This window comes from Lutjanus erythropterus, chromosome 19, assembly GCF_056507025.1.
Source record: "Lutjanus erythropterus isolate fLutEry1 chromosome 19, fLutEry1.hap2, whole genome shotgun sequence".
Lineage (NCBI taxonomy): Eukaryota > Metazoa > Chordata > Actinopteri > Lutjaniformes > Lutjanidae > Lutjanus > Lutjanus erythropterus.
In genome coordinates this window covers 26820759-26892847 of record NC_139335.1, presented here as the reverse complement: position 1 = coordinate 26892847, position 72089 = coordinate 26820759, and the positions used below count along the sequence as shown (strand labels likewise).

General features: G+C 37.2%; 1 protein-coding gene and 1 gene segment (V, D, J or C); both read right to left on the bottom strand.

The window, feature by feature from the left end:
- Positions 1–3289: 3289 nt before the first annotated feature.
- On the bottom strand, positions 3290–3730 carry LOC146310004 (Ig heavy chain V region 914-like). The segment is given in 2 exon segments: positions 3290–3597; positions 3691–3730. Coding segments are annotated over 2 exon segments (348 nt in total).
- Positions 3731–52901: 49171 nt separating this feature from the next.
- On the bottom strand, positions 52902–71771 carry LOC146310003 (uncharacterized). Its single transcript, XM_084744220.1, has 5 exons — positions 71729–71771; positions 71249–71632; positions 70086–70399; positions 53378–53420; positions 52902–53287 (listed from the first exon to the last, which is right to left on the bottom strand). The coding sequence occupies exons 1-5, from the start codon at positions 71769–71771 to the stop codon at positions 52902–52904; spliced, it is 1170 nt and encodes a 389-aa protein (XP_084600346.1).
- Between the last annotated feature and the right edge of the window lie 318 nt (positions 71772–72089).

Sequence of the window (72089 nt, the reverse complement as noted above, 5' to 3'; positions counted from 1 at the left end):
AATTTCCTGTTGTCATTATATTCAATCCAGGCAACCCACTCCAGTCCTTTTCCAGCAGCCTGTCTGATCCAAGCATTCGCGTAATGAGCATCAAACCCTGAATATGTGCAGGTCAGTCTGTGAGATTCTCCAGGTCTTTTAACTCCTGGTTCAGACTCAGTCAGTGTTTGACCCTCAGTACCTACAGACAGTTAAACAGCTCATTAGTTACTGTAATGCAGCCATATTGTCTTTGTAGCAGGAGGTTTGTCAGAAAAACACTCTTTGTTCTTACCTGCCCAGTTAATAGACAGGATGAGAAAAACAAGCAAATAATCAGGTGTGATCATTGTAAAAGCCAGTTGTCTCTGTCCAGTCTACAGTGTGTATGTCAGTGATTTAGTCTCTGTCCTTCACTCTGCAACACATATGTAGAGATGGAAGAGATCAGAGTTTTGCATTGACTCCTCCTCCTCACACAGAAACACAACACATCTCACATCTCTGGAAAAACATAGATTTAGATTATCATTTTATATTTTGATTAAATTTATCATTTTCATAGAAATTATAATTTCAAGGTATCCAATGGAAATGTTTATTTTTACCCAAATTAGACATATTTCTTTATTGTGCTCAGCAGCATTTGGTTCATTTGTATACTGGTTGAATCATGCATGAATGTCCAAATATATTCTCAACACCTGCTGAGAAACAAGAAGTCACAAACCACAACATCAACTGTTTCTTTCATAGTGTTCATGCATGTGTGTGTGTTTAGAGGCTCTGTCATTCTCTCCTTAGTTAGTGTCATCTGACTTCATGTGTTCTGCTGCCACCTGCAGGTCTTTGTAGACAAATGTCTACTTGTATCACTGTAAATACGACACATCCATTCCTGTCCTTTTCCTGCAGGTTGTCTGATCCAGTTAATACTGCAGCAGCTAAATGTGAAGTCAGATCCCCTGCAGGAGAGACTGAGAGTCACTGATGACCCTGTGTGTTTTACTATCTACTTTCTAAACAATATTCAAGGTTCTTCAAAGTGTTTCCGGGGTTAAATTCACCAGGTGTCATTGTCTTTTTCTTGATTCTCCTTTTATTGACACCAAACCACAACAACCAACCTCCTCGTCACATTATGATCACCGAGATCTACTACTACTTTTGAAAACTGCTTTGTAAACTCATTACATCATACTATTGACAAATATTTGAAATATATTTTGGATTGTGGACATTTCACCTCACTAATTATGTTCTGATCAGGTCAAACTTTCTGTCTGATCAAATGTGCTTCAGCTTTTTTCTCTTTTCAAACTGAATTTATATCATTTAACATTTGGACTTGGTGTGTCACTAGTGATTTAATATTTAATAATTCCATGAACAATATCCTTTCTCGCATCATGAAGGAAATACATTTTTACAGTGTCTTCAGGCTGCACACTCTAGAGTCTAACTCGATTCCAAACTTGGTCTTCATTGAATCTTTAAAAAAAAAAAAAAAAGGCTCCAAAAGCAATATCAGCTATCCTTTAACAAGTAGTCAGATTTTAGAGTTGTTAATTTTACATGAAATATTTTTCACGATAATTTTATCATTCATAGAATTTCCAGCATATCTCAGATAAATCAAATAAAACCATCACTTTTACACAGACAGAATATTTACTGTTTCCAGACTCAACTACATGTTGGAGAACAGCAATTAAACATTTTTATTGAGACTTTGTTTTTTCTGAGTTCATGATGTTGAATGTTAATTTCTGTTAATGTGAAAAGTAGAAAGAAAAGTTTTTACTTGTTTTGACATGTTGAGTTTTTGTACAGAGTTTCTTCCTCTTGTGTCACTGTGGCTCTCGAGCACAATAATAAACAGCAGAATCTTCAGTCTTCAGACTGTTCATCTGCAGATACACCTGCTGTCTGCTGTTGTCTCTGGAGATGGTAAACCGACCCTGAACTGACTGAGGGTAGTATTTGTTGCTACTGTCACTCTGAATCCACGCAACCCACTCAGGCCCTTTTCCAGGAGCCTGTCTGATCCAGGCCATGTGGGAGCTGCTGAATGTGAATCCAGAGGCTGTACAGGTCAATCTGTGAGATTCTCCAGGTCTTTTAACCACTGGTTCAGATTCTGTCAGAGTCTGACCATCAACACCTGTCAAGACAGACAGAAAGTCATGTCATGTGTTACATTGGCAGCATAAATCAAATTATGTCAAATAAAGATCAGTGAATATTTTCACCTGTCCAGCAGATAGTTAAAAGCAGCAGTCCTGTCCTATAGTCCATCATGTTAAACTGTGTGTCCACTGTTCTCTGTCCTCCTCTCTGCAGTCAGATAAGTAGAGGTGGAAGACATCTGAGTTTTGCATTGACTCCTCCTCACAGGAAGGAAACAACTGGATCAGATTTGGATTTGTCACTATAATTTATGAATAAATATTAATTGTAATAGGTAACCAAAAGTCACAATCAAAAATCACAATTAAACAATTAAAGACTGACATTTATGTGTGACCTGATGATACTCAATGCACAGCACCCAGAATAACCAGGAAGTAGAGACTACTGTACCAAAGTAGAGATTGCAAGTAATAAACCGATTCTTAGTCAAAAATCTAATCAAAACTTAAAATAACAAACCAAGAAAATAAACAATATGAAGTAAAATTTCTCTATCAGGGTGACTAGTGTTGTGTGTGGGTGAAACAGCCAGAAATTATGCAGGAAAATTATGAATGAACCACTACACACTTATCAGTTCAAAGAAAATCAAAACTGTTCTGCAACACTCAAATTTATTTATTCACAAGAAGCTGAGGAGACTTAAAACACATGCAGTGTCTCTACCACTCTACTCCACTTTAACACAGCAGAAAACCTCACAAGAAAAATAACAGAAAATGTCCCATTCAATGGTTAGTTAAAGTCTCACTTAATCTAATAAGTCTATAACTACAAGAAACAGAATCACATTAATATACAAAAGAAGATTGACACAGAGAATTCAATCCGCACCACTGTATGAAACTGGAAATAATCTTTATACATCATGTTGTTTCCAAGGAAAATACACAAAAATGCATTGTCTTTCTTAAAAAGAAGAAAAAATCAATTGAAACATTTACATTGAAATTCTCTATATTTTTGTACATCATGAATTAATTCAACATTTGCTAATCAGAATTTTCAGACTGACAGTTAATCATGATCAATAAAAACTGATACTGAGACAACTGAATGTTCTCAGTGGTGATAAATAGAGGAAGTAGTTTTTGTATGACTCTCCTATTATTGTCTCTCACTGTGTGTCTCTGGCACAGTAATACACAGCAGTGTCTTCAGGCTGCACATTCTGTCCATTTAGAGTCACTGTGTTGCTGGAAGAGTCTAAGTCGATACTGAACTTGTTCTTCAGTGAATCTTTATAATATGTGGTGTATCCAGCAGCTGCACTTCCAATCCACTCCAGTCTTTTCCCTGCAGGCTGTCTGATCCAAGCTGTGTAGTAGCTGCTAACAGAATAAGAGACCTGACAGGTGATGGTCAGACGTTGACCTGGCTGCACAGTCACAGAGGCTGGCTGTGTCAACTGTTCACACTTCACACCTGTTAAAAAAAAAAGAAAATGTTTTGTAACAAATGATCAAGTTCTGCTGCAAAAGAAGAACTGTTGACTTTGACAAATCCAGAGAGACTCACATCCAGCTGCCAACAGCAGCAGCAGAGCTACAGAAAACATGGTTTATGTTGAAAGTGACGTGCTGTGAACTCCACTGACAGCCTGATGGCAAGTTTTTATAGCTGAGTAACAAGGAAGGTCAGTGAGTTTGCATAGAATCAAACATATGAAGCATCAATGTTGGTCTAACTGGAGCCAATAGAAGAGTCTGTTGACTGTTATTATATCTGCAGAGTGAAAACATGCCTGCAAATCACCTCTGCTTTACATGTGATATTTGAATTTCATTACACACTCAGTCTTTAACATTTAAAAACATTCCTGCATTTACAGAAGTGAAACTTTGCTTTTTCTGTAAACTGTTAATGCCTGAATATGTTGTATTGACATTAACAAATCAGTGATAAAACATTATGTAAATTCTTGTATAATTGCAAACCACAATCAGGATCATTATAACTGTTCCTAATGCACTTATTAACATGTATCATAAATGAAGATGTATTCATATAAATCAGCATTACAATAAACATTATGATGTACATTAAATAATGCATGTATCTTTCTATAAGTCATGTTTAAAGTGTTCAGCATGTTTTGAAATGATTAAAAAAAACAATTTATACATGATATGAGCTGTTTTCCTGAGAGAATTTATTTACTGTCAGCAGCTCCTACATCACATTCATGATTAACTTCAAACATATGAGCACAAACTTGTTGTTTTTGCAGCATTTATTTATTCATTTATTTTCTGACTGACTGTACTTACTGACTGTATTTGTTGCAAACAGAAACACAGTGACAGCAGTCAGGATCATGTAAATAGTATGAAAACTTCAGTCTGATGCTGCTGGTTTGTATAAAAGACTTTTGATGGTTTCAGTGTTTGCAGATGTTTGAAGACATACAGAGAAACTTGGAGCCTCTGGAGGAAAACAGCTGCTCAGGAACTGAAGCCTGTGTGACAAAATGCAAAAAACTACATGTGAGTGTCAGTCAGTTAAGATCCATGAGAACAGCAGATCTGTGAGGGTCAGAGGAGAGACAAACTTGACACTGACTGCCCTCTAGTGGTTTTATAACAGTAACTCATTTTTCACTCATTGTTTCTAATATTGTGACAGACTTCAGATTCTAAGTCATTTAAACAATAATGTGGCTGAAATGTAAACATGTAGGATTTGTATTGTGTTGTTGTATTTGTTCCATCATTGTAAATGGGGACATTCCCTCAATGATCCTTCAAGATTAAATAAAGTTTGAATGAATGACTGAATGAATGGACAATGATTTCAACAGATTGTTGTGTTGTTCTCTGTGCTTTTGTGCAGGAAGTGATCATTTATTTGTTAAAGTTTAATAATACACATATTTATCTTTGACTCTCATTTCATATGTATGAACTGAGAAAATTTCAGCTGTGTCTATCTTCAAACAGAGGCCTGGTAGGGGAGATACTGAAATATTACTTCCTATAATATTCTTTTAATCAACTCTGTTCAGAGGAATGTCACTAATAAATAATAAAGATATTTATTTATTAAAATCAGTGATGCAGGACAAGAGATACTGAGACAACAAAATGTTCCCAATGCTCTTAAATAGAGGAAGTAGTTTTTGTATGACTCTCCTATTATTGTCTCTCACTGTGTGTCTCTGGCACAGTAATACACTGCTGTGTCCTCAGTCTTCAGACTGTTCATCTGTAGATAGAGTTTACTGCTGGAGTCGTCTCTGGAGATGGTGAATCTACCTTGGACTGACTGGGAGTAATAGATAGGAGTACTAGCTGTGCTTATATAAGCGATCCACTCCAAGCCCTTTCCAGGAGCCTGTCTGATCCAGGTCAAGTACAAGCTGCTGAATGTGAATCCAGAGGCTGTACAGGTCAATCTGTGAGATTCTCCAGGTCTTTTAACCACTGGTTCAGATTCTGTCAGAGTCTGACCATCAACACCTGTCAAGAAAAAAGATATGTGTGTCATTTGTTATGTTGGCAACAAAAAATGAAAATATGTCAAATAAAGATCAGTGAATATTTTCACCTGTCCAGCAGATAGTTAAAAGCAGCAGTCCTGTCCTATAGTCCATCATGTTAAACTGTGTGTCCACTGTTCTCTGTCCTCATCTCTGCAGTCAGATAAGTAGAGGTGGAAGACATCTGAGTTTTGCATTGACTCCTCCTCACAGTGAGGAAACAGCTGGATCAGATTATGTGATTAAAATCTATGAATACATATTCATCATAAAGTGTTGATAAAAGTCGCAAACAACAAAAAACAGGATCTTCCAGGAAATGTCTGGATTTCCATTTTTGGTAAAACTGGAGAATAAATATTACTGTAATCTCTCCAAGAGTCAATTTCTGCATGTTTCAATGTAATTTGTGCAGCAGATTAGTTCACAATAACATTGTGAGTCAGACAGACAAGACACTTTTTGAAAAATAGCTCCTGTATTTAATATTATTAATACTGTTATATTTTATAAATGAAGTTTTATAACAAGATTCAGGAACAAACACCACGCCTCAGACGGATTCATCTCCGTACTATGAGTACTTAAGCACACCTCATCTGTTTCCTCACCCTTTGACTCCACATCCCTCCCTCCCCGACCCCCTCTTTTTCTTCTCTCTTTACCTTAACTCAGGAACCGGGGGTCTCCATACACCAGGAGTCTGAGAGAGACTGAGAGAAATACCCATCAGTTAAAAACACTTCAGGAGAAAGTGTGTGTCTTAAGATTTTTTTTGAAAATTTCAACAGATTTAGAGCCCCTAAGACTCTCTGGCAGATTGTTCCACAGTTTTAGGGCGTAGTAAGCAAAGGCAGCCTCTCCGTGCCTTTCAGTTCTAACCTCTGGAACAATCAGGAGGTTTGAGTCAGAGGATCTTAGGGGCCTGGCAGACACTTATATTGTGACCATGTCAGATAGATAGGATGGGGCAAGGCCATGCAATGATTTAAAAACCAATAAAAGAATTTTAACATTGATTCTATGGTAGACAGGTAACCAATGTGATGCTTTTAGGACTGGAGTAATGTGGGCTCTCTGTCTGGTCTTTGTCAGAACACGTGCTGCTGAATTCTGCACAAGTTGTAACTGACCAATGGCTTTCTTTGACACACCGGACAGAAGAGCGTTACAGTAGTCCAGTCGACTAGACATAAAAGCATGTATTAGGTTTTCTGTGTCTGCCAGGGAGAGAAACGGTCTAACCTTCGCAATATTCCTCAGATGATAGAATGACCCTCTCCCTATATCCCTCAAACCCTAACCCCTTCCCCCTTCCCTCCTTACCTCCAACCTGCACCCCCTTCCAGACCACTACTTCATCATCCAAGCTCTACTCCATCCATCATAACCAATAAACTGTTTATACGTAAATCTACGTTGGCGTGGTCTTTGTTAGTGAATAATAAAAGGTGTTATATTCCTTTTACTTTTTCATTGTTTAATGTGTCTGTTTCTGTCTTTACTGTAACAGTGAGCTGGTGTTGAAATCATTAGTGGTCTGAGGGCTCCTCCTCTGGTGGCTTCATGTTACAAGTGTTCAGACACTGAGGGGTTTTTGTTCAGGTCTACTGATGGTTTGTCTTATTGTATCTCTCTGGCACAGTAATACACAGCAGTGTCTTCAGTCTTCAGACTGTTCATCTGCAGATACACCTGCTGTCTGCTGTTGTCTCTGGAGATGGTAAACCGACCCTGAACTGACTGAGAGTAGTAGGTGCTGCTACCATCACTATGAATCCAGGCAATCCACTCCAGTCCTTTTCCAGCAGCCTGTCTGATCCATGCAGCATTAATATTTCCACTGAACCCTGAATATGTGCAGGTCAGTCTGTGAGATTCTCCAGGTCTTTTAACTGCTGGTTCAGACTCAGTCAGTGTTTGACCCTCAGTACCTACAGACAGTTAAACAGCTCATTAGTTACTGTAATGCAGCCATATTGTCTTTGTAGCAGGAGGTTTGTCAGAAAAACACTCATTGTTCTTACCTGCCCAGTTAATAGACAGGATGAGAAAAACAAGCAAATAATCAGGTGTGATCATTGTAAAAGCCAGTTGTCTCTGTCCAGTCTACAGTGTGTATGTCAGTGATTTAGTCTCTGTCCTTCACTCTGCAACACATATGTAGAGATGGAAGAGATCAGAGTTTTGCATTGACTCCTCCTCCTCACACAGAAACACAACACATCTCACATCTCTGGAAAAAATATGTTTTAGATCATTATTTTACATCATGATTAGAATTATCATTTTATAGTTTCAGGGTGTTAAACGGTAATGTTTATTTTTTCCCCAGTTTAATGTATTTCTTTATTCTGCTCAGCAGCATTTGGTTCATTTGTATACTGGTTGTTTCATGCATGAATGTCCAAATATATTCTCAACACCTGCTGAGAAACAAGAAGTCACAAACCACAACATCAACTGTTTCTTTCATAGTGTTCATGCATGTGTGTGTGTTTAGAGGCTCTGTCATTCTCTCCTTAGTTAGTGTCATCTGACTTCATGTGTTCTGCTGCCACCTGCAGGTCTTTGTAAACAAAACACTTTAACCAGTGTGTGTATCTGGCACAGTAATACACAGCAGAGTCCTCTGGCTTTAAGTTGGACAGTCTCAGATACACCATGCTGTTGCTGTTATCTCTGGTGATTTCTATACGTCCTTGCACACTGCTTGCATAAATTGTTTTACTTGCATCAAACTAAATAACTCACATCCATTCCACTGCTTTTCCTGCTGGCTGTCTGATCCAGTGCATTCCATACTGACTGAAATCAAATCCTGTTCCTCTGCAGGAAAGACTGATGGTTTCTTGAGGCTTTTTCAATACTGAAGTGGAGGGAATTGACTCCAGAGCCTGGACATTCAAACCTGCCAAAGAACCAGAGGGAAAAAGAGACAAGTGACAACAAGAGAGAAATAAATGCCAGAACATTAAATGTATGATTCCTTTGATTGGTTTGGCAGCATGAAGCTACTTACAGGGCAGACAGACTGCTGTCAGCAGTACAGACAGTTTGTTCATCATCTTGAGACTGAAGATGTGAACTCTTCACACTACAAACAAGATGACAGCAAGTCAGTGGGACGACACAAGTATAACCTGAAAAATCTGGATTTTGATTTGGAGTTTGTGAAGGAGGAGCTAATATATTTGTATATTATATTAATATATTTTAAATAAATAACTAAAATAAAACTGTCATATTAATTTCATGTGTTTTTAGCACCACTTTTAGCGCGAGTTTCACTAAATATGGAGTCAATGTCTAAATTTTGTGCTTTTGATTATGAACTACTAAAAGAGATTTTTTTTTCTTGTCTTGAAAAACACTCCAAAAGTAACATGTATTGTCTGCCAACAAATGTGCCTGTATTTGGTAAAATTGAAGTTTTGACTATTTTCAGTACCATGCACATTTGAATAATTTCAAACTGAGTGATAGAGGATAAAAGACATTACAGTTATAACTTTAAAATAAATATTGTTTTAAAGGTCTCTGTCTAGAGGAATTTTGGTCATAAATAATAAAAGAAAACTCTCTTCACAAAAATCAGAGATGGATGACGAGTTCACAAATGACTTTAGTTATTGATTTTGTTACTTGCAGTTGCACTTTCATTGTGGGAAAATATGCAGTAATTTTTTGGTGTTTATATTGTACAAAGATTCAAATTATGGAAACAGTTGCCTGTTGAATGGACTTAAGACACCTTTTATCAAAAACAAAGACTGAAAGTAAAGATTTCAGTTTGACTGGTGTTGAAATCTTTAGTGGTCTGGGGGCTCTGAGGGTGATGTAGGTGAGGTGTAGGTTCAGTGCAGATGCTGCAGGTCCAGACATTATATATGCTGCTCCTTCAGCCTCCAGGGTTTATATGACAAAATCATCATGCAGAAACCAACGTCACGACATGTGGGGAAAAGATTTTAGATGGACCCAGAAAAGTAACATTTTGATTTCAAAATATAAAACACCAAAATTTGATTGTTTGGATTTGAATATATAATGAATGTTATTAGAAAGAAAAATAATGGCTGCCCTTGAAATGCTGTTGTATTATTTCTGAACAAGTGAGTGCAGGAAACGTAACATTTTTGGTGTGAGCAGAGTGAAGATGAGGATTTTGTACAGCTGCTCAACCAACTCCAGTCACTGTGAGTGTCGAGCACAATAATAAACAGCAGAATCTTCAGTCTTCAGACTGTTCATCTGCAGATACACCTGCTTTCTGCTGTTGTCTCTGGAGATGGTAAACCGACCCTGAACTGACTGAGAATAGAATTTGCTACTGCCACTACCACTATCTATCCAAGCAATCCACTCCAGTCCTTTTCCAGGAGCCTGTCTGATCCAGTGCATCCAGTAGTCACTGAATGAGAATCCAGAGGCTGTACAGGTCAATCTGTGAGATTCTCCAGGTCTTTTAACCACTGGTTCAGATTCTATCAGAGTCTGACCATCAACACCTGTCAAGAGGATGAAGATGTGAAATACACTGATGACACAAATAAAAACACTGTAAAAACTGAGACCTGTGAATATTTTCACCTGTCCAGCAGATAGTTAAAAGCAGCAGTCCTGTCCTATAGTCCATCATGTTAAACTGTGTGTCCACTTTTCTCTGTCCTCCTCTCTGCAGTCAGATAAGTAGAGGTGGAAGACATCTGAGTTTTGCATTGACTCCTCCTCACAGAGTGGAAGTGGATTCGACTTGGATCTCAGTTCAGTGAAATTAGAAAATGAATATTTACTGTACAGGAGTCTTTGGAAATTTAGTGTTAAAAGGATGTTTTTCTTTTCTTTTTTTTTTTTTTAAAGATGATTTTTTGGGCTTTTGCCTTTATTTTGGACAGGGACAGCTGAAGATATGACAGGAAAGGGGGTAGAGAGAGGGAGAATGACATGCAGTAAATGGGTCACAGGCGCTGCAGAGGAGCAACAGCCTCAGTACATGGGGCGAACGCTCTACCAACGGAGCTATGGAAGCAGAAGAGGATGTTTTTCTTTGTGTGTTAGAAAAGCAGTTTGTCAAAGTTCTTCATTAGAATGGGGATGAGTGTCAAAGCACAGTAGTGATTTAGACTAGACACTGCAGACTGTTTTAGGTAGGACGTGGTGGCTGTCTTGAAGCAGGTGGAAACTCTCTCCTGTGACACTGACATGTAAAAGATGTCAGTGATGACATCTACTAGGTAGTTGACACATGTTGTTAGTACACAACCAGGGATGTTATCAGGCCCTGAGGCTTTACTCATGTTCACTCTCAGCAGAGTTCTTTTCACATCTGGACAGCGTGGCCTCACATGATGGAGACGCTCCTGTTTTTGTAGCCTGTGATGTTCTGGATCACTTGCCACATATCTTTGTTGTTGGTGGTGTTGAGGTGTCTCTCCAGTCTCTGCTGATGTCTCTGCTTTGACTCCATGAGGACAGATTTCACTCTCATGTTAAGACTCACTTTAGATTCCACATCAAGTACAGACATGATTGTGTCTTTATTTACAGAAAATTCTAGAATTTGTGGTGGTTTCTGATTTCTGCCACCAAATTGTGTTGATTCTTTAGCCCCTTTGATCAACAACTGTTTTTTTAAATGCTGTTTTTATGTATTTAATATTTAGTGATAACTTTTCATGACATTGTGTGTCCTTTATTGAAAAAAAACTATATGTAATGTTTAAAATATACAATATGAATAAATAAGTCAATACTGAGAAAAAATACTTCATGCTTCAGCTCTACCTGCCTGAAAGAAGTATGGTAGGATTTTGTACAGCTGCTCAACCAACTCCAGTCACTGTGAGTCTCCAGCACAATAATAAACAGCAGAATCTTCAGTCTTCAGACTGTTCATCTGCAGATACACCTGCTGTCTGCTGTTGTCTCTGGAGATGGTAAACCGACCCTGAACTGACTGAGAGTAGGAAGTGTAGCTACTACCAGGGTTGATATGAGCGATCCACTCCAGTCCTTTCCCAGGAGCCTGTCTGATCCAGTTCATGTAGTAGCTACTCAAAGTGAATCCAGAGGCTGTACAGGTCAATCTGTGAGATTCTCCAGGTCTTTTAACCACTGGTTCAGATTCTGTCAGAGTCTGACCATCAACACCTGTCAAGACACAAAACATATGCAGATCATGTGTTACACTGGTAGCACAGATTAAAATATGTCAAATAAAGATCAGTGAATATTTTCACCTGTCCAGCAGATAGTTAAAAGCAGCAGTCCTGTCCTATAGTCCATCATGTTAAACTGTGTGTCCACTGTTCTCTGTCCTCCTCTCTGTAGTCAGATAAGTAGAGGTGGAAGACATCTGAGTTTTGCATTGACTCCTCCTACAAGAGAAAATTGGTTAAAAAACAGACACTAATTGTAAAGAAAGCTAAAAGTTACATGATAAAAATGGTTAAAAAGCAATTTTATGAGAGATTAAAAAATATTGTGTACATTTAAAAAATAAGCAGCTGTAAAGTTATAAATGTTATATTTTGAAATGTTTTAATGTGAAGAGTGACAAAAGAGTAGTGAGGGTGAACAGGAGTAATACTTGTCATTCATTGGTTCAAGTTTGTTCTGGTCGCCTGAGTGACTAATGCTGCGTTTCAGACGTCAGAGTTCAAAATTTCCCAGTTATTGTTTATGTTCACATTTGTGAGTGAAGTGAGTGAACTTTGAGCCACAGAAAAGATAACACAGTCTGCACTAGAGGCTCCATACTTCATTGTTTTCAACCTGGAAATCCTGAAGATTTACTGGACAGTGTTAGAAAGTAACTTAACAAGCCCACACTCAGACTTCTATTGGACTGTAAACTGCTGTGACCACATCATCTCTGGACACCTGTCAACATCTTTTCTTCACTGGAGGATGAGAAACTGGTACAAACAGCAGAGGCTGCAGAAGATGAAGACACTCTGTCCTCTTGGACACCTGCTTACCACTTTTTTATTTCACCAAAGGATGAGAGACTAGAAGCTGCAGTTTGGACTAAGAAGACTTGAAGATGCCACACTTTTATTTTGTTGCTCTTTTGAGTGAAGTGGCCATGAAGTTTCAGGTCTCACTGCTCTCGAGCATCAGGCCTGTAAAAAGGGTGAACTTTAAAGGGTTAATACGTAAATGCTGGCTTGTGTGTGTATGAGTGTGTTTGTTGAGAGTGAGCCCACTGAGTTTAGTCTATTAGAGTTTTAAGTAACCTGAATATGAGGTGTGTTGTTTATAGGTTAAAATGATTATTACTGTTAGTTATTTGTCTTGTAAAGCAACAATAAATCTGTGTTCTGAGTTTGTCACACTACAGAAACATGTCATTAACCACCCAGCCAAACTTGAATGATTAAAAAATGTTTATAAAATAAGGTCCCACAACCATGAAAAAATGAAGAGTTTTCTCTGCGCTGAAACGCCGGGGGAGTGTCTGTTCTGCTCTCAGTGTCAAACACCACTATGAAGTGAAAATGAGCTGAAGCATGGACGCTCCATCTAGCAGCTTTATTGGACATGTCCAGACATGTTTGAGACACCAGAGATCAGAGGATGGGGACAAGATGGTATTTTTATCTTCTGTGTCAGGTTGTTGAAACTGAAGTGAGCTGAGGTGAACTGAGAGTCACTGAAGTTATGAATGTAACTGACTGTTAGGAAGGATGAGGGGGGAGGAGGCAGTGCTGTTGTGTGTCCGTTTGTGAGGTGAATGTAAAGTGGGGACTGTGGCTCCGGAACGTCACTGATCCAGGTTTCAGGTCTGTCCAAAAAGTCCTGAACACAGAAATCATAAACAAGAGTTTAACTGTCTAACTCTATGAATCAGAATTATATGCCAATATAAATGAGCTGTAAAGTAAATTAATTTTATTCATTATTTATATTATTTATTTTAATATTTCATTTTCATTTTAACATTTCATTTATATGAAATATTGACAGTAAATAAGAGAAATGGGTAATTTCTAAAACTTACTCCAGTGTGAACTGTGTTATACTTTTGCTTAAGGTATTTAAGTACATTAAGTTCATACTTGAAATAATTTGGTTAAATAAGCTGTACATTTCAATGCAGTGTGCTGATTAGCTGAAGTGGAAAAAAGGGACAAAAAGGTTTAATGTGCATTGCTTAAAAACAGTGGTGTTAGAGTTTATTAAAGGTGCAGTAGGTGACTAAAGACAAAATTAAAGGTGCACATGTAAATTAAAACAAGATAACATTAATGTCGTGGCTATCTACACATTCCTAAACTTTTATGTCTACTTATTTCTACATATAACCACACTTCTGGACGACACTGAAGACAGGAGACTGCTTTACGCGTTGAGTCGGCTCAGTGGCAACGCCAACGGTAAAACAACCGTGCGGCTCCGCCGTCACTCATTTATTCACTGAACAGAACCTTTCACAATAAAATTCCACTTCCTATTAATTCATCACAGCTCAACAGAAACTGCAGAGAATAACAAAATAAAGCTCAGAGTTAAAAACAAACAGGAATAAAGTCCTACAAAATATTCAGCACTATTCCCTGACTTTAAATCTAAATATTCTCTCACTGTGCTCAACAAGTAATACATTTACAGTAATAAACTTACTAAATGATAAATGGCGCTTACATTCCAACCCCTAATTGTTACTGCTGAGGCATAACAATTACATCTTAACACATTAAAGCGTCATTTAAATTCAAACTCAGAACATGACTGACTTCTCATATCTCATTTTTTTAACATGAATCTTACATTCATCTCTTAACTTGAAAGTGCTTTTAAATCCACATTTAGTTTAACTCAATATTTACACAAGTTTGATATGCAATGTAAATCTCATGCTTTAAGCACAAATATACACATGGCACATAAATATTTCATTCACTCATCCATTTCAAGCAACAGACATAGCTTATCTATTGGCCTTTCCAAAACACTTGTTTTAGTTTTCACAAATACACATTTGACAAGTCCCTTTGAATCAGAAACTGTCCTTTCAACCCTTCCCATTAACCCGGAACTTCTTGGTGCACTGTCATTGACTATGAGGACGACATCTCCTGCTTTCAGATTTCTCCTGGTTACTGACCACTTCTGTCTGTCTTGAAGAAGCGGCAAATACTCTTTGGTCCAATGCTTCCAAAAGATATCAGACAAGTATTGCACTTGTTTCCACCTTCTCTTAACATACAAATCCTCCCTTTGAAACACTCCAGGTGGCAGTACTGGTTGTCTTTTAAGAAGAAGTAGGTGGTTTAGTGTGAGAGCTTCTATATCGTTTGGATTGTTTGACACTCTTGTCATTGGCCTGCCATTAATAATGGCCTCAACTTCACATAACAACGTGTGGAGGCGCTCGTCAGTATATTAAGATTTTGATGTTATAACCGACTCACCACCTCTGGTGTGGGGCTCTAACTGGATACAGGTGAGCAGGAGGACAGTCAAACTCTGCTCTTCACCAGCCAACACATCACAACTGCTGAAGCAAAAGCTACTATAACAGGCAGTACAGGTAAAGTTGTGCACAAAAGGTGTTTGTTGGCACATATCTGGAGAAAAAAAAATCCAAGAGCAGCCACAGCAGGAACAGAGCAGGAGGAAGAAAAGGAGAGAACAAAGACCAACAGGTGTCTCATATTGACTGGTCCTGATGAGGAGGTTGGCTGAGGGAGGAGTCAGGTCAAGGCTGCATTTTCTCACTGCACATGTTCTCCTGCATTACTGGGAGTTTTCACACCACACACTGAAAACTCCTCACAGGATCCAGCAGCCAGAAGAAACAGCAGAGCTACAGAGAACATGTTGATGTTGAAGCTGAACTGAACTGAAGACTGTTTCTGTCTTTACTGTAACAGTGAGCTGGTGTTGGAATCATTACTGTCACTGTTTCATCCTGTGATGTTCTGGTTGATTTGCTGCATGTCTTTTGTGTTGGAGGAAATAATTGGAGTGGACTTGTCTGTCATTTTTTCTCACTGTATGCTGAATTTTGAAAATTACAATATATTTTAGAGACCAGTAACATTTATTTGATTTGTGAAATTTCCTCTGGGTTCAAATTGTCTTCCATCCTGAAGGATTTTCTTTTTAAATAAAATGTTCTAAAAATAATTAAATCCATGTTGTCCACAAATCCACAAAAAATAAACCAGTTTAAGAAAGCATCTCTGGCTTTGTTAAAAGTTGTTAAAAGTTTTATCTACCTATCTGTACATTTGAGAAAAAATTAGATTAATAAAATTTGATTCTCCGAGCTGTGGTGGTAAATAGAGGAAATGGTTTTTGTATGACTCTCTGATTATTCTCTCTCACTGTGTCTCTTCTGGCACAGTAATACACTGCTGTGTCCTCAGTCTTCAGACTGTTCATCTGCAGATACACCTGCTGTCTGCTGTTGTCTCTGGAGATGGTAAACCGACCCTGAACTGACTGAGAGTAGTATTTGCTACTGCCACTACCACTATCTATCCAGGCAATCCACTCCAGTCCTTTTCCAGCAGCCTGTCTGATCCAGGCCATCTGGGAGCTGCTGAATGTGAATCCAGAGGCTGTACAGGTCAATCTGTGAGATTCTCCAGGTCTTTTAACCACTGGTTCAGATTCTGTCAGAGTCTGACCATCAACACCTGCCACAGAAGACACAGAGAAATAAAATTAAAATAACTGAAATTAAACCTTTTACAGATCAAGATCAGTGAATATCTTCACCTGTCCAGCAGATAGTTAAAAGCAGCAGTCCTGTCCTATAGTCCATCATGTTAAACTGTGTGTCCACTGTTCTCTGTCCTCCTCTCTGCAGTCAGATAAGTAGAGGTGGAAGACATCTGAGTTTTGCATTGACTCCTCCTCACAGGGAGGAGAGAATTAGATTAAATTTGACTTTAATTTAGTGTTTTGTGAAATGGGACAGTCAGTGCTCAGGAGTCATTCCTCCAAGTCAATGGATTTATTTGTCTGCATGTTTTAATTTAATTTTCATAAAATATCTGAGTATCAACCGCACCAAAGTTCTACATGTGAAGACAATAGGGTATCAATTTTATAATACTCTCAAAATGAGCATTAAATTACAATTTAATAGAAATAAACACCTAAAAAATGTTCATTGTGATTTACATTTGATATTTTCACAAAGTGTTCATAAGTCAAACCATTTTCATATCACAAAATAACCCTATGAATGCCATCAATGTGCATATTTTCCACTGAGTATGAATTTCTGTTGTGTTTCATTTCTTTTTAGATTCAGTTCTTCTAAAAAAACACAGTATGCTGTGACAGTTCCATCATTAATTTGCAATAACATTGTGAGAAGAAAAATGCCCCCTGAATGCAATATATTATAAATATTTTTGTTTATTATAATAAAAGGTGTTATGTTCCTTTTACTTTTTCATTGTTCAATGTGTCTGTTTCTGTCTTTACTGTAACAGTGAGCTGGTGTTGAAATCATTAGTGGTCTGAGGGCTCCTCCTCTGGTGGCTTCATGTTACAAGTGTTCAGACACTGAGGGGTTTTTGTTCAGGTCTACTGATGGTTTGTCTTATTGTGTCTGTCTGATCCAAGCTGTGAACAGAATAAGAGACCTGACAGGTGATGGTCAGACGGCGTCTGTTTGTGAGGAAATACAGTATCCAGGCCAGAGTGCTAAATTTGACAAGAGATAAGATAAAGATACACGATGGCATCTTATGTGTTTAGCTCGTCTGGAAATGTGGTCTCACACATGGTGCTCCTGCTTTTTTAGCCTGTGATGTTCTGGATTGATTGACACATGTCTTTGGTGTTGAAGTGTCTCTCCAGTCTCTGCTGATGTCTCCTCTTTGCCTCCTTGATGTCTGCTTTCAGTCTTCCTCTGGTGGTGCTTTCGTTCCTTGCCACCTGAACAAAGGGCATCTTTGAGAGCATTAAGACTCACTTTAGATTCCACATAATTTACAGACTTTCTTGTGTTTTAAGTTGTAGAAATGTATAGTATCTGTAGCAGTTTAGTTGCAACAACCAGATTTGTTCTTTTTATCAACAAGTGATCTTTATTACATTTTTATCAGTTTAATGTTTAGTAATAATATTTTACATGGAACAGTTGCAGTGGATGCATTATTTAAAATGAATAATGTACTGTATTTATTTGTACCTTTCCAAGGACAGTTGATCTATAATAATAAAAAAATAATAAATTGAAAAGTTTGGACTGATTGTAAGTTAACTGTGTTATTATCTGTCACTTTGCACTAAGAGAAGGAATACATATTTTTTCTGGTGGTCAGCAAACAAGAACATAGGTGAAAAAATTATAAATGTTTTTAAATACATCCTCAGACTGAACCAAAGACTGAAGCTAAACACAAATTCATTTTTAAAGTAAAATACTATGTTTATTTATATACTTTCTTTATTTAAATCTCTCACTATAACTTGTCGGGGTTGAGTCACATGGTTGTTGAGTATTTGTGCAGGTCTGTTGGTGGTTTGTATCACTGTGGCTCGACGTACACAGTAATAAACAGCTGTGTCCTCAGGCTGCACATTCTGTCCTCTTATTGTCACTTTTCCAGCTGAAGTGTCTCTGCTGGAGCTGAACTTGTTCTTCAGAGCATTATTTTGATAAAAGTTTCCTCCTCCCCACTGGTGGAAAATCCACTCCATCGGTTTTCCTTCACACTGTCTGATCCAGCCTGTTCCATAGCTGTTATCAGTCACAGAATAACCAGAGACCCGACAGGTGATGGTCAAAGACTGTCCAGGCTGCACAACCATTGAGTCTGGCTGGATGAGATCAATACTGTTCACACCTGTGGAAACAGAAATCAACATTATCTCCATCATTCATGTGAATATTCAGTGTTTCTAATGTGTTTCTTAGTGTGAATCCACTGAAAGCTCCTCACAGGATCCAGCAGCCACTCTCAGAGGCTTCAAGCCTTGTCAGATGATGAGCAGTTAAAGATAGTTTTCACCATCATAATTATTATTATTATTATTATTATTATTACTATTATTATTATTACTGTTATCACTGAAAACATACAATGCCAAAGTATTGATGAAACTGATGGAAACCATTGTTGTTAAATTAAATTAAGAACTGTTTTTTTTTTTTTATCTAAAGACTATTTCTGTCTTTACTGTAACAGTGAGCTGGTGTTGAAATTATTAGTGGTCTGAGGGCTCCTCCTCTGGTGGCTTCAACAAGTGTTAGGATTTTGTACAGCTGCTCAACCAACTCCAGTCACTGTGAGTCTCAAGCACAATAATAAACAGCAGAATCTTCAGTCTTCAGACTGTTCAGTATATATATTCTATAAGTATATAAGTATTCTTATTTGACCACTGATGTCCACCAGCACTTTTGGAAAACTTATTTTGTTCTTAAAAACTGTCATCTCATCATATTAAATCATCCACCCAGGTTTATAGTATATTTTTGATCAGAGTTGTTTTTTAGCCTACTTGGGAATGTGACATTGGAAATGTAGTATTTAATAATGCTCTGACAGTTGAAGGAACTCTGTTTATCTACTGGGTGATGAAACAAAAAGAATAAATGTCTTTACAGTAACATTCATAGAAATCTAATGTGGACATGTCAATGTGCTTTTGCAGGTGTTGAGGAAACCCAGATGTCATTCAGATCTCATTGTTGTTTGTTGTGTGTGGAGGTTTTTGTGCAGCTGCTCCACTGTCTTCACTCACTGTGTGTCTTCGAGCACAGAAGTAAACAGCAGAATCTTCTGCTGTCAGGCTCTTGACCTCCAGGTACTGAGTGCTGCTGGACACGTCTTCAGTCATGATGAAACCACTTTGAAATGAGCTGCCATAGATAGCAGAGTTTGAACCTGCATCCATCCTCCCAACCCACTCCAGAGCTCTCCCTGCTCTCTGTCTGATCCAGTGAATAAAGTAGTCTGTCATGTCAAACCCAGTTATGATACATGACATCTTGACTGTCTCTCCAGGTCTTTTCACCTCAGAGGGAGACTGGTCCAGTTTGATCTCACTCCAAACTCCTGTAAGTAAAGAAATGATGATCATTATCAAACCTGTAAATCACATGTTGGACATTTACAAAAGAAGTAAAACAGGACTGAATTTCTCACCATGGATAGAAAGTACAAATAATAAACTCCAGATAATTGTATTTTCCATTCTGTGATAAACACTGTAGCTCAGTGCTCTGTGATCTGAGTGTTTGACAAAATATATCAAAGTGTCCCAGTGTTCTGCCACAAGCTGCTGATATCAAGTCTTTATATCAGACTGTGAGGAAGTTCACTTTGCATAGAGAAGGACACTGACAGACTATAAAAGAAGGATCAACTGTCCTGCCACAAGCAGTCATAGCTTAGAACTGTGTTGAGAATATATATTTGGATTTGCATGGAAGAAAATTTGATTTGGTTTTATTATTCACAAAATTTCTAACATTTGTCAACAAAGTCAGATAAAAACATCACTTTTACACACATGCAAAATATTTACTGTTTCCAGTCTCAACCTCATGTTGGAGAACAGCAGAGCAGCAATAAAACTCATCTGAATGAAGCAGTTTTATTGAGATAATGTTAGTCTGAGTGTCTTCATGATGGTGAATGTTAATATTTTATAATGTGAAAAGCAGAAAGTTAGGTTTTCACTGGTTTTGACATGCTGAGTTTTTGTACAGAGTTTCTTCCTCCTGTGTCACTGTGGCTCTCGAGCACAATAATAAACAGCAGAATCTTCAGTCTTCAGACTGTTCATCTGCAGATACACCTGCTGTCTGCTGTCGTCTCTGGAGATGGTAAACCGACCCTGAACTGACTGAGAGTAGAATTTCCTGTTGTTATTATTTTCAATCCAGGCAATCCACTCCAGTCCTTTTCCAGGAGCCTGTCTGATCCAGTTCATATGGTAGCTGCTGAATGTGAATCCAGAGGCTGTACAGGTCAATCTGTGAGATTCTCCAGGTCTTTTAACCACTGGTTCAGATTCTGTCAGAGTCTGACCATCAACACCTGTCAAGACAAACAGAAAGTAATGTCATGCATTACATCGGCATAATCAAATTATGTCAAATAAAGATCAGTGAATATCTTCACCTGTCCAGCAGATAGTTAAAAGCAGCAGTCCTGTCCTATAGTCCATCATGTTAAACTGTGTGTCCACTGTTCGCTGTCCTCCTCTCTGCAGTCAGATAAGTAGAGGTGGAAGACATCTGAGTTTTGCATTGACTCCTCCTCACAGAGAAGAGAGAACTGGTTCTTGTGCCCTGTGGGCTGTACTACGAAGGAAGCTCAACACAGCCAGGCTTTCTTTGCATGATCTGGATCAACAAAGCCTAAAACCGCAGTCAGAGATAACGGGTATCATGATGGTGGTTATCAACTCACTTTGTTAATCCAGGCTTTCGTCCTCAGACTCTGTGTGCGCTCACATAATAGGGGCGTCTATTGCATCATTTGACTCTTCTTCCACATGAAATGAAGCAATCGCGAGCCACTTACTTAAGTCAAAATGATCAAGTTGTTATAATTATGAGCTGTGGAAAATATACAAAATACATTACGGCAAAAAGCAACATTGTTGCTGCAAATAAAGCAGGAGAAGAAGAATGATGTCAGAAAATTACTGATCAACTAAATGTGGTCTTAATGCTGTCGTTTATTCTAACATGAAAACTGCACATCAAACAATAAAACTCCATACAGCAGATTTAAACCTGATGAAGTCTGTCTGACACTGTCCTATGATGACAGAGACGTGGACATCACTGAAGTTTTTGACCAAACCAACGTAAAATGAGTGTAACTGATTTAAAGGAGAAGTGTGTGATTTCCAGTGGCATCTAGTGTTTAAACCTTAGATTGCAACTAAGAGGATTTACCCCGACACCGCCCCTCTCTCACCAAGAGTACGGTGGCCGTCAGCAGACAAAATGGCGAGCGAAAGCTATCTCACAACAAACTACAATTATGTGTGTAGGATGAATTACCTGTCCAGCAGAAAACGGGCAACCTCGGCGTCACTGTGAAAACGTTTGTCCTCCATCAGCGATTTCCATCGTGTAAACGCTATGCCGATGTTGATTCGTGTTTTTGCCGTTTCCTGTCATGCTTGCGTTTACTTTCTTCGCGTCTCCGCTTCTTGGATGACGGGGATTCACTGTCCGCTGCTTTTTGTTCTGGTACAGTGTATGTATGATCCTCCATTTGTCAAAACTATGCCAGTCAAGGTTCACAACGCTAAATGGTCTGCCAGCAATCACCCCCGTCTATCCTCCCCGTCTACTTCCATATTTACGCTGCGGCGTCTACGTAAGGTCGCCATGGGCTTCCCACGAGTCACTGTTAGTGCAGTTTGTCCACTCTGCACTGCCGTAGACGGCGCAGGATGATGATCTCTGTAGGGCGACCTGACAGTATGTAACTATAAATGGCTATTTCTAAAGTAACAGGAACATATAGATTATGAGTTCATGTTGATTGATAATAATAAATAACATACTTATATATAATATATCTCATTTATGTACATAAATTCCTGTAATTATTACACACTGGTCCTTTAAGATTGTCTGTGATAAATGATGATGAATTTTCTAATCAGTGATCTGAGCTGCAATATCACCAAGACAAAACAGATAACAGTAAAAAGTATTCAAAGTATCTGTAGTTGTTTCATCATTATTTTAGTGTGTGGATTATATACCATGTCAATTTAAAGTGTTAATATGATCTGGAGCAAACGGGGAAAATGACTCTGCATCACCAAACGGGGGTTACCATCATGACAGCGCGATGTATACCGTTTGTGCCACTGTTACATTTTTACATTATATGGATTCGTTCGGTGATATTACGAACATACAGCTCAGCAATTTTTCATTGTTAACCTCCTCCCTCAGTTTAAAAGCAATATCGCTCATAAACAACCTTGTTAGGACAATAATTAGTTAAAGAACGACGCTTTTTACAGATGATTTAATCATAACCTTTGAACATAACCTGCTCCCGACCAGGCTGAGTTTAGTATAAGTTACCATGGTGATCTAGCCAGGTTAAAACAGATCCACCTTCGTGACACTGAAAATCCTGGCTTTAGACTCAACATAGCTCACTAACCCATTAATCTCCCTTCATAGTTCACCCCTCAGGGCACAAGAACTTAACACAAAAGATAACGACAAACTGACACAGACAAACACAGGAGCAAAACAGACAGAACTAATGACACACAGGTGGACAAACAGGTGGACAAACAGGTGCAACTAATGACAATCAAAAAGAGCGGGAAAAGAACAAAGAGGAAGTAAAAACAAGACACATGAGGGAGGACCAGGACTACCAAAATAAAACAGGAAATGACCAACAAAACCAAAACCATGACACTATAGAGTTTGGCATTGATCTAAAACTGATGATTGCCTGAATGTCTGACTGTATAAAACCATCTGAATCAGTTTCATTTCATATGTTCTCAGGTAGCTGCTGTTGAAATCATTGGTGGTCTGAACTTTACTGCTTTACATGTGATATTTGACTGTCAGCAGCTCCTACATCACACTCATGATTAACTTCAAACATACAAACACAGGTATTTTTTTATTTCTTCTTTTTTCTTTTTACTTTCTTTTTTTGTACTTGCAGCATGTGTTTATTAATTTATTTTCTCACTTGTACTTATTTACTTTACATAATGCGAACAGAAACACAGTGACAAAAATGCTCAGGAATGCAAAGAACTAAATCCTTCAGTTTAGACTGAATTTGTCACAGGGTGATGGTGTGTGTGTATGTGTGTGTGTGTGTGTGTGTGTGTGCAGACAAAGTTAGTGACTAGACGAGGGATGTAACAAAGGGCACTTAACTGTAGTTAAGAAAAGTGTTACTTGACGACCAGAGTGTTTCCATGGTAACAAAATTAGTGTTACTTGAAGACTAGAGTGTTTCCATGGTAAGAAAGGATAGTGTTACGTGATGACAGAGTGTTTCCATGGCAACAAAATTAGTATTACATGATGACAGAGTGTTTCCATGGTAACAAATAGTGTTATATGATGACCAGAGTGTTTCCATGGTAACAAAGAACAGTGTTACGTGACGACCAGAGTGTTTCCATGGCAACAAATAGTGTTACGTGATGACCAGAGTGTTTCCATGGTAACAAAGAATAGTGTTACGTGACGACCAGAGTGTTTCCATGGTAACAAATAATGTTACATGATAACCAGGGTGTTTCCATAGCAACAAAATTAGTGTTACGTGATGACCAGAGTGTTTCCATGGTAACAAATAGCGTTACGTGATGGCCAGAGTCTTTCCATGGTAACAAAGAATAGTGTTACGTGATGACCAGAGTGTTTCCATGGTAACAAAGAATAATGTTACTGGACGACCAGAGTGTTTCCATGGTAACAAAGAATGGTGTTACTTGACGACCAGAGTATTGCCATGGAAACAAAATGGGTGTTACGTGATGACCAGAGTGTTTCCATGGTGACAAAGAATAGTGTTACTTAACGACCAGTGGTTCCATGGTAAAAAAGAATAGTGTTACATGACAACTAGAGTGTTTCCATGGTAACAAAATTTGTGTTACGTGACGACCAGAGTGTTTCCATGGTAACAAAGAATAGTGTTACTTGACGACCAGAGTGGTTCCATGGTAACAAATTGTGTTATGTGATGACCAGAGTGTTTCCATGGTAACAAAATTAGTGTTACTTGATGACCAGAGTGTTTCCATGGCACCAAAAAATAATGTTACGTGATGAACAGAGTGTTTCCATGGTAACAAAATTAGTGTTACGTGACGACCAGAGTGATTCCAAACAGTTTCAGGATTTTGTGTGTAAGTTTTCCTACAATATATGGGATGTAGAAGATAGAATATAAAACAATAAACTACAAGATTAATACAAAAATATTGGAAAGGATATATATTATAAATACTATAAAAAATATTTCATGATACTATCAGCCCAGTAAAGATGAATGTGATACAACAACAACAACAAAAGACAAAATAAAAACATAACTCTGATCATCTATCAGCTTACTAAAGATGAGTCCTGTAGGATTTTGTACAGCTGCTCAACCAACTCCAGTCACTGTGAGTCTCCAGCACAATAATAAACAGCAGAATCTTCAGTCTTCAGACTGTTCATCTGCAGATACACCTGCTGTCTGCTGTTGTCTCTGGAGATGGTAAACCGACCCTGAACTGACTGAGAGTAGTAGATGCTGCTACTGCTACTGCTATGAATCCAGGCAATCCACTCCAGTCCTTTTCCAGCAGCCTGTCTGATCCATGCAGCATAAATATTTCCACTGAACCCTGAATATGTGCAGGTCAGTCTGTGAGATTCTCCAGGTCTTTTAACTGCTGGTTCAGACTCAGTCAGTGTTTGACCCTCAGTACCTACAGACAGTTAAACAGCTCATTAGTTACTGTAATGCAGCCATATTGTCTTTGTAGCAGGAGGTTTGTCAGAAAAACACTCATTGTTCTTACCTGCCCAGTTAATAGACAGGATGAGAAAAACAAGCAAATAATCAGGTGTGATCATTGTAAAAGCCAGTTGTCTCTGTACAGTCTACAGTGTGTATGTCAGTGATTTAGTCTCTGTCCTTCACTCTGCAACACATATGTAGAGATGGAAGAGATCAGAGTTTTGCATTGACTCCTCCTCCTCACACAGAAACACAACACACCTCACATCTCTGGAAACAATATGTGTTAAATCATCGTTTTACATCATGATTACAATTTTCATTTGTATAGTCATAGTGATTTCAAGGTATTCAACACTAATGTTAATTTATTTTTTTTTATTTCATGTGTTTATTTATTCTTCTCAGAAGTATTTGATTATTCATCCATATCTTGATTATATCATGAATGAGCATCCAAATATATTCTCAACACCTGCTGTTAAAATTCAGTAATGGGAACATTATTAATCATTGTTGTTGTAGAAAAGCACATGTTAAATGTAACACTGAGAAACAGGAAGTCACAAACCACAACATCAACTGTTTCTTTCATAGTGTTCATGCATGTGTGTGTGTTTAGAGGCTCTGTCATTCTCTCCTTAGTTAGTGTCATCTGACTTCATGTGTTCTGCTGCCACCTGCAGGTCTTTGTAGACAAAGGCTGGCTGTGTCAACTGTTCACACTTCACACCTGTTAAAAGAAGAAAATGTTTTGTAACAAATGATCAAGTTCTGCTGCAAAAGAAGAACTGTTGACTTTGACAAATCCAGAGAGACTCACATCCAGCTGCCAACAGCAGCAGCAGAGCTACAGAAAACATGGTTTATGTTGAAAGTGACGTGCTGTGAACTCCACTGACAGCCTGATGGCAAGTTTTTATAGCTGAGTAACAAGGAAGGTCAGTGAGTTTGCATAGAATCAAACATATGAAGCATCAATGTTGGTCTAACTGGAGCCAATAGAAGAGTCTGTTGACTGTTATTATATCTGCAGAGTGAAAACATGCCTGCAAATCACCTCTGCTTTACATGTGATATTAATGACTTATTGTGTATTGACAACAGTTTGATATTAAACATTATAGAATTTTTTGTTTAATCACAAACCATAATAAGAATAATTGTAGCTATTAATGTGAATATCAACATGAATCTAATAAAAACATCATTATATTCAATATTTATTGGAAAGAAAAAGCAGCAACCATCAAGAATGTTACTTTCTATAATGTTTCCAGTTTGTTTCACATGTTTTCAAATAATTAAAACACTTTAAATATGATGCAAGCTCTTTTCCTGAGAGAATTCATTCATTGTCAGCACCTCGTCTATCATTCAAGTACAGCTTTTTAGGATTTGTAGCATTTATTCATTCATTTATTTGCTCACTTACTGTTTTTTCTTACTATATTTAAGACAAACAGAAAAACAATGACTTCAGGACCAGGATCACAAAAGTCTGAGAACTTAAATCTGATTCTAAGTTTGGATAGAAGTCATTCAGAAGACAAACAGAGAAACTTGGAGTCTCTGGAGAAAAACAGCTGCTCAGGAGATGTGACAAAATGCAAAAGACAACATCTGAGTGTGGACTTGAAAGTCAGTCAGTTAAGATCAATGAGAACAAGACCAGATCTGAGCGTCTCCTTATAGGAACAGGTTTGAAAAAAACTTGACACTCACTGCCCTCTACTGAGTTTATACAGGAAACTACAACATTATTTTTCACCCTCATACTGAGGCTCCCTTTAGATTCCACATCAGACATTACTGTCTCTTGAAATGTTTTAGTATTTGTTGTAGTTTAATTTCAGCAAACAGATGTTGTGTTGTCTTTGGCCCTTTTATCAACAAGTGATATTTACTTATATATTGATATTAATTTCTGGGATTAAATAATGTAAAACAGTATATATAATAAAATACAATAAATACAATACAATATTAAAAAAATGTACACAGTTTTATAGAAATAAATAATAATAAAGGTAATAAATAAAGGTACTTCATACAGGCTCTACCAGCCTGAAAGATGAGTCCTGTAGGATTTTGTACAGCTGCTCAACCAACTCCAGTCACTGTGAGTCTTTTGAACAATAATAAACAGCAGAATCTTCAGTCTTCAGACTGTTCATCTGCAGATACACCTGCTGTCTGCTGTTGTCTCTGGAGATGGTAAACCGACCCTGAACTGACTGAGAGTAGAAGATGTAAGCACTGTCATGTCTGATATAAGCGATCCACTCCAGTCCTTTTCCAGGAGCCTGTCTGATCCAATGCATGCTGTAGCCACCAAAGTTAAATCCAGAGGCTGTACAGGTCAATCTGTGAGATTCTCCAGGTCTTTTAACCACTGGTTCAGATTCTGTCAGAGTCTGACCATCAACACCTGTTAGGACAGCAAAAATAAACCATTATATGTAAAGAATTAACGAGAAACATCAAATAATGATCAGTGAATATTTTCACCTGTCCAGCAGATAGTTAAAAGCAGCAGTCCTGTCCTATAGTCCATCATGTTAAACTGTGTCCACTGTTCTCTGTCCTCCTCTCTGCAGTCAGATAAGTAGAGGTGGAAGACATCTGAGTTTTGCATTGACTCCTCCTCACAGGGAGGAAACAGCTGGATCAGATTAAGATCTGTCACTAAAGTTTATGAATAAATATGAGTTGTATTATTTTGCTAAAGGTCACAATCAAACAATTAAACAACAAACCAAGAAAATAAACAATGTGAGTCTATCAGGGGGTCTGGTGTTGTGTTGTGTTAAAAGGTGAATTTGTCATAAAATATGTGAGCAAATCATGAATAAACCATCAATACACAATTATCAATTCAAATTAAATCAAAACTTTTCTGTAACACTCAAATTTGCTGATTCACAGTGATCTGAGGAGACTTAAACCACACACTACAACACATGCAAGATGGTTACTCTACAACTCAACACACCTTTAACACAGCAGGAAACATCACAAGAAAAATAACAGAAAATGTTCCATTCAATGGTTAGTTAAAAGTACATTGAACGTAACACATCTATAAGACAATACAACAACATGAGCAATTTAAAAAAATAATATACCTTTCTAGACCTGAACACAGTCCCCACCTCCAGGTGAAGACATGCAGGTGACTGGAATCTATATACACGACCATGTTAATATTGAATTAAAGGGACTAAAAAAACTACCTACAAAAACACCTACATTATACTTGAGTACTTTGTTTGTGGCTGTGATTTTTTTTTGTGTCTAAAAAATCACTTTAGATTTTCTCTGATCATGAAGAATCTAACAAATGACACATTCTTGATCATTATTATTAATAATGTGAGATAAAATAATTATCTCATGCTTGGATAGAATCAAATTTAAAATCATGTTTTTAACATTTTTAAACATTATTTTAAAAGGGATCCTACCCCATCAATCACTAAACAGGTGGGTCTCATTAGTTCCACTTCAGTGTGTTCATGTGTGTTTAAGTCATAAAGTAGAAACAACACAGATGCTACTAAGAGTAGAGAGTACTAGAGTAGGAGACAAGTTATCAGGGTTATAAATAACATCTCTAATGAATCTAAATCACTCTTTGTGTTCAGCAACTCACACTTACAACTTAATACTGTTACAAATTATATTTGACCAAAAGTGATGCGTAATACATGAATTAATAAATAGTTTTCAACCAAACATTCATTCTCATTTACCATTTTTCTGCATATATGATGTCAACAGACAGAAATCTGACAATTCAAGTAACAAAAGTTTCTCCAACTTTCTGAGTTGTTGGATTTTCTCAGTTGGGAATTTTTTTTTCCCATTATTCCAACACTACATGAATAGTACAGTACAGGAAGTACAGGAAGAAAATACCCAGGTGTGATCATGTAGACTTAGACCTCAGACTGACCGCTTCAGCTTGTTGCTGCTTTTTGTCAACGTTGCTGCCATTTTCACTCAGTGAGTGGTGTTATATTCAAGGCTTTATGTGGATGCACTTAGAAAAAAAATCATAATTTATTATTCTTGCTCCATGCAGATTATGAGCCCCTGAATATAACATCACTCATTGAGATCAGTTAAGAAATAAACATTACTGTGTTTTTATCCAGAAAAATAAAGCTCCACCTTTTATATGGATTTCTTCTCAGGTCAGTCTTGACCAATCGAAAATGACGGCGACGTACCACCCAAAGTCCAGTGTGGCATCTAAATGTCTATGTGTGGTGGGAATACTCCAGTAGTGCAGTAGACAGTGTGAGTAGAGTGAGTGCAGATATGAATAAGATACTGAGATACTGAAATATTACTTCCTGTAATATTCTTTTAATCAACTCTGTTCAGAGGAATGTCACTAATAAATAATAAATATATTTATTCATTAATATCAGTGAAATACTGAGACAACAAAATGTTCCCAATGTTCTTAAATAGAGGAAGTAGTTTTTGTACAACTCTCCTATTATTGTCTCTCACTGTGTGTCTCTGGCACAGTAATACACTGCTGTGTCCTCAGTCTTCAGACTGTCCATCTGCAGATACACCTGCTGTTTGCTGTTGTCTCTGGAGATGGTAAACCGACCCTGAACTGACTGAGAGTAGTATTTGCTGCTACCACCACCATCGCTAATAGCAGCGATCCACTCCAGTCCTTTTCCAGGAGCCTGTCTGATCCAGTTCATCCAGTAGCTGCTGAATGTGAATCCAGAGGCTGTACAGGTCAATCTGTGAGATTCTCCAGGTCTTTTAACCACTGGTTCAGATTCTGTCAGAGTCTGACCATCAACACCTGCCACAGAAGACACAGAGAAATAAAATTAAAATAACTGAAATTAAACCTTTTACAGATCAAGATCAGTGAATATTTTCACCTGTCCAGCAGATAGTTAAAAGCAGCAGTCCTGTCCTATAGTCCATCATGTTAAACTGTGTGTCCACTGTTCTCTGTCCTCCTCTCTGTAGTCAGATAAGTAGAGGTGGAAGACATCTGAGTTTTGCATTGACTCCTCCTCACAGGGAGGAAACAGCTGGACTGGAGATATTTGGAGAAACTGGGGAATTAAAGTCCTGCTGACATTTCAGATGTGTTTTAATTTGTCTAGTTTGTGTATCTGTATCATAAAAATACAACCACATTCATTCTAATCACAAAAATGTTTCTGTTGCTTTAGACACAAAATTAAAACTTTATTGAAATTAGTTAAATTATAAATCATCTTGATGTTAAGTATCTGTTTCTCAGTAGTCACTACGATCATAATGTGCAGCACATGAGAACATTCACAACAAATAATCTACAGTTTTATTATTGTGGTGGGAAAACTCCCTGTAGTGCAGCTGAATGTGTGCAGTGAGTGAATGCAGCCTCCTGCTCTGTTCCTGCTGTGGCTGCTCTTGTGTTTTGTTCCAGGTATGTGACAAAAGCATCTTTCATGCGCATTTTAACCTGTACTGTTTATTACAGTTGCTTTTTCTTTAGCAGTTGTGATGTGTTGGCTGGTCAAGACAGAGTTTGACTGTCCTCCTGCTCACCTGTATCCAGTTAGAGCCCCACACTAAAGGTGGTGAGAAGATTATAACACAAAATCATAATGTACAGTATGATGAGACCAGCTAATATTGGTTTCCTCTTTTTTCAGATTCACCTGTCCTTATTTACCACTGCTGTTTTTCCCACTTGTTATATCTGTTTTGCCCTTTAGTTTAACAATTAGTTATCACCATTTCACCCACTTGCCATTAGTTATCATTCTTTGGCTCTTTAATTTAATCTTCACTTTGCTCATTAGTTTACTCATTGTTTTCTCCATTATTTTGTTCATTGTTTTCTCATTATTTTGTCATAATTTGTCTTATTGATTTCTTACAGTCCATTTTTGATTTATTCTGGTTTCTGTTGAATCCAGCTGGGATACTTGTTTGCTTTTGATTATTTTGTGAGTTTTCTTTATTTCAGGAGCAGAGAGTCATATTGTTGGGAGGCTGGTCACCTGTGCTGAGGCCCCTTCACTCTTGTATGTGAGTAATTGCACTGGGTCACCACAGACTGCACCATTTTAGTTTTGAGGATTGTTGTGATGTTTGCTGTGCCCAGCTGTGGTGAGTAGTTGTAGCACCTCTGGACACTCCTCAGTGACCTCTGATTGGTTTCCTTTGTTTCCTTAGTTTTGGTTTTGTTGGGCTGAGATTTTGTGACATTCACTGTTTTTAGAATTTATACCAAGGCCTTTTTAGTATTAATTGTAATAAAGTAATTTTATCTATCACATTCATTTTCAGTTGTTTTGATTTGTTTATTAATAACATTTGTTTCCTTTCCAGCAGCTCCAGTTCCTGCTTGTTTATTGCTTTGATTATTTTGATCATTATTACAAATAAAATCTTTACTTTAATTACAAAAATACGTCTCTGCCTCTTCATCAGTGATGACCCTGTGTGCTTTACCTTCTGCTTTGTAAACTCATTACATCATACTATTAACAAATATTTTGAATATATTTTGGATTGTGGACATTTCACCTCACTAATTATGTTCTGATCAAGTCAAACTTTCTGTCTGATCAAATGTGTTTCAGCTTGTTTCTCTTTTCAATCTGAATTTATACCATTTAACATTTGGACTTGGTGTGTCACTGGTGATTTAATATTTAATAATTCTGTGAACAATATCCTTTCTTGCATCATGAAGGAAATACATTTTTACAGTGTCTTCAGGCTGCACACTCTGTCCGTTTTCAGTCACTGTGTTGCTGGAAGAATCTAACTTGGTACCAAACTTGATCTTCAGTGAATCTTTGTAAAATAAAAGAAAAGGCTCTAAAAGAAGGATCAGCTGTCCTCTGACAAGTCAGATTTTAGAATTGTGTTACTTTGACACAGAAAAACATTTTTCATGATGGTTTCATTATTCATAGAATTTCCAGCATATCTCAGATAAATCAAATAAAACCATCACTTTTACACAGACAGATTATTTATTGTTTCCAGTCTCACCCTCATGTTGGAGAACAGCAATTAAACAGTTTTACTGAGACTTTGTTTTTCTGAGTGTGTTCATGATGTTGAATCTTAATTTATGTTAATGTGAAAAGCAGAAAGTAAATTTTGACTTGTTGAGTTTTTGTACAGAGTTTCTTCCTCTTGTGTCACTGTGGGTATCGAGCACAATAATAAACAGCAGAATCTTCAGTCTTCAGACTGTTCATCTGCAGATACACCTGCTGTCTGCTGTTGTCTCTGGAGATGGTAAACCGACCCTGAACTGACTGAGAGTAGACGATGTTGCCACCACCATTATCAAGCCTGGCAACAAACTCCAGTCCTTTTCCAGGAGCCTGTCTGATCCAGGCCATCCATGAGCCACCAAAGTTAAATCCAGAGGCTGTACAGGTCAATCTGTGAGATTCTCCAGGTCTTTTAACCACTGGTTCAGATTCTGTCAGAGTCTGACCATCAACACCTGTCAAGAGGATGAAGAAACATCACATGAAATATGCTGATGACACAAATAAAAACTCTATAAAACTGAGATCAGTGAATATCTTCACCTGTCCAGCAGATAGTTAAAAGCAGCAGTCCTGTCCTATAGTCCATCATGTTAAATTGTGTGTCCACTGTTCTCTGTCCTCCTCTCTGCAGTCAGATAAGTAGAGGTGGAAGACATCTGAGTTTTGCATTGACTCCTCCTCACAGAGTGGAAGTGGATTTGACTTGGATCTCAGTTACTGTGAAACTGGAGAATGAATGTTTACTGTACATGGATCATTTCTCAGCATGATTTGTGCAACAGGTTGACAAATACAAGTGGGTCAGTAAAGATTGTGAATATTTTGAATTAAATTGTAATAGAAAACTAGCATCTTAAATGTTTTTCAATTTATTTGATTTTTTTTTTTGTTCAAAACATTTGTGAAACAGAGCAAAAATGTGTGGTGTGTAGTTAAATATAATATTCATACAAGCTGCACTGTCAGTCTCATAAACACCCATTTCAAGTGAACACATGAAGCTGCAGTCACTGCTGATCCAGCACTTCAAATGACATCAGCAGATATGAGAGTCTCTTTATAGAGACAGAGGAGAGACAAACTGGACACTGACTGACATCTAGTGTTTTTATAAAAGCAACTGCAACATTATTATTTCATATCTGAAATTTGAACATGTAGTGTTTGTATGAATCATATCTGGACAGTGATTTCAGATGATTGTTTTGTCTTTGGTGTTTTCTGAGGAAGTGATCGTTTCAGATACTGTTGTTGTGTTTAATGGTTATTAAGATAAAATATTATTTTATTCGTTACAGCAGCAAAGTGGAGAGTAAAATAGAGAAGGCATCAATAATAAAAGAAAAAAATAAATAAGTAATGAGTTTGTAAACATGGAATATAGACACAAAGAAATATTAAAAATAGGAGCCACATAGACAGAAGGAAATATTGAAAATTGGAATATAAAGAAGAGGAAAACTAAAAAGAAAACAGTATATACATTCAAATATAAACAGTAAAAAGTATTGTCTTATGATGATCTTTCTCAGGGGCAATTTTTATGATTGTTTTAAACAACAGCAACAAAAAAATAAAAAATAAAAATAACTCTAATCATCTGTTGGATTGCTAAATATGAGTCCTGTAGGATTTTGTACAGCTGCTCAACCAACTCCAGTCACTGTGAGTCTCCAGCACAATAATAAACAGCAGAATCTTCAGTCTTCAGACTGTTCATCTGCAGATACACCTGCTGTCTGCTGTTGTCTCTGGAGATGGTAAACCGACCCTGAACTGACTGAGAGTAGTACTCGCTGCCAGTATGAGCAGCGATCCACTCCAGTCCTTTTCCAGGAGCCTGTCTGATCCAGTGCATATTGTAGCTGCTAATAGAAAATCCAGAGGCTGTACAGGTCAATCTGTGAGATTCTCCAGGTCTTTTAACCACTGGTTCAGATTCTGTCAGAGTCTGACCATCAACACCTGTCAAGACACAAAACATATGCATGTCATGTGTTACATTAGAAGTACAAAAATATGTCAAATAAAGATCAGTGAATATCTTCACCTGTCCAGCAGATAGTTAAAAGCAGCAGTCCTGTCCTATAGTCCATCATGTTAAACTGTGTGTCCACTGTTCTCTGTCCTCCTCTCTGCAGTCAGATAAGTAGAGGTGGAAGACATCTGAGTTTTGCATTGACTCCTCCTCACAGGGAGGAAACAGCTGGATCAGACTTTGATTTGTTACTAAACAAATGACCAAAAAAAAAATAGTTAAAACATATTATGACTGATATGTCCAAAAAGTCACTTCACTAACCATTATTTGTCATATTTTTAATACTATGAACTAAAACAAATATTCCATGCATCTACAATGTCACCATTCAAATCATGCCTTTAACATTTTAAACTTTTTCTTTTAAAATGGATTCTACCCAATCAAACACCAAACAAAGGCTGATCTCAGCTGCTCTCTCAGTGCCTCTGCCTGAATCCTGGTAGATGTGTGGTAGGACTGCTTGGTGTGTGCAGGTGAGGGAGATTTTGGGAGAAACATTGTTTGTATGGTTTGAGCTGAAATCTAATGAAGCTTCTCATAATTAGTTGTAATGAAGCTGTGTCCTGACTGATCCTGACTGATGTATGCTCTGTAACCCCATGTTGAAGAGGTGGGCCATAGATAACTGCAATTGGTTGTTTGTCTGTAGGCCTATCATTAATAACATAATAATTTAAACCTTTAGGGAATTCAGTCTTGGTCTCCTCCTTGCCTGAGCCACAGTAGTCAGCCTGCTGATGTTCCCAGTGTCTCCTTTAATCAGGGCCTCAGAGTGAGCAAAGTAATCTAAACCAGTGAGGTAATGTAGGAGGGTTAATCCAAAAGTATTTTTGCTAGTTGATAGAAATGATTTTGACCAGGTTTTCCTTATTGCAGACTAAGTACCAGACTGCTGCCTGAACCAGTCAATCTGTCGTCTGGCCAAACTGGGCTACCATATTGACCTGGACTCAATCTTAGTTTTATTGTGGACTTTCCAGGAATTGTATATTGTTACTGTGACTACTGACTGATACGGTTTCCATAATTGTATTGAGTAATGTCCTTTACACCATTGTGAGCTGCCTGGGATCCTCACCTTTGCATGTAGTGTGGTAGGCCTAATGGTGGTGGTCACTTGAGTGTGTTGTGGATTTGCTTCTCCTTGCAGTGTGAGTTGCAGTGTAGTTTGCAGTGCTAGTGATCACAGTGTGCTCACATGGTGGTAGTTATCGGGGGTCTGTGATAGAATCTCCCTGTGGTAAGAACCCTGACTATTTGCTTTCAACAGATACTGGCGTTCTATTTTATATCAGAGGTGTACCTTTTATATGGGAATTGTTTTAGATATTTATTATTGTAAAATAAACTTTGATTTTTTTAAACTTTCTCTTTTCTCAGGTTTCACCAAGAAAACTCTTAGTTTTAAATAAACATTTTAATGGTGAACTGAATGCATGTCTCCTGCTCTCCTTGAACCTATAAAGTTGTATTGTGTCATCACGTATGAAGTTGGGGCCTACAATGACCCACAGGTTTATATAGACATTGCATTGGTTTTGAGTATAGTGTTTGGTCACATACTAATGTGACATAATAATTCTGTCAGAGTCTGACCATCAACACCTGTCAAGACAGAGAAAAAACATCATGCGAATTAAGCTGAAACTGACACTATAACTGCTTAAAGTCAGAAAATATTGTCACCTGTCCAGCAGATAGTTAAAAGCAGCAGTCCTGTCCTATAGTCCATCATGTTAAACTCTGTCCACTGTTCTCTGTCCTCCTCTCTGCAGTCAGATAAGTAGAGATGGAAGACATCTGAGTTTTGCATTGACTCCTCCTCACAGGGAGGAAACAGCTGGATCAGACTCACATCTGTTCCTTAAATGTGTGAATACATATTCATTATAAAGTGTTGATAAAAGTCACAATCACATAACTAGGGACATTCATTACATGTAGATCAGTGTTTACATGGATCAGGTGTTTACATCATTAGACCAGGTAGAAATATTTACCATTATCAGTATTTGTGTTAATGTTATATAAAACCAATCAAACCACCTCTGTTCTGTCTTGATGTTACTTCTATCATCATTCTTCATCATCATCAGTGCAAGTATGAAACTCAGTCAGTCCAAGACTGCCCTCTAGAGGTTTGAAACACAAACTGAAATTTTCTGTCACCTGTGACCACATTTTCAAAAACACCAAGACAACACATTGTTTTCTTGTTTACAGAGTTGGTTCAACAGTCTGAACTCATTCAACCTGTGGATGTTGGATTCTGTCACTTTCTGCTGAGAGACACCAACTTGTTTGTGTTTCTGAATCTACTTCCACTCTGAATGGTGACAAAATGATTTTTGCTACAATGATGGTTTCTTTTCTGACAAACTATTACTATTAGTACAATTATTTCAGTGTTTGTTGTCACTGATTCAGGTCATAATTTTGTCAAATGGGTTATAGCAATATTTTTGTGCTGTAAATGGCTGAAGGTGTTTATATAAATTATGTATTGTTGTTAATATGTTGTGAATGTGTTTCTGGATGCACTAGAATAGTAAAGAGATCAACAGAGTGACTTAATAACAGCATTAAAGCTCCTGGTGAAGTACAGGGTGTCCATAAAGTCTCTTTACAATTTAACAAATTAATTACAAAAGCAAATGAATAGACACATCTGTGGAAATTATTACAAAATGAAAGGTAGATATTGAAGTTTTTTTGCCTCATTATGAGCACCATTAGTTGCATGAAGCACATCAAGACGGTACTCGATTTCTTGCCATGTTCGCTGTAGCACAGCCTCATCAATGGTGGCAAAGGCATCAGTGATCTTTTGCTTCATGTGTGAAACATGAATGTGATTAAAAACTTTGATAACCACTGAGTACATAGAACAAATCTGATTAACATATCTCATCAATTGCTTTTGTAATACATTTTTTAAATTGTAAAGAGACTTTGTGGACACCCTGAATATTTTGGAAGCTGTTTTATAGCTGTATTCATGTGTTCTAATATTAACGGATGAATTGTGAAATTTGTTGTTTGTTAAAAAAGATACTGTGAATATGGGAAAGGATAAATTAGATAGTAAAAGTACTAGAAGTAAATAAATCACTGTATGGTGCAATGTGTAGAACATTATACTGTGTAGGGGTGTGTATCTCACTGACTGAGACTGATTCGATACGTATCTTGATACATGTTCAATGATACGATATGTCTTATAAATCTTTGATTGGCCAATGATTCAGCTCTGTCACAATAAGATATGATGCAAAGTAAGACAATGCAATGTTACAGTCTTTACATTTTGATTCAATTAATGCTACATTTGTAGAGTGCTGTGAGTTGCAAAAAAACTCCTGATAGTTTTATTAAATATAGTAACAGTAGAGACAGAGAGGAGGAGACATTACAGTGGTGTTAACATCTTATTATGAGTCTCATGTATAAATGAGATACTGTAGCTTAAATGAGAATCTGTGAAGAAACTTTAAAAGTGTTTAAAATATCAGTATTTCTGCAGTAAGATGATGTGCTGCTGTGTTTCATATGAAGAGTGCTGATGGTTTTGATCAGTGTGGAGGAACAGTGATGCTCTGTGTTACCTGCTCTCACAGTGACATGACGTCTCTGTGCCTCAGACTCGTGTCTCTGTTTGACAGAAATGATTTGCAGCAGCGTTTCTCATCTTTCTTAGAAAACACAAATTTATTCTACACTTACACGTTATGAAAGTTTGATCTGATCTGAGGTCTGACAGGCCACAGTTGACATGTAGGCTAAAATATGGTGTAAATGGCGTCTTTTTGGGTCTGATTTTAATGTCACAGCTTATGGACACTTGGATTACACCACACAAGCAGTATGGAGATATTTTGTGTTGTTTTTGTGTTCCTTTTTCTACATTTTAAAACTGGTCACGTTCAGTTCAGTTGTACTGGATTTGGCTGCAACACTGTTTTCCTCTGTAGCTCCAGAAGTGTTTTGTGAACTGAAGATCTTCACCCATCCTCACATCAGCAGGGGTGAGTAGATATGGAGTGAAATTTCATTTTTGGGTGAACTGTTTCTTTAATCGTCACAGCATGACACCAAGTCAGTTACACTTCTGGGATATTGATCTGTCCTGTCATGAAGTGTAAGTGATTGTGAATCAGTTTCACCTGCTTTGGTGCAAATGAAAGCGACAACAGGTGGACAGGAGAAGCAAAGACAAGACAAACCCCAAAAAGAGAATGTTTTTGCAGATGGTGCCTCAGACCATTTCTCTCTCCTTATCCTTCCTGAATGATTTTTCTCAGTTTTACATTTTGCTAGTGTCCTTGTCACTACTGGTAGAATGAGGCAGTACCAGCAGCCCATTCAGGTTGCACAGGTAGTCCAGCTCCTCCAGGATGACACATCCATACGATCCATCTCTAGAAGATGCATGTATCATCGGTCATTCATTGTTGGTCCATCTGTTGTTTACCTTCTCCCTTTTCTCCATGTCGATGTGTCGAAGAACAATGAAGAATAAACAAACTGGTCTTTGGCCACAATTTTTTCAAAGTGATCACTGAAATAAATGCCATGTATGTGTGCCATCAAAACAGAATGCTGTGATGATGTCATCAGTGTTCTATCTCTCTCTCTCTCTCTGTGCGTGTGTGTGTGTGTGTGTGTGTGGGGGGGGGGGGGGGGGGGTCTGCAGCATCCCACCTATGGGAGTCGGTGCGTCTCCAGCTTCTTCATATTATCTTTCCAAAGTCTATTTGTTAAATTCAAACCACTGCCAAAAGAGTAGCCTAAAATACCTTAACTGTGACATCATCTGTGAGTTAGTAGTAGTATTACTAGTCATGGTAGTTATACTAGTTAGTAGTAGTAGTTAGTAGTAGAAGTAGTAGTGGTCGTAGTAGTTAGTAGTAGTAGTAGTAGTAGTAGTAGTTGTAGCAGTAGCAGCAGTAGTAGTAGTAGTAGTAGTAGCAGTAGTAGTAGCAGTAGCATTAGTAGTAGTAGTAGCAGTAGTAGTAGTAGTAGTAGTAGTAGTAGTCCACTGGTTATGACATCCTGTGTGGATCTGTTGGTTCTGGATGCAGACTGTTGAGGGATGCAGACTGTTGCCTGTTTGGCAATTGGAATGTGGGGAACAAGAAGCTCATCATTCATATATTTTAAATTTTGACCTGAGTTGAAAAAGTTTTAGGGGTCAGTTCAAGAGAAAACGGCAAACACTGGAACTGGAGGAATGTTAAATCATCATCTATTAATGACTGGAAATTACATCACAGGATGAATGCAATATGTGATGAATTTGATAACTTGTAATATGAAAACCTGCATTTAAGTAATATTTAAAAAAAAACAATAATGATGTGCATCTAGGGAAAGAAAAGGAGAAACAACCAAGAAATAGAGAAGAGGAGAGACAAGCTTGACACTGACTGCCCTCTTGTGATTTTATACAAGAAACTGGAATATTAATTTTCTCTCTCACTCACTTTAGATTCCACTATATTTGCAAACATTGTTGTGTATTAATTTGTAGAAATGTTTTGTATTACTAGTAGCTCTGTAGTTTAATTTCAGGAACCAGATTGTTGTGCCCTGACCAACAAGTCATCTTTATTGTATTTTTGTGCCCAATGTTTACTCATTACATTTCTCAGGAACAGATTTCAAACGCAATAAACTAAATAATATTTATATTATAATATTTAATGAAAAAACACTTCATGTTTGGGCTCTTCCAGCCTGAAAGATGAGTCCTGTAGGATTTTGTACAGCTGCTCAACCAACTCCAGTCACTGTGGGTATCGAGCACAATAATAAACAGCAGAATCTTCAGTCTTCAGACTGTTCATCTGCAGATACACCTGCTGTCTGCTGTTGTCTCTGGAGATGGTAAACCGACCCTGAACTGACTGAGAGTAGAGTTTGCTGCTGCCACTGCCGCTTTCAATCCTGGCCACCCACTCCAGTCCTTTACCAGGAGCCTGTCTGATCCAGTGCATGTAGTAGTCACTGAATGTGAATCCAGAGGCTGTACAGGTCAATCTGTGAGATTCTCCAGGTCTTTTAACCACTGGTTCAGATTCTGTCAGAGTCTGACCATCAACACCTGTCAAGACAAAAGATATGTGTGTCATTTGTTATGTTGGAGAGAAAAATGAAAATATGTCAAATAAAGATCAGTGAATATTTTCACCTGTCCAGCAGATAGTTAAAAGCAGCAGTCCTGTCCTATAGTCCATCATTTTAAACTGTGTGTCCACTGTTCTCTGTCCTCCTCTCTGCAGTCAGATAAGTAGAGGTGGAAGACATCTGAGTTTTGCATTGACTCCTCCTCACAGAGTGGGACTGGATTTGACTGTTTGGTAAAAGTTGAGAATGAATGTTCACCTACTAGAGTCCCTCTTTGCATGTTTCAGAGTATATAAAGGAGGATATTAATGTTATAATGTCCCCAAAGGGAACGGCACATTATGTTTTAATAAAAAGAAAAAATACATATAAAAATAAAATTTGACAGTTATTTTCTCATAAAGTCTTAAAAAGCTGAAAAGTTTTCAGGGCACATGGGGAAGAAAACCTCAGTCAGAGAAAAAAGTGAAAGAAAAAGTAGAATATTATTTAATCTTTCAAATTAAACAGGAAAAACATGTATCCCCATGGAAGCTATGAATACTCATGTTTTTCAGTCAATGCAAAGTTTTCATCATGTTCAGATTACATTAATCTGAGTTTGCAGTGACTCCTCCTCAAAGGGAGGAACCAGCTGATTAAAAACAACATTTAGTTTTTGTTTTGTGAAAATGAAATGTGAGTGAACATGTGACTTGACTGGTGAACTGTCCAGGATGTTTATCTCTGTCAGTGTCACCTGTGATTGGCTCCTGTGAAAATGACTTTTTTTTTTTATTTTTTTTTTCCAAATCTCAGTCATATTTCCAGGTCATTAAGCAACTGTCAGTGGTGACTGACTGCACTAAGCTGTAAATCTGTTCTTTATCAGAAACGACTGACAAGGTAAAGCAGAAGTCTAACTTCACTTTTACAGCCACGATACAGATTCAATATGACAAAATTATTCAAGCCCATCTTTGAGTCCCAAAACATTTGAAACCTCACAAAGATTAGAGGATCTCTACAGGACATCTTGGATTTTAGTTTTACAGTGTCATTATTTCAGTCTGAAGACTTGGCTTTTCATAAAATATACAAGAACAACAATTTATTAAAAAAATGAATATCATTGTATTAAGGGTCAGGTGTGTTAGAGTAATGCACATTTATTTGCAGAATATGACAGAAGTGGAATATAATATTCATAAGTCCGTTTTCATTAGTGTTTAATCACCTGAAAATAAGAAGTCTGCCATGTTTCATCACCATGTTTCTACAGTAGTTGTAGTTTGTCTTTCTTTGACTGATGCAACTATTTAAACACAGAAAAGAATTATATACATGGTGTAAATATATAAGTAACATTTGTCTAAAATTTTAACACATTTATATGTTGCTGATTTGAAAACCTAGATGACATTAGAATCAATTCACAGACTTGTTGTGTGTGGAGGTTTTTGTGCAGCTGCTCCACTGTCTTCACTCACTGTGTGTCTTCAAGCACAGAAGTAAACAGCAGAATCTTCTGCTGTCAGGCTCTTGACCTCCAGGTACTGAGTGCTGCTGGACACGTCTTCAGTCATGAGGAAACCACTTTGAAATGAGCTGCCATAGATAGCAGAGTTTGAACCTGCATCCATCCTCCCAACCCACTCCAGAGCTCTCCCTGCTCTCTGTCTGATCCAGTGAATATTGTGGCTTGTCATGCTATAACCAGATATGATACATGACATCTTGACTGTCTCTCCAGGTCTTTTCACCTCAGAGGGAGACTGGTCCAGTTTGATCTCACTCCAAACTCCTGTAAGTAAAGAAATGATGATCATTATCAAACCTGTAAATCACATGTTGGACATTTACAAAAGAAGTAAAACAGGACTGAATTTCTCACCATGGATAGAAAGTACAAATAATAAACTCCAGATAATTGTATTTTCCATTCTGTGATAAACACTGTAGCTCAGTGCTCTGTGATCTGAGTGTTTCACAAAATATATCAAAGTGTCCCAGTGTTCTGCCACAAGCTGCTGATGGTGTGTTTATAAGAGAGGAAGAGTTTGCATAGACGTCCCTCTGCAGCTTTAAAAAGACAACATGACACACACATACATTTACATAAGTAGAGTCTGTTAGATGGTTATTTAAGCAAACCTGCTGTGCTGCTATGATTTGATTTACTGCAAAAATGTGTCTTAAAACTCATGAAGTTAGTATAAAAAATGAATCTTGTGTGATTCAGAACAGCCATAATAAACTGTCCCAACACACTGACAGATGCATTTTTTTTGTTTCATTTCATTGAAACAAACTGGACACTGACTGCCATCTAGTGTTTTTATAAAACCAACTGAAACATTATTTTTCACTCTCATATTGAGACAAACTTTAGATGCCAAATAATATAAACATGAATGTATCTGAAATGTTAACAAGGAGTTTTTCTTTTTCTTGGCTGTTTGGGGAGGAAGTGATCATTACAGGAAGACTTTTTGTTGATTTATGTGTGTAATGTTTATTGTTGGTTAATGATGAGGGTCTATTTTTATGATTTTATTGAAAACAACAAAAGATGAATTAAAAGTGTAATTCTTTCTCAGGATGTCAGTCCAGTAAACTGTAAACATGTATTTTAGATTAAAAAGAAATTGAAACTTATTTATATTTTGGCAGGTTGAAACTGATAAAACTGAATAAAATTAGACGGATCCCTCAATATTCAGTCACTACTGAGAATTTTCAGGACTGACAGTTAATCATAATTCCACAGGGAGGAAATTAATACTACTATAATCCCTCCAAGAGTCCCTTTTTGCATGTTTCAGTGTAATTTGTGCAGCAGATTGACAAACACATGATTTAAGTTGGTTGAGCTTCATTATTAAGTGCAGTCTGCATCATGAGAAGACTCTGACAATACACCTGAACTGAAAGTGGTTGTAAGTCAAACCATTTTCAGGACATCAAGAAAAATAAAACACCAGTATGAATAAAAGTGAAGAAAACTGTTGAGAATATTAATTAAGTATTAAAAACAAATTCAGAAAACATATCACCCCACTGATACATGAATGTCCATGTTTTTTAGTCAAGGCAAATAAACTGTTTTATTTCTTGTTAGATTCAATGCTTTTTAAAACACACTGTGAACTGAAATAATGTCAATTCACAATAACATTGTGAGTCAGACAGAGAAGACACTTTTTGAAAAATGCTTCCTGTATTTAATATTATTAATACTGTTATATATTAAAATAATAAAAGGTGCTATATTCATTTTACTTTTTCATTGTTCAATGTGTCTGTTTCTGTCTTTACTGTAACAGTGAGCTGGTGTTGAAATCATTAGTGGTCTGAGGGCTCCTCCTCTGGTGGCTTCATGTTACAAGTGTTCAGACACTGAGGGGTTTTTGTTCAGGTCTACTGATGGTTTGTCTTATTGTGTCTCTCTGGCACAGTAATACACAGCAGTGTCTTCAGGCTGCACATTCTGTCCATTTAGAGTCACTGTTTTACTAGAAGAGTCAAAGGTGATACTGAACTTGTTCTTTAGTGAATCTTTGATGTATGTGGTCCATCCAACACCTCCCCTGATGATCCACTCCAGTCTTTTCCCTGCAGGCTGTCTGATCCAAGCTGTGTAGTAGCTGCTAACAGAATAAGAGACCTGACAGGTGATGGTCAGACGTTGACCTGGCTGCACAGTCACAGAGGCTGGCTGTGTCAACTGTTCACACTTGACACCTGTGGAGGAAAACATGTTGAATATTGAATCAGTGTAATAACAGTGATCAGTCAGTGTGCTGTGATCAGACTGTCAGTGTCTCTGCCTCAGTGAGACTCACAGGATCCAGCAGCCAGCAGCAGCAGCAGAGCTACAGAGAACATGGTTGGTATTGAAGGTGATCTGATGGGAGCTTCTCTTCTTCTTGTCATGGTTCGGGATTTTGTTGGTTTATTTCCTGTTTTATTTTGGTAGTTTTTGGTCCTACCTCGTGTGTCCTGTTTTTACTTCCTGTCTTTGTCTGATTTCCAGCCTTTTGTGTTCAGTAATTAGTTTCACCTGTCTTTGACTGCCCTCACCAGTGTCTTGTTTTCCTCCCCCTCCCTATTTAATCCTGTGTCTTGTCCTTTTTCCTTTGTTGGTTCATTCACTCGTCTCATCCCAGTGCCTGTTAGTGTTTCCTTGTGTTTTTGGATTAAAGGATTTTGGTGTTTCGCCTCCCTGCCTGTTTTTTGGATTCTCCCTCGTCACTTGTGTAAGTTTTGTTTTTGGGTTTTTTGTGGAATAAATTTCTTTGGAACTCTCGTCTCGGCTTCTGTTCGTCTGTATTAGGGTCCTCCACTTTGTTAAACCATAACACTTCTGCTGCAACTGACAGCATGATATCAAGTCTTTATATCAGACTGTGAGGAACATTTCTGACATAAGTTAACAAAGTCAGATAAAAACATCTTTCTTATACACAGACAGAATATTTACTGTTTCTAGTTTAAACTACATGTTGGAGAACAGCAGACCAGTAATAAAACTCATCTGAATTAAACAGTTTTATTGAGACTTTGTTTTTCTGAGTGTGTTCATGATGTTGAATGTTAATTTCTGTTAATGTGAAAAGAAGAAAGTAAAGTTTTGACTTGTTTTGACAGGTTTAGTTTTTGTACAGAGTTTCTTTCTCTTGTGTCACTGTGGGTATCGAGCACAATAATAAACAGCAGTGTCTTCAGTCTTCAGACTGTTCATCTGCAGATACACCTGCTGTCTGCTGTTGTCTCTGGAGATGGTAAACCGACCCTGAACTGACTGAGAGTAGTAGATGCTGCTACTGCCACCATGAGTAGCAATCCACTCCAGTCCTTTTCCAGGAGCCTGTCTGGCCCAGTTCATCCAGTAGCTGCTGAATGTGAATCCAGAGGCTGTACAGGTCAATCTGTGAGATTCTCCAGGTCTTTTAACCACTGGTTCAGATTCTGTCAGAGTCTGACCATCAACACCTGTCAAGAGAATGAAGAAACATCACATGAAATACCCTGATGACATAAATAAAAACACTGTAAAACTGAGATCAGTGAATATTTTCACCTGTCCAGCAGATAGTTAAAAGCAGCAGTCCTGTCCTATAGTCCATCATGTTAAACTGTGTGTCCACTGTTCTCTGTCGTCCTCTCTGCAGTCAGATAAGTAGAGGTAGAAGACATCTGAGTTTTGCATTGACTCCTCCTCACAGAGATGAGACAATAATATTAAACTCATCTTTCATTTTAATGTTTAGTGAGATGGGAGAGTCAGTGCTCAGGAGTCATTCCTCCAAGTCAATTAATTTGTTTGTCTGCATGTTTAAATTTCATTTTCATAAAATGTCTGTGAGTATAAACAACATTACCAAATTTCCACATGTGAAGACTTTGACAATATAAATTTCATAATACCACCAAAGTAAGTGTTACATTACATTCATTAAATTTTCATTAAAAAAAAATCCCCCAAAAGTTGCTCATTGTGTTTCACATTTGATGTTTTTTCACAAAATGTTCATAAGTCAAACCATTTTCACATCATCAAATAACTCCATGAATGCCATAAATGTGCATATTTTCCACTCAGTATAGAATTTCTCTTGTATTTAATTTCTTGTTTGATTAGATTCTTTAAAAAGCACAGTGTGCTAAAACAATTCTGACTTTTCTGTCTTTACACTGACTTTTCACATTGTGAGTCAGACAGACAAGAAAAATACCTCCTGTATTCAGTATCTGAGTTTTGCATTGACTCCTCCTCACAGTATAGAAGTGGATTTGACTTGGATCTCAGTTATTGTTTGGTGAAATTAGAGAATGAATATTTACTGTACATGAGTCGTTCCTCTAAGTCTCTTAATTTGTGCAACAAGCTGACAAACAATTTAAGTTGCTTGTCCTTCATTGTTAGACACAATCTACAACAAGTTATATCTTTTACAACACTTTATTAATTTTACATTACCCTTAAAATATCTTAAATCTTAAGAGGAAAAAACAAGTAACAATCAACAAATGTTGTTCATCATGTTTTAATGTTGATTTTCTGTGTTCATATGTCATATTATACCATGTTTTGTTGTTACTCATCTTAGTATTGATTCAGTTATTTTCATATTACATGAACTAAAACCAAAGGCTGCCTGTGAGACATCTAACATAATGGTACAATTTAAAAATAGTCAACATGTCAGTAAAAAAATATTCAGAGTAGAACAATTTCTAATTAATAAACACAGACACATGTTCACTTCCTTATGAGACAAAGGAAAATGAGGCTCATTTTATTTTTATTAAATGCTTATATCTATTATACTTTATTCAAAGATTACAAATGTAAAATGACAAGACACTGAAGAAGTTATGTTTCATTTCTTGTTGTAGGGAGCTTTTGAAAACTCTTGTGAGCTGAAATAATGCTGTCATTAATTCACATGAAGATTGAGAGTCAGACAGAGAAGGTGCTTAAATGCCTTTATCATAATTATTATTGTTTATTCTAATGAACCTGATATATTCTTTTTACTTTTTCATTGTTCAATGTGTCTGTTTCTGTCTTTACTGTAACAGTGAGCTGGTGTTGAAATCATTAGTGGTCTGAGGGCTCCTCCTCTGGTGGCTTCATGTTACAAGTGTTCAGACACTGAGGGGTTTTTGTTCAGGTCTACTGATGGTTTGTCTTATTGTGTCTCTCTGACACAGTAATACACATGTAGTGAGAGAGTCGGTCTGTTTGGTTAGAGTAGTGGTGTCAGTAAGGGGAGAATAGAGAATAAGACAGACAACACCACCTCGGGAATTTCACCCAGGAAATCCCTCAACAAACCCTGAATAATGTTTAAAAAGTACATAGTGAAGCACACAGGGTCACTACTGATGGAGCAGCAGAGACGTGTTGTCACAATTAAAGCACAAGTTTTATTTGTAATAATAAGCAAAACTAAAACAAGGGAAAACAAACAGAGGCCACTTGTTGAGAGGCAGCCTACACAGAGGAGTGTCTCAGGTTACAACCACTGCTCACCACAGGTGGGCACAGCAAACAACAGCGTTCTTCAAATGGTGCAGTCTGTGGCGTCCCAGTGCAGTTACTCACATGCAAAAGTGAAGGGACGTCACCACGGGTACCTAGACTTCCAACAATATGGCTCTCTGCTCCTGAAATAAAGAAAACACACAAAATAATCAAAAAACAAGTTTCTCTGTTGGCTTAACAAAAATACAAAATAACTCAATAAGGACAACTATGACAAAATAACTGGAGAGAACTAAACTACAATTCAATAGTTAAATAAACAATAATGGGCAAAACAATGATGAAGTCAGTGAGTAACTGAAGATTAAATTAATGGTAACTAAAGAACAAAACAACTAACCAACAGGGAAAACAAATAATGTAAAGATACTGAGTGAAACAGCAGAAGTTAAAAAGGGGCAGGTGAACCTGAACAAAGAAAAACTAAAATTAGCTGGACTCTCCATACTGTGTATTAATATTTTGATGTTATAACCGACTCACCACCTCTGGTGTGGGGCTCTAACTGGATACAGGTGAGCAGGAGGACAGTCAAACTCTGCTCTTCACCAGCCAACACATCACAACTGCTAAAGCAAAAGCTACTATAACAGGCAGTACAGGTAAAGTTGTGCACAAAAGGTGTTTGTTGGCACATATCTGGAGAAAAAAAAATCCAAGAGCAGCCACAGCAGGAACAGAGCAGGAGGAAGAAAAGGAGAGAACAAAGACCAACAGGTGTCTCATATTGACTGGTCCTGATGAGGAGGTTGGCTGAGGGAGGAGTCAGGTCAAGGCTGCATTCACTCACTGCACATGTTCTCCTGCATTACTGGGAGTTTTCACACCACACACTGAAAACTCCTCACAGGATCCAGCAGCCAGAAGAAACAGCAGAGCTACAGAGAACATGTTGATGTTGAAGCTGAACTGAACTGAAGACTGTTTCTGTCTTTACTGTAACAGTGAGCTGCTGTTGGAATCATTACTGTCACTGTTTCATCCTGTGATGTTCTGGTTGATTTGCTACATGTCTTTTGTGTTGGAGGAAATAATTGGAGTGGACTTGTCTGTCATTTTTTCTCACTGTATGCTGAATTTTGACAATTATAATATATTTTAGAGACCAGTAACATTTATTTGATTTGTGAAATTTCCTCTGGGTTCAAATTGTCTTCCATCCTGAAGGATTTTCTTTTTAAATAAAATGTTCTAAAAATAATTAAATCCATGTTGTCCACAAATCTACAAAAAATAAACCAGTTTAAAAAAGCATCTCTGGCTTTGTTAAAAGTTGTTAAAAGTTTTATCTACCTATCTGTACATTTGAGAAAAAAATAGATTAATAAAATTTGCTGTGGTAGTAAAGAGAGGAAGTAGTTTTTGTATGACTCTCTGATTATTCTCTCTCACTGTGTCTCTTCTGGCACAATAATACACTGCTGTGTCCTCAGTCTTCAGACTGTTCATCTGCAGATACACCTGCTGTCTGCTGTTGTCTCTGGAGATGGTAAACCGTCCCTGAACTGACTGAGAGTAGTAGATGCTGCTACTGTAGATAGTAGCAATCCACTCCAGTCCTTTTCCAGCAGCCTGTCTGATCCATGCAGCATAAATATTTCCACTGAACCCTGAATATGTGCAGGTCAGTCTGTGAGATTCTCCAGGTCTTTTAACTGCTGGTTCAGACTCAGTCAGTGTTTGACCCTCAGTACCTACAGACAGTTAAACAGCTCATTAGTTACTGTAATGCAGCCATATTGTCTTTGTAGCAGGAGGTTTGTCAGAAAAACACTCATTGTTCTTACCTGCCCAGTTAATAGACAGGATGAGAAAAACAAGCAAATAATCAGGTGTGATCATTGTAAAAGCCAGTTGTCTCTGTCCAGTCTACAGTGTGTATGTCAGTGATTTAGTCTCTGTCCTTCACTCTGCAACACATATGTAGAGATGGAAGAGATCAGAGTTTTGCATTGACTCCTCCTCCTCACACAGAAACACAACACATCTCACATCTCTGGACACAATATGTGTTAAATCATCATTTTACATCATGATTAGATTTATCATTTTCATAGTTATGGCGATTTCAAGGTGTTCAACACTAATGTTTATTTTTTACTAAATTAGATGTATTTATTTATTCTGCTCAGCAGCATTTGGTTCATTTGTATACTAGTTGTTTCATGCATGAATGTCCAAATATATTCTCAACACCTGCTGAGAAACAAGAAGTCACAAACCACAACATCAACTGTTGCTTTCATAGTGTTCATGCATGTGTGTGTGTTTAGAGGCTCTGTCATTCTCTCCTTAGTTAGTGTCATCTGACTTCATGTGTTCTGCTGCCACCTGCAGGTCTTTGTAAACAAATGTTGTGTGGAGTTTTTGTAAAGTCTCTCTGCTTCCTTTAACCAGTGTGTGTATCTGGCACAGTAATACACAGCAGAGTCCTCTGGCTTTAAGTTGGACAGTCTCAGATACACCATGCTGTTGCTGTTATCTTTGGTGATTTCTATTCGTCCTCACACACTGCTGACACAGGTCTTCCTGTTGACATCAGACCAGCCAACTCCAATCCACTCCAGTGTTTTTCCTGCAGGTTGTTTGATCCAGTTCATAACACAGCAGCTAAATGTGAAGCCAACTTTATGTTTTCTGTTCATGTTTTAATGTAGCTGATTGTTCATGTATGCTTAATACAATATTGCATATAAAAACAAGGCATTTTCCAATCGAAGAAGAATAATTAGAAAATAAATATCTTTTATCTGTTAGGCAGTAAGTTATGTTACTAAAAAGAATTTCCTGTAAATGTTAATGCTCTTTTTATTAAGATTTGCCATTAATAATCATTAAATCAAAATAACATCAACAATTTCAGGTTAACATTTGTAAAATATTAATATTATAAACCAGTAAACTGAAAAAAAACTTTTTGAATCAAAGAATTCAGCTAAATTCATCTTATTAAAAATATTATTATTTTCCCGAGTACATGTACAATTATATTAAGATCCCCTGTGTCAACTTTATCTGACAACTTCCTCAGTGCAATCATTACTTAATTAATGATAAATGTTCAGTTTTCCTGCTGTCACCAACTATAAATTCATTAGATGATTGTTTTGTTCTCATGAGTTTATGTTTTTATTATTGAAAACTTTTCTTAAAGACTGAATATACTGAATATAAAACAGGCAATAAAGAAAGAAATACTGAAAATTATAGAATAGAGTAAATAGTAAAATACTTTAATAAAAATAAATAATAAATAAATAGAAATAATTCATATTTTGGCTCTACCAGCCTGAAAGATGAGTCCTGTAGGATTTTGTACAGCTGCTCAACCAACTCCAGTCACTGTGAGTCTCGAGCACAATAATAAACAGCAGAATCTTCAGTCTTCAGACTGTTCATCTGCAGATACACCTGCTGTCTGCTGTTGTCTCTGGAGATGGTAAACCGACCCTGAACTGACTGAGAGTAGTATTTGCCACTACTACCACCATCAGCGGCAATCCATTCCAGTCCTTTTCCAGGAGCCTGTCTGATCCAGTTCATCCAGTAGTTGCTGAATGAGAATCCAGAGGCTGTACAGGTCAATCTGTGAGATTCTCCAGGTCTTTTAACCACTGGTTCAGATTCTGTCAGAGTCTGACCATCAACACCTGTCAACACAAAAGATGTGTGTCATTTGTTATGTTGCTGAGAAAAATAAAAATATGTCAAATAAAGATCAGTGAAAATTTTCACCTGTCCAGCAGATAGTTAAAAGCAGCAGTCCTGTCCTATAGTCCATCATGTTAAACTGTGTGTCCACTGTTCGCTGTCCTCCTCTCTGCAGTCAGATAAGTAGAGGTGGAAGACATCTGAGTTTTGCATTGACTCCTCCTCACAGGGAGGAGAGAACTGGATTGTACTTGTGTGTCTGCTGTATTTCTTGTCTGGTGAAACTAGAATGAATGTTTTATGACAGTTTTTTTTTCCAGTTGGTCAAATGTAAAACTTTTCTGATACATTTCAAATTGATTAACTTGTTCATCAACATGAACACAGCAGTAGAATAACATCACACAGTCACACAGCAGACAGAAGCAGTAGTTACATCCTGGCACCTGACTGGCAGATTTTCACTCACCTCACAAATGAAACATGTCATCAACATAATATGATGTAGAGTTTCAGTGTCATTCACACTAATAATGGGTGGTGGTTATTTATCAACATGTATAAATGTGAACTTCCTTCATTTTATGTTTGCTGTGTGTTTGTGCTGTTTTTAGTTCAGATAAAAAGTCCATCAAGCTAACGTTAGCAGCACAACACATGAGAGCAGACAAGTCTGTAAAGTTTTCCCAAGTATTCAAGTATTTCACTCTTGGTAAAGTGAGCGAGGTACTAAAACTTAAAGCTCTATAAACTGTACAGATAAAATGTTTGTTGTTATCAAAGGTTACTGTGTTTTATTCTCTAGTATCAGAAAAACTCACTTTGCTAATCGAGCAGCACATCACTTCATGATTACCAATATACACAGTTTGTTATTTTCAGTTGCTTCATATAAAACTGAATGTAGAGTGTATAAGACTGTAAATGCAAATGTTGGACTGTAAAACTGTTTAGAGGATTATTATGAGAAGAAAAACAACATATTAATTAATATGAGCAGCAATTAATTTTTAGATTTCTTGTCACGCTGATCATCATGTACATCATGTCATGTTTTTACCTTTCCCAAGACAGTTGATCTGTAATCAATAACAATATTTAAACTGAAAAGTTTGGACTGATTTTAAGTTAACTTTGTTATTATCAGCACATACATATACACAGCATAATACACAGCAGTGTCTTCAGGCTGCACATTCTGTCCATTTAGAGTCACTGTGTTACTAGAAGAGTCTAAGTTGATACTGAACTTGTTATTCAGTGAATCTTTGTAGTATGAAGCTCCAGTATATTTCGATCCAATCCACTCCAGTCTTTTTCCAGCAGCCTGTCTGATCCATGCAGCATAAATATTTCCACCAAACCCTGAATATGTGCAGGTCAGTCTGTGAGATTCTCCAGGTCTTTTAACTGCTGGTTCAGACTCAGTCAGTGTTTGACCCTCAGTACCTACAGACAGTTAAACAGCTCATTAGTTACTGTAATGCAGCCATATTGTCTTTGTAGCAGCTCACATCTCTGGAAACAATATGTGTTAAATCATCATTTGACATCATGATTAAAATGTTCATATAGTTATGACTTTTACAAGGTGCTTTTTTCCCCAAAATTAGATTTATTTATTTATCCTGCTCAGCAGCATTTGCTGATTCAATCATATTCTGGTTATATCATGCATGAAATATATTCTCACTACTTGCTGGGAAATTTCAATGATGGGAACATTATTAATCATTGTTGTTGTAGAAAAGCACATGTTAAATGTAACACTGAGAAACAAGAAGTCACAAACCACAACATCAACTGTTTCTTTCATAGTGTTCATGCATGTGTGTGTGTTTAGAGGCTCTGTCATTCTCTCCTTAGTTAGTGTCATCTGACTTCATGTGTTCTGCTGCCACCTGCAGGTCTTTGTAGACAAATGTTGTGTGGAGTTTTTGTAAAGCCTCTCTGCTTCTTTTAACCAGTGTGTGTCTCTGGCACAGTAATACACAGCAGAGTCCTCTGGCTGCACATTCTGTCCATTTAGAGTCACTGTGTTGCTGGAAGAGTCTAAGTCGATACTGAACTTGTTCTTCAGTGAATCTTTGTAGTATGTTGTGGATCCAGCTCTCATTCCAATCCACTCCAGTCTTTTCCCTGCAGGCTGTCTGATCCAAGCTGTGTAGTGGCTGCTAACAGAATAAGAGACCTGACAGGTGATGGTCAGACGTTGACCTGGCTGCACAGTCACAGAGGCTGGCTGTGTCAACTGTTCACACTTCACACCTGTTAAAAAAAGAAAATGTTTTGTAACAAATGATCAAGTTCTGCTGCAAAAGAAGAACTGTTGACTTTGACAAATCCAGAGAGACTCACATCCAGCTGCCAACAGCAGCAGCAGAGCTACAGAAAACATGGTTTATGTTGAAAGTGACGTGCTGTGAACTCCACTGACAGCCTGATGGCAAGTTTTTATAGCTGAGTAACAAGGAAGGTCAGTGAGTTTGCATAGAATCAAACATATGAAGCATCAATGTTGGTCTAACTGGAGCCAATAGAAGAGTCTGTTGACTGTTATTATATCTGCAGAGTGAAAACATGCCTGCAAATCACCTCTGCTTTACATGTGATATTTGAATTTCATTACACACTCAGTCTTTAACATTTTCAAAATATTCCTGCATTTACAGAAATGAAACAACTGTTAACTTTGCTTTAACTGTGAACTTTTAATAACTGAATGTTGTATTGACAACAATTCAGTGTTCAAACATTGTGTAGCTTCTTGTATAAATCCAAGCAATGATTAAGATCATTTTTACTATTTATAATGTAAATTTTAATGTGAATCATGGATTGTAGAAACATATTCATTAAAATCAGCATTGCATCAACAAGACTGGCTGCATATATTTGAGACAGATATTCTGACTAATAAAATTCATAACATGCAAGAAAAGTGGGCATGTAATTGATTACAAGTCTATTCACAGACGATTACAAATCATATGATAGATACATTTGAAACATTAGTAGCTAAATTTAATAAATTTCACAATCATTTTTTCTTTAAGTATTTACAAATAAATAAGTATTTCATGAAACAGCAGAGAGAAGAACAGAGTCAGAGAAATGAGGGGTCACTCAAATTTTTGAGGAAAAAAGTAAAAAAAAAGAAAGTGAAAAAAGTAAAATCTCAAAATTGCTTAATCTGGCCAGGCGTCATAAGACGCCAGATTTCATAAGAAATTCAGTTCATTTACTTACACCTAGACTAACTCTTATTGGGGAGGTTAAGGTAAAAAAACAGTTTGGAAAATCTATTAAAAAAATAAAACCTAAAGGGAGAATCCCCCACAAGCAGCACCGACATGTGAAACATGTTAGATTTGAAGAGATCTTGATCAATTTACTTGTTCTCATTCTGTGTTGAAGCAATCAAGAAGTTATATCTTTTCACAGAATATACTTTATTAATGGGGTTGATAAAATCTTGGTATAAGAACTGTGAGATATATGAAGATATTAATTTTCATTATGGTATCCTGGTGAATAACTGACTGTTTTGATTCAGCATGATTGTTTAAGATTTATTTTAACTTTAGATATTTGTTTTACTGATCATTTTTCAAATCATCTCAAGTAAATTGAGTAAATTGTAAATGATTGATTGATGTGATATGCTTGCTATTGTTATATTTACATTTTAAAACAGATAAAGACAACTGGTTTGTCACATAAAACAGCATATTCTGCACTATGGTACGGCCTTAAACCTGAATTATATCCCATGTGAGTTTACTTATTATTACCTCTTGAAGTGTTTCACTACTGATTCCTACTGATTTGCACTTGTATTCTTTATATATATATATATATATATATATATATATATATATATATATATATATACATATATATATATATATATATGTATATATGTCAGTATAAGGTCAGTATATGGCATATGGCACACAATATATATATATATATATATAGCCATACTACTGACCTTATTATATGCAATTATTACCATGTGGATTATTGATTCAGCCTGACAGCTGTTGTGTGTCTTACAGTATCTTAGTGTGGGACTTCTTAGTCCCAAATGGAGGACTGTAGTGGCATATTTTCACATCATGATGTTCATCCAGCATTGCTACATTGTGTTGTTTGGGAAGGACAGTTGTGGTGCTGTGCTTGGCACCAGGATCATTATCACCATCCTTAACTTGATACTTTTTGGTATTTTCCCAGGGAATGTTTGAGTAAGATCTGTTTACACCGCAGGCCAGCTGTGCTTTTCTTTTTATAAAAAAAAACATGTGACTAAACCACACAAACATAAGGGAAGTAGCAATTTGCTAGAATATGAATTATGCTAAGGCCAAATAATGAGAACACTAAATACACGGGAATGTTTGGATGTGAGCTGAAAGTTTAAAGTGGGAGGAGGCTCTAAACTGGTATATAATAGTGTTTTGAGCCCCTTTCTTCAGTCTAACCCCTGGTTTGACTCATGCTTGTTGATTTTTCTACACCAGAGAGATCAATAAACTTTGTATGGCAGAACTTGTTGCTCCTCCAGTGATTCTTCCAGATTTTTCCTGATTTTTCCTGATCCTTCCTTTAATGATGGTCTGAACTTTTAAAATAAGAGTGATAACTGTGTTTTTTTTAATAAGATTGATAAGGTGTTGTGGCGCTAAGCCCAGACCTTACTGGCCCATCTTCTGACGACTTTTTGTCATGACACAACCATCAAGAATGTTGCTTTCTATAATGTTTACAGTTTGTTTCACGTTTTCAAATAATTAAAACACACTTTAAATATGATGCAAGCTCTTTTCCTGAGAGAATTCATTTACTGTCAGCACCTCCTCTATCATTCAAGCACAGCTTTTTAGGATTTGTAGCATTTATTCATTTGCTCACTTACTGTTTTTTTATCACAAACAGAAAGACAAACAGAGAAACGTGGAGTCTCTGGAGAAAAACAGCTGCTCAGGAGATGTGACAAAATGCAAAAGACACATCTGAGTGTGGACTTGAGGGTCAGTCAGTTAAGATCAATGAGAACAAGACCAGATCTGAGCGTCTCCTTATAGGAACAGGTTTGAAAAAAACTTGACACTCACTGCCCTCTACTGAGTTTATACAGGAAACTGCAACAATATTTTTCACCCTCATACTGAGGCTCCCTTTAGATTCCACATCAGACATTACTGTCTCTTGAAATGTTTTAGTATTTGTTGTAGTTTAATTTCAGCAAACAGATGTTGTGTTGTCTTTGGCCCTTTTATCAACAAGTGATATTTATTTATATATTGATATTAATTTCTGGGATTAAATAATGTAAAACAGTATACATAATATAATAAAATATAATAAATACAATACAATATAAAAATAAAATGTACACAGTTTTATAGAAATAAATAAATAATAATAAAGGTAATAAATAAAGGTACTTCATACAGGCTCTACCAGCCTGAGAGATGAGTCCTGTAGGATTTTGTACAGCTGCTCAACCAACTCCAGTCACTGTGAGTCTCGAGCACAATAATAAACAGCAGAATCTTCAGTCTTCAGACTGTTCATCTGCAGATACACCTGCTGTCTGCTGTTGTCTCTGGAGATGGTAAACCGACCCTGAACTGACTGAGAGTAGAAGATGCTACCACCACTACTGATATAAGCAACCCACTCCAGTCCTTTTCCAGGAGCCTGTCTGATCCAATGCATGCTGTAGCCACCAAAGTTAAATCCAGAGGCTGTACAGGTCAATCTGTGAGATTCTCCAGGTCTTTTAACCACTGGTTCAGATTCTGTCAGAGTCTGACCATCAACACCTGTCAAGAGGATGAAGAAACATCACATGAAATACGCTGATGACACAAATAAAAACACTATAAAACTGAAGTCAATGAATATTTTCACCTGTCCAGCAGATAGTTAAAAGCAGCAGTCCTGTCCTATAGTCCATCATGTTAAACTGTGTGTCCACTGTTCTCTGTCCTCCTCTCTGCAGTCAGATAAGTAGAGGTGGAAGACATCTGAGTTTTGCATTGACTCCTCCTCACAGGGAGGAAACAGTTTGTTCAGATTTGGATTTGTTACTAAAGTTTAAGAATGAATATTAGCTGTAATATTTTGCTAAAAGTCACAATCAAACAATCAAATAACAAACCAACAAAAAAGACTCCTCTACCAGGGAGGTACTGAAGAGCTGCATGTTGAAAGGTGAAATTATCATAAAATATGTGGCCAAATTGTTAATAAACCACCAGTACACACTTATCAGTTCAACCCAAATCAAAACTGTTCTGCAACACTCAAATTTACTTATTCACAAGAAGCTGAGGAGACTTAAACCACACACTAAAACACATGCAGTGTCTCTACCACTCTACTCCACTTTAACACAGCAGAAAACCTCACAAGAAAAATAACAGAAAATGTCCCATTCAATGGTTAGTTAAAGTCACACTCAATCTGATAAGTCTATAACTACAAGAAACTAAAAAATACAACAATGCATGCAATTTGAAAAATAATATAGACCTGAACACAAAACCTGAACCTCACTCCCAGCTGTAAACATACAGGTGACTGGAATTTAAACAGACAACCATGTTAATATTGAAAGGACAAAAAACTAGTTAAAACATCTACATTATGACTGATGTGTCTAAAAAAGTCGATTCACTAACTATTATTTATCATATCTTTAATAATATGAACTAAAATAAGTATTGCATGCGTGTCACCATTAAAATCATGCCTTTAACATTTTCTCTTTCTGAAAAAGAGAACTGGACCTGAGATATTTAATAAAACTGAGGAAATAAAATCCATGAATCCTCCAAGTCAGCTGTTATAACGATTGTCTGGCATGATTCAGTTTGAGTCAAATGTCAGTCAGTATTAACAACTCAACCACATTACTTAAACAAACATGTTAATCTTAGCTTAGATATTTGATCTCCAATGTTCATTCAAATTAGTTAAAATTAAATCATAATTCATCTTGGTATCTGTTTCTCATTAGTCTCTTTGAGCATGATGGGTGGGAAATCATAACATTTACAATCATATAAATAATCTACAGTTTTACTCTGATTACTAACATTTAATAACATTTATGAAAACTGCTGTATTTTCATTTCATAACGTCATACTGTGCAAAGTTTCAGTGTTTTCTGGTTTATAGGCATTTCACCTTCTAATTATGTTCTGATCAAGTCAAACTTTCTGTCTGATCAAATGTTTTTCATCTTATTTTTCTTTTCAAACTAAATTCATGTCATTTATGGTGGAATTATGAGGCAATGACAATTTAGTTTTTCAAAGCTAATGCTTTGAACAATACCTTATAATATCATGAAGAAAAACACAAATATTCACTATTTTAAAGTAGAAATAATTTCTTATCAATATAGGAAAAAATATCAATTTTCCTATAAAGTTGTCAGTGTTTGAAAGGTGTAAAGTTGTTGTTCCTTGAGATGTTTGACATTTGAGAAAATTTAGCACAGAGCTCCCTCTACAGGTTCAAAAAAGGAACAGTTCATTCAAGTCATTCAAGGCTCTGTTACACATTCAAGTATATTTGGAAGCAGATGAGAACAAATGATATTATAAATCATTTATTTTTACCACTACCACTCTTTTCTGAGTCAAACAGCGTTTCTACAGAAAAATGTAAAAAAAAAAATCTTTATTTGTATTTAATGTTAGTGGGACAGACAGATTATTTCAGTTTCTGTGTTCAGGAAAATGTCTCCACAAGTAAAGAGACTCAGAAAAAGCTTTTTTCCTCAGACCACTGCTCTGACCTCTGTGTGTCCTCAGTCTTGTCCAGCACTTTGTCCTCTGTGAAACATTTGTACATCCCTGCTCATTTGATATCTTGGTTAAAGTTAGTACAAAATGTTATTGTATATGTGATTCTTATCATCCTTCATTGCACTCAGGCCTTTTCAGCACAGCCTGAAGCGTTTAACACCCTGCATTTCACCATTAACATTGTGTGGGTATGTTGTAAATGAATCCTTTGAATCTTGAAAAATATTTTTCTGGCTGTATATTTAACTGAAAATCCTACTGCACTGATATCATATTTGTGTGGGGGATCGAAACATTTATCTTCTCAGATAATAATCTTAAAATGTTCATAAAAGAGTAAGTTCACCGTTTCATTGTTAATGTTAAAATTATTTGCACACATGTAATTATGAATCGATATATTGAGTCTATCTTAGTGTCTCTTTGCATGAAACAGTCTTTTAACATGTCATGATTGTAACGTCTTCTCAGCATCATAATACACTGATACAAAATGTTCAAATGAATCATGTCCTTGTTGTGAGGGAAAGTCAAACTTCTCAAAGGTTGTTTTACATTTCAAGTCAAATAAATTTAAATACTCAACTAACAACTTCTCTGTTAGGAAGTAACTGGCCTCGCATATTAATCTGTTTTAATCTATTTTTGAAAATCTCCCCAAAAAGTTAAAAAGAAAAAAAATAGTTGAAAGCAAAATCATGTGAATATTAGGAGTTTTTCTGCAGCTTGGAGGTTTGAAGTTTTACATTACAGTAAAGACAAACAGAGAATCTTGCTGCTCAGATACTGAAAACCTGATAAAGAAAAAACAAAAAACTGCCTGCTTCAGGTCAGAAGAAACTTATACTAGTGTAAAATGAGGGTTCATAAGTATCAACAGCCTTAGCTATCAAACAAGATCAGATCTACTGTTTTATATCTCAGAGAGCACACACAACATGAGACAATTTAACAAGGCCATGAATGAATCAACAGCAAACAGACCTCATGTAAAGGATGATGATTTACAATTTTCTTCTCTTAAACATCAACAGAAACCCTTCAATCCTTCCTAAACACAAACATGTACAAATATGTTTCACCACAAGCATTAAAGGATTTAGTTCTGCATTCATGATTAAAATAACTTCAGAGTGAAAAAAATTTGTTCACTGTCTATAATATACAGCAGAATAAAGTAAAGCAGTATTGTAGTAATATAAAATAAATAAAAGATCTGATGAGAGTTTCTGGCTTCAACTTTTATATTTAAAATGGACCTGCTAAATAACTAAACTAAATCATGTCTAACCTGAGTGTTGATTAATGTTTGTTGACTTTATACAGCTTGTTTACTTTTGTACATTTGTTTCTTTGTAACTTTTTAAATCCTGTGTTGTTGTTGTTTTATTTTTGTAAAACTGAATGCAGGAAACAAGAAACATTGTTGATGTCGAGCACCGAGAAGATGAGGATTTTGTACAGCTGCTCAACCAACTCCAGTCACTGTGAGTGTCGAGCACAATAATAAACAGCAGAATCTTCAGTCTTCAGACTGTTCATCTGCAGATACACCTGCTGTCTGCTGTTGTCTCTGGAGATGGTAAACCGACCCTGAACTGACTGAGAGTAGTAGATGTAGCTACTGCCATCACTGCTGATATAAGCAATCCACTCCAGTCCTTTTCCAGCAGCCTGTCTGATCCATGCAGCATCAATATCACTACTGAACCCTGAATATGTTCAGGTCAGTCTGTGAAATTCTCCAGGTCTTTTAACTGCTGGTTCAGACTCAGTCAGTGTTTGACCCTCAGTACCTACAGACAGTTAAACAGCTCATTAGTTACTGTAATGCAGCCATATTGTCTTTGTAGCAGGAGGTTTGTCAGAAAAACACTCATTGTTCTTACCTGCCCAGTTAATAGACAGGATGAGAAAAACAAGCAAATAATCAGGTGTGATCATTGTAAAAGCCAGTTGTCTCTGTCCAGTCTACAGTGTGTATGTCAGTGATTTAGTCTCTGTCCTTCACTCTGCAACACATATGTAGAGATGGAAGAGATCAGAGTTTTGCATTGACTCCTCCTCCTCACACAGAAACACAACACATCTCACATCTCTGGAAACAATATTTATTTAGATTATCATTATATATTATGATTATATTTATGATTTTCATAGAAATGATCATTTCAAGTTATCCAGTGGTAATTTGTATTTTTATCCAAATTAGATGTATTTCTTTATTCTGCTCAGCAGCATTTGGTTCATTTGTATACTGGTTGTTTCATGCATGAATGTCCAAATATATTCTCAACACCTGCTGAGAAACAAGAAGTCACAAACCACAACATCAACTGTTTCTTTCATAGTGTTCATGCATGTGTGTGTGTTTAGAGGCTCTGTCATTCTCTCTTTAGTTAGTGTCATCTGACTTCATGTGTTCTGCTGCCACCTGCAGGTCTTTGTAAACAAATGTTGTGTGGAGTTTTTGTAAAGCCTCTCTGCTTCTTTTAACCGGTGTGTGTATCTGGCACAGTAATACACAGCAGAGTCCTCTGGCTTTAAGTTGGACAGTCTCAGATACACCATGCTGTTGCTGTCATCTCTACTGATTTCTGCACGTCCTTGCACACTGCTGGCATAAGTGTTTCTGCTGGCATCGGAGAAGCCGTTCCCGATCACTTCAAGTCCTTTTCAGATCCCCTGCAGGAGAGACTGAGAGTCTCAAACTGACATTTTACATTTTTTTTCAAATAATCATAAAAATGAAATAATATGGCAGATGTGTATCTGATATGGTAATAATTTAATTAAATTCATTGATTTCGTGTTTTATTTTTGTATAAAATATAAGAGCTTTTACTCAAGAATCCCAGAAAATGTTTCTTACTGCAGGATTAGTGTTTCATGGTTCTTCAATCACAGGTTCCACATCATTTACAGACATTACTTTGTCTAAATTTACAGACATGTTCAGTAACTGTAGAAGTTGATTCTCAGCTTTTTTTTTTTTTTTTTTTGGGTGGGAGGGGGGGTATCCTTTTGTGTATACAATATATGGGATGTAGACGATAGAATATAAAACAATAAATGACAAGATTAATGTAAAGAAACGATAGTGGAAAGAGGTATATATTATAAATACTATAACATAGAATTTCATGATATTATCAACCCAGTACAGATAAGTATGGCACAATAACGACAAAAGTAAAATAATAACATAACTCTAACCCTCTATCAGTTTACTAAAGATGAGTCCTGTAGGATTTTGTACAGCTGCTCAACAAACTCCAGTCACTGTGAGTGTCGAGCACAATAATAAACAGCAGAATCTTCAGTCTTCAGACTGTTCATCTGCAGATACACCTGTTGTCTGCTGTTGTCTCTGGAGATGGTAAACCGACCCTGAACTGACTGAGAGTAGTATTTATAACTACCACCACCACTGCTAATCCAGGCAACCCATTCCAGTCCTTTTCCAGGAGCCTGTCTGACCCAGGCCATCCAGTAGTCACTGAAAGTGAATCCAGAGGCTGTACAGGTCAATCTGTGAGATTCTCCAGGTCTTTTAACCACTGGTTCAGATTCTGTCAGAGTCTGACCATCAACACCTGTCAAGACAAATGATATGTGTGTCATTTGTTATGTTGCTGAGAAAATTGAAAATATGTCAAATGAAGATCACTGAATATCTTCACCTGTCCAGCAGATAGTTAAAAGCAGCAGTCCTGTCCTATAGTCCATCATGTTAAACTGTGTGTCCACTGTTCTCTGTCCTCCTCTCTGCAGTCAGATAAGTAGAGGTGGAAGACATCTGAGTTTTGCATTGACTCCTCCTCACTGGGAGGAAACAGCTGGATCAGATTATGTTATTAAAATCTATGAATACATATACATTATAAATTGTTGATTGTACTTGAATGTCTCTATTCTTTTTTTTTCCTTTTTTTTTTTTTGGTGAAACTAGAATGAATGTTTTATGACGCGTCCGTACAGTCGGTCCAAATGTAAAATGTTTCTGACACATTTCAAATTGAGTAACTTGTTCATCAACATTAACACAGCAGTGGAATAACATCACACAGTCACAAATGTAAGCTGAGTGAGGCACTAAAACTTTGTTCTATAAGCTGTATATAAAATGTTTATTGTAGTGTTATTAAAGGTTATTGTGTTATATTGTTTAGTATCAGAAAAAGTCAATTTGCTAATTTGCTAATAGTGTTTTACCAACAGTAGATGGCACTCAGCATGTCTGCAATTTGGCAGGCAGTGCTGCTGTAAGAGGCTAAGCAATGTGCTGCTGTGGACAGGAAAAGCAGCAGACTGATTTTAGCCACAGGAAGGCACAGCTAAAACAAATCAATATCAGTTTTATTTAGAAAATTTTCACTGCTTTACCTTGCTGTTAAACAGAACTTTCCAATGGGAAACCACCATATTCATTATAAAGTGTTTCAATATATGTAGATCAGTGTTTACATGGATCAGTTGTTTACATCATGAGACCAGGTGAAAATATTTACCATCATCAGTAGTTGTGTTAATGTCACAATCAAACCACCTCTGTTCTGTCTTGATGTTACTTCTATCATCATTCTTCATCATCATCAGTCCAAGTATGAACCTCAGTCAGTCCAAGACTGCCCTCTAGAGGTTTGAAAGACTAAATGTTATTTTTCAGTTGGTGCATCAACTGTGACTCCACCTTGTTCAAAACATCAGAAAAACAAGACCAACATGGAAAAAGACATGATATTATCTTCTTGTTTACAGAGTTGGTTCAACAGTCTGAACTCATTCAACCTGTGGATGTTGGATTCTGTCACTTTCTGCTGAGAGACACCAACTTGTTTGTGTTTCTGAATCTACTTCCACTCTGAATGGTGACAAAATGATTTCACTGCAGTCACTTCACTGTTTTCTTTTTCTTTAACAAACACGTGTTTGTTAGAAATGTTCATGTTTGGTGTAAAGTTGAGTGCTTGGAGTCACTGACACGCGTCATTAAACTAGTGATGTTGTAAAATTATAACAATATTTTTGTGCTTATAAAAATATGTATTGTTGTTAATTAGGGGTCGTGAAAAAAAACAATTATTAATTAATCGCGATTATGTTATGGACGAGTATGAATCGATAATTACATTTTCAAAAATCGATTATTTTTTGCATTATTTTATTTTGCAAAAATGTTATCCCGCGGTCAACAGAAGTTGAACGTCATGCGAGCGTGCCCTGTTCCAATTCACAAGTGCGTGCAACGGCCAGAGCGAGTGAATGTTAAATATGGAGAACAACCCCTCTGACTTGTTTTGACGTGTTGAGTTTTTGTACAGAGTTTCTTCCTCCTGTGTCACTGTGAGTGTCGAGCACAATAATAAACAGCAGAATCTTCAGTCTTCAGACTGTCCATCTGCAGATACACCTGCTGTCTGCTGTTGTCTCTGGAGATGGTAAACCGACCCTGAACTGACTGAGAGTAGTAGATGCCACTACTATCAGTGAAAATAAAAGCGATCCACTCCAGTCCTTTTCCAGGAGCCTGTCTGATCCAGCCCATCTCATAGCTGCTGAATGAAAATCCAGAGGCTGTACAGGTCAATCTGTGAGATTCTCCAGGTCTTTTAACCACTGGTTCAGATTCTGTCAGAGTCTGACCATCAACACCTGTCAAGACAAAAGATATGTGTTATTTGTTATGTTGCTGAGAAAAATGAAAATATGTCAAATAAAGATCAGTGAATATTTTCACCTGTCCAGCAGATAGTTAAAAGCAGCAGTCCTGTCCTATAGTCCATCATGTTAAACTGTGTGTCCACTGTTCTCTGTCCTCCTCTCTGCAGTCAGATAAGTAGAGGTGGAAGACATCTGAGTTTTGCATTGACTCCTCCTCACAGGGAGGAAACAGCTGGATCAGACTCACATCTGTTCCTTAAATGTGTGAATATATATTCATTATAAAGTGTTGATAAAAGTCACAATCACACAACTAGGGACATTCATTACATGTAGATCAGTGTTTACATGGATCAGTTGTTTACATCATTAGACCAGGTAGAAATATTTCCCATTATCAGTATTTGTGTTAATGTTATATGAAACCAATCAAACCACCTCTGTTCTGTCTTGATGTTACTTCTATCATCATTCTTCTTCATCATCTGTGCAAGTATGAAACTCAGTCAGTCCAAGATTGCCCTCTAGAGGTTTGAAAGACTAAATGTTATTTTTCAGTTGGTGCATCAACTGTGACTCCACCTTGTCCAAAACATCAGAAAAACAAGACCAACATGGAAAAAGACATGAGCAAGGATCAAGAATGTTTCCTTCTATAAACCATGTTCACAGTGGGTTCAGCACATTTTCAAATGATTAAAACCCACTTAAAATTTGATGTGAATTGTTTTCCTGAGAGAATTTATTTACTGTCAGCAGCTTCTACATCACATTCATGATTAACTTCAAACATACAAACACATGTAAACAGAAACACAGTGACAGCAGCCAGGATCATGTAAATACATGAAAACTTCAGTTTGATGCTGCTGGTTTGAATAAAGGGCTTCAAGACTCTGGAGGAAAACATAATGTTTCTATAGTTTACCATTATCCCATCACAGCTGTACACTGGAACAATGTTTGAAGTCATATTTTGTACATGTAATGTCACTGTATGTATGAGTGTTAATGTTGATGTGTTTGTTTAAAATGGTTGATTGCATGTGTGTAAAGGTAAAGTAGATCAATGCAAACAGTAACATGAAGCTGGTAAAGAGGAGAATGGGGGTCAGGAGGGAATTTTTTGCCCTCACTTGTATTGATCAAGATATTAATTGATGGATTGATTGATGCATTAATGGAATAACTTAGTGTTTGAGCAGTTTACCAATTTTATGAGAGACTAGTGTCTCTCAAAGGGGGAATATATGGTAGTGGTCAGAATGTAATGTCAGATCAATATATTATAGCATGTTGTCATATCCTATTACAAAACAACAGTGTTACTGTCTCTGTGTGTCATGAAGGTTCTGTGACCTCGAGGTTATTGACTTCAACAGACTATGATGCAACACATAAGAACAACAAAATAATGAAGTGTCTGTGGACGAGGTTCTCAGAAATGATCAATCAAGGAAATATCTGAGGTCAATCAAGGACACACACACACACATGCACATACACACTTATATACAGGTGAGACTTTAAAATAATATTATTACTCTCTCTTTCTATTTGTCAAATAAACCACTCCTCTTATGCACTATGCTCTCATCCTGTCTCTGTCTCATCTCTGCATTGTCTCTCATGTGCCACCACACTGCTCAGGACCTGAAACCTGCGGCAGAGGATGCAAAATACTAAATACTTCAAGTTAGATGAAAAGTATAGTTTGCACTTTTCTAGGTTGTTTTTGTAAAAATTACATTTAGTTCAGTGTGTTTTTTGGAAATATAAATATACTGATGTGTGACTCACTTTAGATTTTACATAATTTACATTAATGTGTCTTAATTTGCAAAAACTTTGTGGTTGTAGTAGTTTAATTTCAGCAAAATCATGCTGTTTTTTGCCTTTTTTTTAATCAATGAGTCATCTTTATTGTGTTTTTATGAGTTTAATATTTAGTTATGATATTCTTTAATATAGAAATTTGAAGAAAATAAAATATTTCATGCTTGAGCTTCACTAGCCTGAAATATGAGTCCTGTAGGATTTTGTACAGCTGCTCAACCAACTCCAGTCACTGTGAGTGTCGAGCACAATAATAAACAGCAGAATCTTCAGTCTTCAGACTGTTCATCTGCAGATACACCTGCTGTCTGCTGTTGTCTCTGGAGATGGTAAACCGACCCTGAACTGACTGAGAGTAGTAGATGAGGCTACTGGTGTACATAGAAGCAAGCCACTCCAGTCTATGAATACATATTCATTATAAAGTGTTGATAAAAGTCACAAACAACTAAAAACGGGACATTCCAGGAAATGTCTGGATTTCCGTTTTTGGTAAAACTGGAGAATAAATATTACTGTAATCTCTCAGAGTCCATTTCTGCATGTTCTAATGTAATTTGTGCAGCAGATTAGTTAACAATAACATTGTGAGTCAGACAGACAAGACACTTTTTGAAAAATAGCTCCTGTATTAAATATTATTAATACTGTTATATATTATAAATGAAGTTTTATAACAAGATTCAGGAACAAAGACCACGCCTCAGACGGATTCATTTCTGTACTATGAGTACTTAAGCACACCTCATCTGTTTCCTCACCCTTTGACTCTGTTTCCACATCCCTCCCTCCCCGACCCCCTCTTTTTCTTCTCTCTTTGCCTGAATACAGGAACCGGGGGTCTCCATACACCAGGAGTCTGAGAGAGACGGTACCCTCACCCAGAGTCTCAACCCTGCCTGGTTCCATTCTGTCTTCCAGCCACCAGCCGACTCCACCAAACCCATCCATCCATCCATCCAACTCAAACCCCTCATCCTCTCCACCACTTCTTCCCATCTCTCACCCCTCATCCAACAACCCCCAATCCCTCACCCCTCATCCCATATCCCTTTACCTTCATCCTCTCCCTCCATCCCTCAAACCATAACCCCTTCCTCCTTCCCTCCTTACCTCCAACCTGCACCCCCTTCCAGACCACTACTTCATCATCCAAGCTCTCCTCCATCCATCATAACCAATAAACTGTTTATATGTAAATCTACATTGGTGTGGTCTTTGTTAGTGAATAATAAAAGGTGTTATATTCCTTTGACTTTTTCATTGTTAAATGTGTCTGTCTTTACTGTAACAGTGAGCTGGTGTTGAAATCATTAGTGGTCTGAGGGCTCCTCCTCTGGTGGCTTCATGTTACAAGTGTTCAGACACTGAGGGGTTTTTGTTCAGGTCTACTGATGGTTTGTCTTATTGTGTGTCTCTGGCACAGTAATACACAGCAGTGTCTTCAGGCTGCACATTCTGTCCATTTAGAGTCACTGTTTTACTGGAAGAGTCTAAGACGATACTGAATTTGTTTTTCAGTGAATCTTTGTAGTATGAGTATCCAGTACTTTTCATTCCAATCCACTCCAGTCTTTTCCCTGCAGGCTGTCTGATCCATTGTGTGCGATAGCTGCCTAAAGAATATGAGACCTGACAGGTGATGGTCAGACGTTGACCTGGCTGCACAGTCACAGAGAGGCTGGCTGTGTCAACTGTTCACACTTGACACCTGTGGAGGAAAACATGTTGAATATTGAATCAGTGTAATAACAGTGATCAGTCAGTGTGCTGTGATCAGACTGTCAGTGTCTCTGCCTCAGTGAGACTCACAGGATCCAGCAGCCAGCAGCAGCAGCAGAGCTACAGAGAACATGGTTGGTATTGAAGGTGATCTGATGGGAGCTTCTCTTCTTCTGCTGCAACTGACAGCATGATATCAAGTCTTTATATCAGACTGTGAGGAAGTTCACTTTGCATAGAGAAGGACACTGACAGACTATAAAAGAAGGATCAACTGTCCTGTCACAAGCAGTCATAGCTTAGAACTGTGTTGTGAATATTTATTTTGCCTCACATGTAATAATAATATATATATTTTTTAAAATGAGTTTTATAATTCACAGACTTTCTAACATTAGTTAACAAAAGCAAATGAAAACATAATTTTTTCACACAGACAGAATATGTATTGTTTCCAGTCTCAGCTACATGTTGGAGAACAGCAATTTAACAGTTTTATTGAGATTTTGTTTTCCTGAGTGTGTTCATGATGTTGAATGTTAAATTCTGTTAATGTGAAGAGCAGAAAGTAAAGTTTTGACTTGTTTTGACATGTTGAGTTTTTGTACAGAGTTTCTTCCTCCTGTGTCACTGTGAGTCTCGAGCACAATAATAAACAGCAGAATCTTCAGTCTTCAGACTGTTCATCTGCAGATACACCTGCTGTCTGCTGTTGTCTCTGGAGATGGTAAACCGACCCTGAACTGACTGAGAGTAGCGTTTGCTGCTACTATCATAGTTGATATAAGCGATCCACTCCAGTCCTTTTCCAGGAGCCTGTCTGATCCAGTGCATGCTGTAGTCACTGAATGTGAATCCAGAGGCTGTACAGGTCAATCTGTGAGATTCTCCAGGTTTTTTAACCACTGGTTCAGATTCTGTCTGAGTCTGACCATCAACACCTGTCGAGACAAAAGATATGTGTGTCATTCTTTATGTTGCTGAGAAAAATGAAAATATGTCAAATAAAGATCAGTGAATATTTTCACCTGTCCAGCAGATAGTTAAAAGCAGCAGTCCTGTCCTATAGTCCATCATGTTAAACTGTGTGTCCACTGTTCTCTGTCCTCCTCTCTGCAGTCAGATAAGTAGAGGTGGAAGACATCTGAGTTTTGCATTGACTCCTCCTCACAGAGATGAGTGAACTGGACTGTACAGTATTTGGGTTTCAGTTTTGTATTTGTTGAAACTGGAGAATCAATATTCATTGGTCCAAGTAAGTCTATTTACAGTTTGTAAAACCTGTTTAAATTTTATTTGGCTCAAATGTTTTTTTAAAGATTATTTTTTGGGCTTTCTTTATTTTGATAGTAACAGCTGAAGATATGTCAGGAAAGGGAGTAGAGAGAGAGGGGATGACATGCAGCAAATGGGCTGCAGGCGGGAATTAAACCGGCAGCCACTGCAGAGGACTGACAGCCTCAATACATGGTGCACACGCCATACAAACTGAGATATAGGGGTGCTCGCTTGGCTCAAATGTCTAAGAGTGTTAACACCATGGTCACATTTGGAACCTTTTTTTTTTCTTGGCATCATGGTTTCTCATTACTTCCTGTAAGAATACTGGAAATAAGATCAGCTAAATAATCTACAGTATTCTTATTTGACCACTGATGTCCACCAGCACTTTTGGAAAACTTATTTTGTTCTTAAAAACTGTCATCTCATCATGTTAAATCATCCACCCAGGTTTATAGTATATTTTTGATCAGAGTTTTTTTTAGCCTACTTGGGAATGTGACATTGGAAATGTAGTATTTAATAATGCTCTGACAGTTGAAGGAACTCTGTTTATCTACTGGGTGATGAAACAAAAAGAATAAATGTCTTTACAGTAACATTCATAGAAATCTAATGTGGACATGTCAATGTGCTTTTCCAGATGTTGAGGAAACCCAGATGTCATTCAGATCTCATTGTTGTTTGTTGTCTGTGGAGGTTTTTGTGCAGCTGCTCCACTGTCTTCACTCACTGTGTGTCTTCGAGCACAGAAGTAAACAGCAGAATCTTCTGCTGTCTTGCTCTTGACCTCCAGGTACTGAGTGCTGCTGGACACGTCTTCAGTCATGAGGAAACCACTTTGAAATGAGCTGCCATAGATAGCAGAGTTTGAACCTGTATCCATCCTCCCAACCCACTCCAGAGCTCTCCCTGCTCTCTGTCTGATCCAGTGAATAAAGTAGCTTGTCATGTCAAACCCAGATATGATACATGACATCTTGACTGTCTCTCCAGGTCTTTTCACCTCAGAGGGAGACTGGTCCAGTTTGATCTCACTCCAAACTCCTGTAAGTAAAGAAATGATGATCATTATCAAACCTGTAAATCACATGTTGGACATTTACAAAAGAAGTAAAACAGGACTGAATTTCTCACCATGGATAGAAAGTACAAATAATAAACTCCAGATAATTGTATTTTCCATTCTGTGATAAACACTGTAGCTCAGTGCTCTGTGATCTGAGTGTTTCACAAAATATATCAAAGTGTCCCAGTGTTCTGCCACAAGCTGCTGATGGTGTGTTTATAAGAGAGGAAGAGTTTGCATAGACGTCCCTCTGCAGCTTTAAAAAGACAACATGACACACATACATTTACATAAGTAGAGTCTGATTAGAGCTTCCACCATGGACAAATTACAAAAGGAAAATTTGCATTTGTGTTTTAGTAAAAATATATTCAAGTTTAGTTGTAGTTTGTTTTTAATTGAGCACAATTTAAAAAGCACAATATACAGATATATAGACTCAAAAAACACACAGAGGACTTGTTTGAAGCCTCAACCTAAATGTGGTGAAAATTTCAAGTTCTCACAATTAATGTAATGTCAATAATATAGTTGCTGTTTAAGTTATAGTTTAAGTTGATCAGATGTTATTTTCTACACCATTGCATGAAAACAGGAAAATGTTTTCCCATCTTTCTCAGACAATAATATATTATTAAAACATGTCTTTTATTGAGAGAGAATCAATCTTCACTGAGTCTCTTCTATACTGATGTTGGAACTCAAATGAGATCTATACATTAAAACACTCAACTCTTCTTCTGTCTCCCACTGACAAACTAACAGGCTGATTCAGTAAATTCATAAACAATGATTTTTATATTCTCATCAAAGAGCACTGTTGTTACTTATGTTAACTTTTAGAACATGTTGCTGGTTGTTGAGTATTTTTGCAGGTCTGTTGGTGGTTTGTATCACTGTGGCTCGACGTACACAGTAATAAACAGCTGTGTCCTCAGGCTGCACATTCTGTCCTCTTATTGTCACTGTTCCAGCTGAAGTGTCTCTGCTGGAGCTGAACTTGTTCTTCAGAGCATTATTTTGAGTAAGGCTTCCTCCTCCCCACTGGTGGAAAATCCACTCCATCGGTTTTCCTTCACACTGTCTGATCCAGCCTGTTCCATAGCTGCTATCAGTCACAGAATAACCAGAGACCCGACAGGTGATGGTCAAAGACTGTCCAGGCTGCACAACCATTGAGTCTGGCTGGATGAGATCAATACTGTTCACACCTGTGGAAACAGAAATCAACATTATCTCCATCATTTATGTGAATATTCAGTGTTTCTAATGTGTTTCTTAGTGTGAATCCACTGAAAGCTCCTCACAGGATCCAGCAGCCAGCAGCAGCAGCAGAGCTACAGAGAACATGGTTGGTATTGAAGGTGATCTGATGGGAGCTTCTCTTCTTCTGCTGCAACTGACAGCATGATATCAAGTCTTTATATCAGACTGTGAGGAAGTTCACTTTGCATAGAGAAGGACACTGACAGACTATAAAAGAAGGATCAACTGTCCTCTCACAAGCAGTCATAGCTTAGAACTGTGTTGAGAATATATATTTGGATTTGCATGGAAGAAATTTTGATTTAGTTTTATTATTCACAAAATTTCTAACATTTGTTAACAAAGTCAGATAAAAACATCACTTTTACACACATGCAAAATATTTACTGTTTCCAGTCTCAA

What these genes read in the sequence shown, in the direction of transcription:
- LOC146310003 (XM_084744220.1), bottom strand. Translation starts at nt 71,771, where the DNA reads ATGTTCTCTGTAGCTCTGCTGCTGCTGCTGGCTGCTGGATCCT. An exon ending in GCTGCTGGCTGCTGGATCCT is followed by an intron (nt 71,633 to 71,728) that starts GTGAGGAGCTTT and finishes CTGTTTCCACAG; the next exon opens with GTGTGAACAGTATTGATCTC. An exon ending in GCTGCTGTTGGCAGCTGGAT is followed by an intron (nt 53,288 to 53,377) that starts GTGAGTCTCTCT and finishes TTTTTTTAACAG; the next exon opens with GTGTGAAGTGTGAACAGTTG.